Below are 72,089 nucleotides of genomic sequence, written 5' to 3'. Positions count from 1 at the left end.
GGTTATGAGTCTTACCAACCGGTGGTAGTAGCCCGGCAGCTTGGTCTCGGGCAAGTGCCCCCACACTTCTTTCTCCACCACCTGACAGCAAGCAGAGCTGAACTGCCTGACATCCTTACCGGCCAAAGGTGCTGTACCTTCTTTGACGCTCTGGCCATTCCAATTCCTCACAACCTCTGCTTCACCATCACTACCGTTGGTTTCGAGACTTGGTGGTCCATGTGGAAGACCCACGCCTTCAGAAGAGCTCTAGGACCGTTGCTGAAGCAACTTGATGCCGAATATGACGTTCCTGCACACCAGGTACCATTACATATAAATTTCTTGCAATGGCTCATGATGATTGTCTGTAACCTGGCTCTTATCTATTGGCAGCAACAAGATGGCCCAGAGCCCACGCAACCCGATGGCTCCCCCTTCAAATTCCTTCCACCATCCCTGGTGGTTCTCTTCTGCCAGAGCTCGCCACCCCTGAAGAAGGTCATAATGCAAAGCCAGCCGATTTCACCGAAATCGGCTCCCAAGAGTAAAGCATCCTCGGGGCCAGTTGCCCCCCGAGCCTCAATCCAGGCGAGGAAGGCAGTGAGGAAAGTAGCTGCCAGAAAGACCCTGAAGCGCAAAGCTCCTGTCCAAGAAAGCTTGCATGTAAGCTGACTCGTGTCTTGACTAAATTTATCTGTCCTCCCAGTCCTTTGCAACATGCTTATACTTCTTTTTACAGACTTCCACCGAAGAAAACTCCAGCGGGGAGGCACAATCCAGTCAAAGGGACTCGAACCCGGGCAACTCCAGGAGATCCACCACGCAGAGTCAGACGGACTCGCCAGCGTCGGCTTCTAGGAAAATGTCGACCCCCGAGCCTGTTGCTCCTCAAGCTCCGATCAAAACAGGATCACGCGTGAAGCGTCGATGCGTCAAAAGGGCTCGCAAAGACCCACGAGTTTCCTCGCCAAGCCAGGAGGTTTCAAATGTAATTACTTCACCAGTTCATATTTTATTCCGTCCCATTGCTACTTGGATCGGCTCACCATTTCTTTTGCAAACTAATGAGACCTCTAGCGGGGACGTTGAAGAGGTACTGATGCCATCCACCACGCTAGACCTAGCCACCTCGACGAGCGTGGCTAACCAAGTGGCTAACCTAGCCACGCCCACGGAAAAGCCGATTATCACAACATCGGCTGTTCCTCCTACTTTGGGGGAGGTACACTCCACTCCCTTGGCTCTACCCTTTTCTTTTTTGTATACTAATACTGCTCTTGTTCGTCTGTCAGGGTTGTGATCTTTCAAGCTTGCTGACGTTCGATCCTGAATCCATCGAACCAGCTACTTCCAAGGCAGGTGAAGAGCCAAGTCCTAGCACGGTCCATGGTCCACTCCAACGTCTCAAGGCTTTGCTCTCCTCCTCAGTTGAGACCCTGGTTGAAAACCCCGAGGCAGTCAAGGGCATCCTCGAAGACATCCAGCCCCATCTCCCGGTGACACTGCAGGTTAAGCTTTGGCCAGCTGTGACTCTGTCGGTCTTCAGGTCAAGGGTGCAGTCGGCTCGTCAAAGAATTATCCTTCGTCACGCCCAGCTTCCGTTGAGAGCCGATATTGCAGATAAGTGTCAACGGCTCAATGAGAAAAAGGCTGCTTTAGACGCCAAAACTGACACTTCTGTCAATAGTGCCGAACTCGAGACCCTGCGTAAGGAACTGGAGAACCTTGAAGAGAGGGTCAGGGTGACCAAGCAGCTTATCCAAGACAAGGAAACCCTCATTGCCCGCTCTCAAGAGGAAGCAAAAGGCCTCACAGCCCATCTGAAGACCGATCTGGCTGAAATTCGTGCCCTGAGCAGTCAGTTGGTGACGGGCAAAGACGAGGACGACGAGGCTGAGATCGCCGAGGTGGATCGTATCCGTGCCGACGCCCTTCACGCCCTCAACGTGTTTCTTCAGTAGAGCCTCTCTGTGTAAACTGATAAATGTTTTGCTGAACTTGTCTAGAGTCGATGGCTATGCATCGGCTTTTTACATTCTGAAGTCGATGTCTGTGCATCGGCTGTGACTTGCATGTACATTTTCTCAAGTCGATGGCTGTGCATGTGCTACATTTTTTTTTACTGGCCGATTTTTCTATCGGCCCCCAATATTTCACTGCCCATGTATCGCACATGTTCATCGCACATGTTCATCTGATTTCATCGTACATGTTCATCTGATTAGGTGCCCCCCGAGCCGAATCTGTCAGGTAACTGCAGATATCGGCTCTGTAGTTAGCCAAGGCACTGTACTTGAACATCGGCTCCATCAGGACCAATGTTGACTTCTTCCAGTTCATCAGCCGATATAAACCCAGACCCTAGCTTTCCATCGCCTGTTAGATCGGCGTTGAACACAGGCAGAAAGCATGGCGAGGATAATTTTGGCCGATTGCTGGAATCGGCCTCCAGGTTGATTGAATTCCTCAATGAGGGTTTACATCTTGGTCTTGCTTTACTATAACTACGTGACATGCTTGAGACAAGATTATCCCTTTTTATTTTTTGGGGCCGATCTCAAGGATCGGCCTTGCCACGTACGTCCATAGATTTTGCTCTTGTTACACGGTCGGGCCGGTGGATAAGACCAGCCTCACCCCGTTTTTTGTCACATCGATGCGCTCGCAGTCGTCCAAAGTAATGCCTGAGAGTGGCTTCTCAAAGATAACTGGCCGTGAGCCGCAGTCAAGTTGTGCCACGGGTGCTTCGTCTAATCCTGGAGCACTAAACTCCGCTGGAAGGATGAACACCATGTTTGTGCCAGCCGATGTCTCATCATCGGCTTTCCTTTGTTTGGGGCGCCACTCTTTCTTTTGTGGCCGACCTTCTTCGTCCAGAATTCACTGAATTTTCACGGCCAGATCAGGCCGCGCCTTCCTTAACGTGTGCAGGTATAACCTTTCGGCTTCCTCCAAACCACGTAGTCGCTGAACCCTACGCTTTTGGGAACGGCTGAGTCCATCAGGGCACCACCTTGGACGGTGGTACTTATCTTCTTCTTCTTCATCATCGTTTTCTAACTCCTCGAGATCTTCCACCCGAGAGGACTCAGCGTGCTTGTTCCGAGATGGGAGAGGCCCTAGACGTTTGAACAATGACACGTCACCTGCATCCTTCTTCTTCTGTCTACATTCTGGGCAGTTGCCGATTGTAGGCAATCGGCTCATTCCTGAATCCCAGCAGTGTCTGAAGAAGGGACAGTCCCAGTGCCTATCCACGTCGTCTTGCTCTCTTGACTTTTCCTTGGCGTGGCGCTCATATCTCTCCTCGTCGCGATCATGCCGACGATGTCTCCTGGCGTCCCTGCTAGCCAGACGATCTCTTTCGTCATTGTCGTCGTATCATCGGCGTTGGTCGTATTGACTCACGTATTTGTTGAGGAGGTGATCAGAGAGAGGTCGCTGATATCGCACATTCCTCACTTCTCCCTCTGTGATGTAGCGCTTGCCATCGTGCCGGAGCCGATCGCGTAGAACGGCTTCCTCTTTGTCCTTGTTATGAGAGTAGCTGCCCTCGTCTCTGTCCTTACCAGGGTGGTGCCCAGGTCCTACCATGTTGATGTTGAACGAGAAACCTGGCTGGCACCTCCCAGGGTAAGTGCACTCCACCATGTTAACGGCGGGGAAAGGGTGTGTGTCGACTTTCATGGCGTACTGGCTGAAAATTAGATGCCCTTGTTCTATCGCCATTTGGATCTGCTGACGCCACACCCTGCAGTCGTTGGTGGTATGGGTGAATGTGTTATGCCACTTGCAGTATGGCTTTCCGTTCAGCTCCTGCGCCGTGGGGATTTTGTGGCCTTCGGGTACCTTTAGCTGCTTCTCCTTAAGTAAGAGGTCGAAAATTTGCTCAGCTTTGGTCACGTCGAAGTCAAACCCTCTTGGAGGACCTTGTGGCTTAACCCATTTGCAGGACACGGGGCTTGCCCCCCCGAGTCCATTCAGCCACTGCTACCTCTTGATCTCCCGCAGAGCCTTCATCTTCATCTGCCTCAACCAGGACTACCGCGCGCTTGAATTTATCCTGGTACAACTCTGGGTGGCGCTGTTCATATGATGACAGCTTCTGAACCATATGCGCCAGTGAAGGGTAGTCTGCTTGGGAAGCCATATCCTTGATCGGTGATGCGAGACCCACCACCGCCAACTCGACTGCTTCTTTTTCAGTCACACGAGCCGAATAGCATCGGTTCCTAACGGTCCCGAAGCGCTGGATGTATTCTGACACTGTTTCTCCGCGCTTCTGTCGTACTTGTGCTAGATCGGCAATGACAGCCTCGGAAGCCTCTGAGTGATACTGCATGTGGAACTGTTCTTCCAACTGCTTCCAAGTCCGGATTGAGTCTGGTGGCAGCGACGTGTACCACCCGAAAGCCGATCCTGTGAGGGACTGTGCGAAGAACCTCAAGGTAGTTCATCTGATGCTGAGATCGTGCCCAGCTGCGCCAAATATCGGCTCACATGCTCGATTGAGCTGGAGCCATCTGACCCACTAAACTTGAAGAATTCAGGGAGCCGATATTTGGGTGGTAGTGGGATCAAATCGTACTCGTTGGGGTACGGCTTGGAATAGCCGATTGCCCTCCTTTTCGGCACCATGCCGAACTGGTCTCTCAAGATTGTACTGATCTGATCCGCGGTGCTGGCTGCAGGAGTCGAACTCTAAAGATTCGCTGGAGTGGCATACTTAGCCAGCCACGCTTGCTTCTCAAGCTCTGAGCCAGCTGCAAGAGTTGAGCTCTGGAGGTTCGTCGGAGTGGCATACTTAGCTAGCCACGTCTGCTTCTCAAGATCTGATCTAGAAGCTCCTCCTCCTGTTCCAGAAGTCCCTGCTGTTGCAGTCTGGTTCGTGAGTGCCCAGTTACTGCAGTCTGGCACGTATGTGCACGTGTACCCGTGAGGGATCTCCTTAGGCGCCTCATACAAGAACTGGTAATCACTAGGGTCACCACCGATCTTGTAGACGACGTATGCCGGTGAACTCGGCACTTCTGGTGCTGCCAACGCGAACGGCAGCGGTGGTCGGGACTGGAGTGGTATCTCTCCTTGGTGAGTCCCTAGAGCAGGTCCTGACGGAGAGTACTGATGCCTCATGATTTCCTGGATCACCCGAAGGGCGACACGCTCCAAAGTGTTCACCGGGCTCTCAGAATGGCGGTGCAGTGAATGAGCTACCATGAAATTAATCTCCTGACGCAGAGATCTGGTGCGTTCCTCTGAAGGGGCGGACAGGTCCACTCCATCGAGCGCGCCTTCAGGTGAGAACCCTTTCCACCTAATGCCGTGTGAGCGGGTCCTCTGGAAAGAGCCGATGAGGTCGGCTTCGAGGATAGCTTTGACCTCGTCATACTTCTTCTTGAGCTCCTCTGTCAGATCTTCGTACGTGACTGGAGTACCTTCCGCTATCTCAGATGTAGATGGCGATGCAGTTGATGTCGAAAACTGTCCCACCGGGCGTGCCAGAATGTGTTGCGGTCAGAAACACACCGGCGAGCAACGACGGGCAACACAGTAGAGCCGGGAAGCTCCCAGAGCTGCGGCTGGCCCTGGTCCCTCGAGCAACGGCCCGCAAAGCCTCGGCACGCACGTCCGATGCTGGTGCAAGGGCGTGCCACCTGACCTATACCTGGTCAGGAAGGTGATGGATTTGCTTCGCTTAGTTTCCTGCATGGCATACACGTAAACATTAAATACGAGCCTCGATCGGCTCTCAGGTTGTCCTGTGAATCGGCTCAAGGAGCCGATCCACCCATGATTCTTATGAGGTCTACGATCACATGGTGGTCCTGCTTGATCAGTATAAAGCTAAAACGACCTACGACGATTTAGGGTTTTCACCACATAATCGGAACATCCTACGCGTGATTGAGCCTGGCAGCCACGCACGGTGATAATAAACCAACCCTAGACAAGGCCTAAAAATCAACATGAAGTTGATCCCCGGAACATCTTATCTAGGGCTAGCAAACTACACCCTACGCGCTACTGGATCCTTCAACCCGTTTGCAAGGCCTAACTATGCAGGTATTAAACTAATCCTTGAAGAACAAGGAGCAATCATAACGGATCGGATCTACTAAATAATGATCAAGCGAGGTGCCGCCCTTACACCTAAGATAGGTGTAAGGGCGGCTAGACGTCTAAGGGTTGCATGGACGAAAGCATGTGATACGATGAAACAATGCTAACCCTAACACATCTATGATAACTACGATGCTCGCCATCAACAAGGCTTCAGCACGAGCAACGCATGAACAACAAATAAACGTTACTGCCTAGATCGCAAGATGCGATCTAGGCAGCATGATGCTTACCCGGAAGAAACCCTCGAAACAAGGGGCTGGCGATGCGCCTAGATTGGTTTGTGATGAACGTGATTGTTGTTTTTCTCAATAACCCTAGATACATATTTATAGTCCGTAGACTTTCTAACATGGGAATAATCCCAACCGTGCACGAGCCAAATTCTATCTAACCGACACGTATCCTACTATATTTACAGATACACGGGCAAACTAGCCCAAACTTCGTATACAAGGCCGATTCATGTATTTCTTCCGTGTATATTCTTCAAGCCCATCTTAATCGCGGCCCACCTCTGATCCGGTCAAATTCTGGTGGTAACAAATATATTTTCATGTCCCTCCTCTATCCATTTTTATTTTTTTCTTGGCCAGTCAAGAAACTCCTCGCAGCCTCCACCCATCGATTTCCTCTCCCCCGCCCGCCCCTCCCTCCCGCCTCACCAACGGCTGTCTACCCCTCCCTCCAATTCGGCTCTCCTCCCTTGCTCCCTCTCCAATCGTGCTAACCCTGAACTTCCCTTGTACCTCCCATGTCGACCGTCCACCTCCCTGCTGGTGCTCGATGGCGCGACATGATGCTCGATGACGCCACGTGCGACCTGTTGCTGTTGTGCGTGGGGTTGGGACTCACCTCCCCTCCCTTGCTGATCACCCCTTCCTCCATGTCCACGGCCGCGGCAAGCAGGGATTCCCTTAAGGAGGACGAGCCAAGACGGCCGCCGTGAAGCAGCTTTATTGTGACCACGGTGGAGCACACATGCCTTATCTTGGATCCCGTTGGTGCTAGGACACGTGAGGAGCAACGGGTGACAGGCGAAGCGAGCAGGTCGACGCCACGCTGTTATGTGTAGATCGGGTTTCCGTGTGTATGAATTCCAACACATGTTCTCATTATCAGTATTGCCAGAAGAGTTTCTCGTGCAACATCAGAGAGTGTTGCACAATTTGTATAGATAGATTATAGTATTACGTTAACAAACTCTCGCTTGTAGTACTCTAGAAAGTAGGAGTTTTTTCGGTAGGAATAATAAGAGGAAGACAAATATGCTAACTTGGAACTGAATACATGCTCATAGATTACCTGATTGAATGAACGGCAAAACTGAAATTACTCTAATTTCCTGATCTGTAGATTATTATCACCACTATGTACTGAAAGTATTATTTTCCGCTGATTCTACTAATGGACGGACATTCATTTGTTCCCGTATCTATAGAGCGATTGCTTTGATCAAGAGAGTTAACTTCTTCCAAGCGAATACCCACAAAATCAGTTATTCTTGTAAAATAGCAGGTTCTTGCTACATGTGCCCGCTCAATTAACTTTTGCACTTAAATGTTCATTTCAGGCTTTGTTGGCAAAAATAAAGGTCCCGATGACGAAGATGGAGGCAGTAAAGAATTGTTGGACCGAATGTATGTATTAAAAAAATGCAAAAACTATGTCGGGTGGGTGCAACTTGTGGAGTTGGTCTGAATGAGAAAAACGCAAATACCCCAGTCAATTATGGCGAGTCGACCGCACCTTTCAGGATTCCAACAAGTAAGCTTCAGATCAAACTAATAGATCGTCATCATCTTTGTTCTATACTTGATAAGTAAATTTCTTTCAAAATACAAATAACTTATTTTGGCACGGTTCGCTGTTGGTTTCAGGATGATGGACCTGGAGTGTGAAGATCACAAATGAGTATAAACACGGTCCAAGAGGCCTCGTAGAGCACAACGATGGGTGGTGGTCGATCCTTGGCTAAGAAGGCGAGAGAGAGGACGATGAAGCAGTTCAGACCGTAGAAGGACGGCAACGCTGACCAAAAGCAAGGATACTGCTAGACAGAAGAAGGATGACGGTTGTGGAAAGTCATATCTTTGAATCACCTTGATTGATGGTCTCCTAATTTGTTGGTTGTATTGGACATGATTGATGCATGCTAGCTAATCTTTCCAAAAGTAACAACATGATTTATTTCCTTGATTTGTGGCGAATGCTGGACGTGAATGTTTTGTATAGATCTGATCTTCAAAATACTAATGAGACGTGATTTTTTCCTTAGTTTATGTCAAACTAATTGGTAGGTAATACAATCTGATTTTTTCCCATCTGGAGCGACGTTGGTTTGATGGACGTTTTGAGAGCGATTTGATAGATAATCGACGTTTGAGATTGCTCCAATGTTTGATGTCAAAGTGACACGCCATCCCCAACTGCAATATAATAGTAAAGATTGGTTGTATTGGACATGATTGATGCATGCTAGCTAATCTTTCCAAAAGTAACAACATGATTTATTTCCTTGATTTGTGGTGAATGCTGGACGTGAATGTTTTGTATAGATCTGATCTTCAAAATACTAATGAGACGTGATTTTTTCCTTAGTTTATGTCAAACTAATTGGTAGGTAATACAATCTGATTTTTTCCCATCTAGAGCGACGTTGGTTTGATGGACGTTTTGAGAGCGATTTGATAGATAATCGACGTTTGAGATTGCTCCAATGTTTGATGTCAAAGTGACACGCCATTACCAACTGCAATATAATAGTAAAGATAGATAGCATGTACAATAATGGTAGAGAAAACACACATTTTTAGTAGTCTATGTCATCTATAGAAGAGAATAAATATAAGTGATATAATGCATTATAACTTATTGTTATCCCTAGCAATGAATAAAAATCAATTAAATTTTATAAGAATTTGGTTCTTAAAAAAACAAATCGTTATGAGGGCAGTGGCATACCCAGTCCATCAGAGTTCAAATTCCAGATTTAACACTTTGGTGTCTCATTAAAAAAGGCGGAATATTTTTCAGTGGGAGGCGTCGACGTTCCTGACAGTGAGGCGTCTGTGGTGACTTCGTCAATCTCAAGACTCATCTGAACAGTTTTTTGAACTCGGTATCTCAGAGATGTTCATAGGGGTAGGACGTGCGTGTGTGCGATCATAGAGGTGAGTGTATGTAAGTATGTGTGAGTGTTTGCGTCTGTACTTTGTGTCACCAAAAAAACTTTTATGTTATGTAAATATTTGAGGAATTCCAATAATCGATTGGTTATCTAAAATAAGAACTAGGTGTGTTATGTAAAAAAGGACTTTGCGGTTTGTTGCCATATCAACGCAATAATCGGTTTCTCAAATAACTTCTGGAGCTGCAGTTTGGGGAAATCCATAATTTCATATATAACTAAAGCATGGTATTCACCAGATAAGAAAATAAATTCAGCTCAAAACAAGAACCAATCAAATTATGCTTCATATATTGTATTTATTTTTCAGGCGCCTGTATTTGGAAAAGCTTGAAGTAAGACTCTTGTAGGAGTGGTTCAAAGCACATAAAGGATAGGAATATTGCATTTTATGGATCAACAAAATTTTCCCAAGGACGGCTTCCGTTTGGTTCAGGTTTGTGCATCATCCTACAATGAATTATTACATGTTGTTGCCGCCCATGAAGTAATTTGTACTAATTCTACATTCAATTCAAATTAACTCGTATCAACACACGGGAACATTTAGTATTCTCTCAAACATACCAGTATATACTCCAGATATTAGAGCGACAATCATGGTATCAGCCTTCATTATTCTCCATATATACGACTTGATGGCCGGTAGGGTATCGGCCTTAGTTATTGGAGAATTTTTACCATTCCAAAAAAGTTAAGCTGCAATCAAAAACGAGATACGGCAGCACCAATGCCTAGGCCGTCTCTATAAGCTCGAGCTTGGGGCGTCAACATTGCCCATCGACTACGTCCGACGTTCTCCCTCTGGTCCTCTGTCTCAGGATTCAATCTGACCGAGGCGATGGGCAAGTTTCTTCTTCTCGCCGTGTTGATGGTGCTTTTAGCCGGCGGGTATGGAGCCAACGCTGCCAGGCTCTACACAACCAATGAACAGGTACTATATATCTTGCGGTGTACTCATCATCATCAATCATCGATCGTGTGAATTGGATTTCTGACACCGCTAACAGTATTCGATGATCCATTTCTCAGTCTGTCTGGCCAAGTTAAACTTTGACAATAGTTTGCTAATTTGCACGTCCATTGATCAGGTGAAAGCCAAAGAGTCCAGCAACTTACCAAGCTTCTTGTTGTCTAAGAAATTGCTCGGTCAATTTTCACCGCTTGATGCTGAATCTGGCTCCGCGATAGACGGCGTACGTATATGACAACTATTCAAATAACCATCACTAATTTTGCTTGATGGGCATGTCATTACAATATATACACTAATTCTCTGTGCTCTGTCGTCCCATAAACTATATAGGTTGCGCAGCACTACTGGACGCCACCGGGAGCATCGGATCAGGGTTACTATGGGTTCATCGCCACGATGGACGTGTACGCCTTCAACCTAAGCTCTGAGCAGTTCACCACGGGGTTGGTTATCCTCTCGGACCAAGGAGTTGGCCCGGTTACGAGCCGCAATGTAGTCCAGATAGGCTGGGAGGTGAGTCTAATATTAACATGTCAGCGTCACATGCATATTCAATACGATATAAGGCTCATATTTGCTTCATAATTGTGCAAGATTTCGCCAAAGATGTACGGCGATTCACACATCCATTTAGGTGGTCTGTGGACGGTGAGTAATCAAGCCATGGAACACTAACTGGTTCTCTATATATCTATATATAACCTTGTGGACCGATTTCTGATTGACCAGATGTTGTGATTTTCAAGTTATATATGTTGGTACTAACTTGTTACGTTTTTTTTTCTGTTTCAATTTTGATCTAGACTGATGGATACCATAAAACTGGTTGCCCCAATACCGACTGTGGTTTTCAGCCAGAAAAAGGTGCGCCCATAGCTCTTGGTGGTATAATTGGGACGGTTTCCCAGCTCAATGGACTGAAACAGACTATCACGATTAAAATAATCAAGGTACACCCATGTTCAATATTGTTGTATGGTTTCAGCATTACAACTTGGATTTTTACCTTTCAGAGGAAAAACAAAAACTCATAAAAGTACTTTTCTTAAGTAAGAAAAACGCAATTGTGAGAATATTAATCGGGCATTGCAACAATATAACATGTGTTTACCTCTTCAATCAAGCTTTGTTAGGTATACTTGCCATCTGATCTGTCGGTAATCTTAAATCTAATGGAACAAATATTTGAGATTGCGCTCATACTTATTGTTCTTCTTTGTTTATAATTGATTACCCTCTAATTTGGGCTTACATAATTTTCCAAGTGGCATCTCTTTACTAAAATACCATGTCCATGCTCTCAATATTTGTTCCATGTCACCTGAACTTTTTTTTAAACGAAGTTTTCTTGTGCTTGTGGTATGTTTGATCTGACATACATGCACATCAGTGATTTGTAAGAAGGCGTTAGTACCTATGCATTACTTAGTTTGGTTAAGAATAAATTAGTTTTAATGCATGTTTGGGACTAATTTTTTCCTAATTTATAGGAAGGCATAATGGGAGATTGGCTGGTATATTATGGACTCAACCAGGATGATCCTGCATTAGTTGGACGCTACCCCAAAGCATTATTCACGGGAGGGATGGCAGATCGAGCATCGACTATCCAGCTTGGTGGCTACGTCCAAACTCGCACAACGAATCTTACTCCGATGGGCAGTGGCTACCTTCCCACGGGTGATGCAATGGCTTCTGCGTCTATGAGTAATATCCAGTTTATCGACCAGAATGGGGCCGCCTCGCTGGTGACGCAAGACTCACCCACAGACATTAGTGACTCGAGTATCTACCGAGTTACTCCCATTTCCAATGGGCGGTTCTTTTTTGGTGGGCCTTTGCAGCCATCCACATGACGAGATTGAATAGTTTTGGCTTTATATGTGCGTGATTTATGAACTATCAACTCGATCAATATTAGTTCATGGTAGAATAAGTATTCGTAATTGTGTTAGTTCTGTTTCACTACCCATAAATACAATGCATCTGGAGTGTTGGTGCTACATCACCGGTCAGTCTTGTTTCCCTGTAAAAATGGCAAACCATCCAAATCAGATCTTCTAAAACTCTAGTACTCCATGCATCTATCTTAATTATTTTTTTGATAGCAACTATTTGTAAGTTATGACCAACAAATTCACTGAGGAAGCATTATTCATGATACTCACATCAAGTCAAGAAATCTAGGAATAATCTATATACTGAAATTTAATCGTATAGAATATTCATAAGCTAGGAATCATGCTCTCACCATATAATGCTCGGATTAGATATATGTTGAAGATAATATGAGATTTATAGCATGTATTATGAAGAAACATCACACCACATCCAAATCTTCTCCATGAGAAACATCAACTCATTTGATTTGCCAATACTTTAATTACTAAATATTGGATGAGGTAACATAAAAAAAGAAAGATATGTGAAGCCTCATTTTAAACATCAAAGCGAGCAGCCATCATAGTGTACTTCTCCGTTGTGTGACTTGATGATGCACGGAACACAGCCTACTACAGGGATTTTGTGTTGCCACTTAAGGCTATGCAGATCAATACATCCTTCCCTATCTTCCACTCATAATCCGGTCAGAGTAATATTGCTGATAGACTAGACATAAGAAGATTTGTGGAGCTTTCTTGATGGAGTTAATGAACTGTTCCAGCCAAGAATATTATTGGTGGTATACCTACAAAATCGTATTGATTTTTTATTGTCATACATCAGACGTAAGCCAATTTCTAGGGCTTTCTTGATAAATTCAACGACCAATAGCATAGAATAGGAAATATAACGATGAGGGCTTACTTGCCTGCCTAATGTTGGCAGGAATATAGTTCGTGCACTCCAGCCTCGCCAACCTTTACGGCCGCTTAGTCTGCCTCCAGTTGTTGTCCATACGCAGTACACAAACTTCTTCTACGCATTAGCCAATCATCAGACTGACCAGCTGATTCAAAAATTGGTCCCCTCAAGCTGAGTTATTCCACTACAGGAATCTGCCAAGATGCCGACGGCCTCCAGCCCTCGGCGTATCACCGCCTCGCCCTCGGCGTACACTACGCCGACGGGGCCCCTCGGCGTAGCTCCTCGGGGAAGGTGGGCCTCGGCGCATGCCACTTGGCCCTCGGCGTAGCTCCGCCCGTCGGCGTAGACGAAGTGGCCCGACGGCTGGCTCCACCCCTCGGCGTAGTGGCCGTCGGCGCAGGTCGCTAACCGGCACCGTCAAGGTGACGGCCGTTACGGCTACGCCGAGCGCCGCACCGTCGGCGTACGGTGACGCGTGGCGAGCCCTGGTCGACCTTGGCGGTCGATACGCCGAGGGCCTCCCCGTCGGCGTAGATGGACGCGTGGCGCCGCCTGGTCGCTCCTACCTCCCGATACGCCGAGGGCCTCACCGTCGGCGTACCTCCACACGTGGCGCAGCCTGGGCGATCCTGGCGCCGGTACGCCGAGCGCCTCCCCGTCGGCGTACTTGGACGCGTGGCGCGGCCTGGGCGTCCCTGGGCGACGGCCGCTACCCCGAGGGCCTCCCCGTCGGCGTAGGCTCGACCATTTGGTCCATTACTGGACGCGTGGCGCGCCCTGGGTGATCCTGGGAGCTACCCCGAGGGCCTCCCCGTCGGCGTAGAGGGTACCATTTGGTACATTTTTTCGTTTTTTGCTGTTTCGCGTTTTCCAGATTTGGCAGGATACACAAGCACATATAATTCACATGAAATTCATAGGCATGAAGTGCAAATACATATAACATCAAGTGCATACATAGTGTCATAGTGTCATAGTGACATAGGATGCATACATAGTGCCATAGTGTGCATACATGCATGGTGCCATAGTGTGCATAAGATACATGGGACTACTAGAGGAGCTCGTCGCCGCTAAACACCGGCCGATTCCTTCCGGTAGAAGCTGCGGAAGAACCACCGGGAGAAGGACCGGGAGAAGTACCGGGTGTAGCACCGGGAGAAGGACCACCATGATGAACCGGTGTGATCTCCCTCCCACCACCCTGGTTTCCGGAACATCCCGTTCCCTACACACATGTTCCCGATATGTTAGCAATTTGCGAGGCAAAGGAAAGCCGTAGTATTCGGTTTGGCGAAGAACTTACCGTTGTTCTCCCATAGTACTCCGCAGCGTAATTTTCCTTCGATGGCATGTTTGGCGCCGGCCCCGGAAAGGGAGGCATCGGCCCTAAATCCACTCCCGTCTGGGCTTTGATTGGCCACCATCGACGCCTGCAAGATAGTTTACATGTCGGTCTTTGAAGAAATGAAGCATCAAACTAGGGAAAGTGGGACTTGTCATCATTTGCGAAAACAAAGGTTGGAACTTACATGTATATATGCCATGTACTCCATGAAGTGCTGCTGGTGCTGGTTGAAGGCCACCTGATATTCTTGATGAGCGACCACGTAGGCCGCCTCGAAGTCAGGCTACAATTTCACAAATTCATGTCTCGTTAGCACTTAGCAATGTATGAACGAAAGTCGGAAAGAGGATGGAAATGAGGGAAACTTACGTCGTATGCGGGTTGTTGCCGAGCCCGGCGACGAGGCGGGAGAGGGGGGCTGTCCTTGGTGAGTCCCGCCTTGAGACGCGTGAAGGTCGTGGTGAGGGTATGCTTGACGGCCTTGTTCAGCATGGCGAGACGGCCATGCGGCAACCCTCGGACGACAGGACCAACGACTCCTCGTCGACCTCCGCGCTCATGGGGTCATCCACCTCCGGGTGACGATGCCTCACCATCTCGCAGTAGTTCTCGACGTCCTCGGCGTAGGTGCCGAAGTACTCAGGGAGCGAGGGCTGAGGCTGCGAGAGATCGGGCTTCTTAAGCCGCATCTTGTTGTATATCTCGAGGTCAGACATCTCCTCCTCGGGTCCTAACGCGGCCCTCTGCATCGCGAAAGGAAATGTTGTGAGTACCAACTTTGAACCTGAAGGAAAATAAAATGTATACATACCGTCTTCCCCTTGTAGCGCTCGTAGCTGAGGTTTCCCCCACAGTGTGTGCCACCGTCGCCTCGGTTCTCCGCGTTCCGCCTCGCCACGGCTGCAAAGTCCTCGTCCATCTTGAGCCACCTCGTCCTAACCATCTCCTCCCATGCCTCGGCATGCGGCTCGGCCCAATCGGGGATAACCTGAAAATGCAATACTCAACTCAATCTAATGCAATCGCAACTTAGTAGCAATGTAGAATCTCATTGACATTTTACTCACCGACATGTAGTCCTCCACCGTCATCTCGTACTCGGCCTTAGCATTCTTACCGACAATGTCCGGCTTATGGACCCTCTCGCCTCTCTCTGCCCATAAGTCACCCGCGGACCAGATCGTTTGGTTGTAACACACCTTCGGTGTCAACCTCTAACAAGTCGCCCGCAAAGTCTGTTCGCGGCCGCCTCCTCAACCTCGGGCGCCACACGATAAAAACACTTCAATCATGCAAAAAACAATTGTGAGATTCATGAGTTAGAACATTGGGGTCATCAAATATGAACGAAGCTCGAGAAAATATGTCTTACCCAAAACTTTCTCATCACGGCCTCAGCAGCCGTCGGGAAGCCTACGCCAGGGGCACTCTCGTAGTCCGTCCAAGTAGTGGCTAGCTTCATCTCGCCAGCTGGGACAGTGCCGAGGGGATAGTACTTGCCCGGCCAGAACTTCCTAAGCAAAGCTCCAATCATGCTGCTAGGCAGGCGCCCCTTGACCCCCGGAGGAAATATCCAATTGCTGCACATGAAAATCAAACATTAGCACATGAAAATCAAACATTAGTACTTGAAAATCGAAATTGCCAAATTAGTACACTTACTCGGTGCCGGCAGGGAATAATAAGGGTCTTCGCCTCATGGGTCTTAGGCTCCTTCCTCTCGTCGGGGACTCTCGCTTCCCCACGAATCTTCAGTGCCTTCGGCCGCCCATCCTCCTCCGGAGTCTCAAACCCGCGGCTAGAGTCCTCCTCGGCTCTAGACTCCGTCTCCGCCTCCTCTCTAGACGTCCCCTCCAAAAAGAACCCGGAAGCAACGTCGCCTGAAGCCGAGGGTGGTGGCTCAAAGTCCGGTCCTCCCCAGCCACCTCCACCTCCACCTCCACCTCCACCTCCTCCCAAGCCACCTCCAGCTCCACCACCTCGTCCCCGTCCTCGTCCTCGTCCTCGTCCTCCTCCTCCTACCGCAAAGTCCTCGTAACGCGGATTGCGACGCGGTTCCCTCTCACTCCTTCTAACATTGTTCTTGCGTTGTTGCATCTTCTTAAGCAAGCTCGACGAGTCCTCCTTGCCGCCGCTCATATTGTTCAATCACCTGCATTGAGAAAGAGAAAACAATTAAGAAGCATGTTGAAAAATATATAAATAGTAAGCATAAAGACACTAAACAATTAAGAAGCATGTTCAAGAATATATAAATACTAAGCATAAAGATACTAAACAATAAAGAAGCATGTTGAAAAAAATATAAATACTAAGCATAAAGACACTAAACAATTAAGAAGCATGTTCAAGAATATATAAATACTAAGCATAAAGATACTAAACAATAAAGAAGCATGTTGAAAAAAATATAAATACTAAGCATAAAGATACTAAACAAATAAGAAGCATGTTGAAATATAAACTCATAAAAGACCCTCACCAGCCGTCATCAATCTCATCGTCAATCTCATTTTGTTTCTCCTTGCCACTATCACTATCACTATCTTTTGAGTAGTAAGTTGGATTTTGATAGACGGGTGGAGGCTCATCATCGCTATCATCTTCCACTTGTAACTTCTCGAGCATATCTATGTCCTTTAGATCCACCACTGACTCACCACGAGTTTCTGCATCGTTCCTGAGGTCCTCTTCAAGAACACATTCTAACTCAAAGTGCCCGAAGTCCTCTTCCTCTTGATAGAAAATTCCCTCGTATGTTACAGGGTCAATGTTGTTGTAATCGTCCTCGGAGGGAATCGGTAGGTTACCATGTGGCGATACCTGGAACACGACTTCCCAGCCGTTGAGGGCCGCTTTCTGGCATGGGTACGGCAAATAATAAACTTGCTTGGCTTGGTGAGCAACAATATAGACATCGGCTCCGGTATAGGTGGTGGAAGGCTTAACTTCAACTAACCCAATGGACTTGGTAATTCTCTGTCCACCTCTTGGGTCGAACCAATGACACTTGAACACAACGAGATTGAGTTGTTTGTTTGTACGGTTGAAGGTCAGCTCGTATACATTCTCTAACCTCCCGTAGTAATCAAAGGTATCGGATCCTTTAGTGAAGACACCAGTATTTATCGTTTTTGGATTCGCCCGGCCCTTCGGTGTGTCTCTCGTATGGAATCGAAACCCATTCACGTCATACTTCTCATACTTCATGACGTCACGGTTACAACCTTGGGAAACACATCTCAACTCATCTGTCATCTCAACGTTTGCATCAGCTCCCTACAAGCACGGTTCAAATTTGTTGTGTGCATTAGTTACGTGGAATAACAGGGACAAGTCACATATTGGAATAAGAGGGACAGCTTAGACATTACTTTTTTCATGAACCAAGACACAAAGTTTATTTTTACTTCGGGAGCACCCTCTTTCAGTAGAGTCTCCAACTCCGCGCCCGTGGGATCGCGCGGAAGCCACCACTGTTCATCCGTGAATTCGCTGAAAGGATACAATAAGCATTAGACCGAGTTGAGTGTAGGTGATCGAAACTAGATACAATAAGCATTACACCATGTTACCTAATGAAATCGTGACCGCCATCGTCGTCGTCCCCCCCCCACCACTTCCTTCATGTTCATAAGCACATAGAGCATTATGCAATCCTTCTCTTCCCTCTCCAATCTATATTTTTGTCCTTTACCAGCCTTGCCACCGGGACATTGGAATAGTTGAAGCTTGGGGTCATTCATGGGCACGTCGACATTGTAACGAGAGACCGGGTTATGCAGAGTGGGAACTTCATCAGGATAGTACGTTGTTGCGGCATCTGCCATCTCCCGAAGGCACGTTGCCTCAGCTATGCATGCTTCAATCTTGGCTTTGTTTCCAGTTATCTTCCGAATATACTTGAACTCTCTCTCAATACAAAACTGCCACCGAAACTGCACTGGGCCACCCAAGAGTGCCTCGTTTGCGAGGTGCACAATGAGATGTGCCATCGGAGTAAAGAAGCCTGGCGGAAAGATCATCTCCAAATTGCATAGCAACTCCGGCACTTGAACTTGCAGCTTCTCAATAACCTTAGGACATATCTGCTTAGCACGAGAGCGTGCGGAAGAAATGGCTCAACTCCGCGAGCACTCGCCATATTTTCTCGGGGAGATACCCTCGAAGCATCACCGGCATCAGCCGCTCAATCCATATATGATAGTCGTGACTCTTGAGCCCGGTGACTTTTCCCGTCGAAAGATTGACTCCCTTGCTCATATTCGAACAATAACCATCAGGGAACATCACAACGTATTTTAGCCACTTGAATGCCTCCTTCTTTTGGATGGAATCAAGGCAGAAGTCGGCGTGCGGCTTGAACCAATTCTTTCGACGGCCGCAGGACGTTGCATGTGTAATTTCTTCCTATCACAGAGCTTCTCAACATCGACTCTAGCCTTGACATTATCCTTTGACTTCCCGGGAATGTTTAGGCACGTGTGAAATAAGGACTCCGCGACATTCTTTACGGTGTGCATCACATCGATGTTATGGGGAAGTTCGAGGTCCTTGTAATACTCGAGCTTCGTTAAGGCTGCCTCGTGAGTCCAGCTTGTGCGTTACACCATATCCCTCAAATTGATGGCCAACTTCCGATGCCGGCGGCACGAGAGCACGTAGCTCGGCATCAACAGCTATACCATCGAACTTTGGCACCTCTGTTACTTCATGCACAACTTTGCCTTTCTTGAAGTTCTTTTTGTCTTCTCTGAACGGATGCCTCCGTTTGAGGTACTGCCAATTCGTGTCAAACGCAACATACTTGCGACCCTTATTTAGCCAAAGGAACTCAAGTTGATGCCCGCACACTGGGCATGGCCATTTACCAGCTGTACACCATCCGCATGTTAGGGCGTACCCGGGCATGTCATGCATGGTATACGCAACCAAACTTTCATGCAGAAGTTTGTCTTCGATGCTCTGGTCGTACGTCAACGTCCCGTGGTGCCAAGAGTGGTTCAAATCTTCCACAATCGGCTGCATGTAGACACTCAAGTTCTTCCCGGGTAATGGGGCCCTGGAATGATCAGCGACGAAACATGGTCTTCCTCGTCATTAGGACTCCGGGAGGGAGATTGAGCGGAATTACAAACACGGGCCAACAACTGTAATTGGAATTCGACATACCATATGGATTGAAGCCATCTGTAGCTATCGCAATCGACATTCCGAGCATCTGCTTTGCCATATGGGGGTATTTTCTATCAAAGTTCTTCCATGCATTGCCATCAGATGGATGTCCCATCTTCGTCCGCCCCTGATTGTCCTTTATTCGAGTCCCCATCTTGTGCCACGTCATCTGTTTGGCGGTCTCCTCAGTCAAGTAAAGCCGCTGGATTCTTTTTATGAATGGGAGATACCGAAGAATCGACTTTGCGATCTTTGACTGCCTCACCTGACCATCCTTTCCCGTTACCTCTTCATACCTAGAGGCCTTACAAATGGGACAGTACTTGTCCTCCGCAAACTGTTTCCAGAAGAGAACACAGCCATTTTCACAACAGTCTATCCTTTGATAATCCATGTTGAGCGCCGACATGAGTTGCCTCGTCTCGTGCAGGCTTTTAGGCAGACAATGCCCTTTGGGCAACATGTTACCAGTTGTTTTCAGACTTGCTTCGAAGCCGTCACGGGTGGTGTTGTACCGGGTCTTGTCGGCTAGACATTGGGAGATGGCATCGAGCTGAGAAATCTCGGCGCCATCGTACAGAGGCGTCTTAGCAGCGGCTATCATATCATAGAAGGCCTTCGCGGCTGGCTCTGGTTCCTCCGGTTCTGGAGGTTCCTCCGGTTCTGGCGGTTCCTCCCGTGAAGGTGGCGACTCTGGCATGTGGGCATCGACAAGATCATCTAGAAAGTCTCTAACCCCATCGTACTCATTGCCATTGAGCCGCTGCCGCATCACCTCACCTCTGTCACGTTCGTGCTCATCAAAGTCGATCTGCGTGACGTAACGAGGCATATACCCATATTGCAGAAGGTGTTTAAACATGTCATCCTTTCCACGACGGTGATGCTTCAAGCAACGATTGCACGGGCAAAGTGGCTGAACCTTCTGTTTTGTACCACGCGCCAACTCCTTCACTAAATACCAAGTCTTCCGTATCCACTCATCTGTTTTATTAGTCGCACTAACACGGCCGGTGTACATCCATCCATTATCAGCCATCCTCTGCTCTATTGGAAGCCAAACGACAAGCATAGCATTTATATCAAATAGGAAAATGCATCATATTTTAATTTTTTTAACAGGCAAAACGAATGCATCAACCTACATCTCTACTAGGTGGGCTCCTAGCAGCCGCCGGATCCGTAGATTGAGTACGTTCTCCATGCTCTACCCCGGTCCGATTCAAAATTTCGGCAGCACCTCCCCGCTGCTCTCCTGATACACGTCTCGCCAAAAAGACAAGAGGATGTGCATCCGGAGAACAACGGTGAGGCGCTGCCGAAATCCTGACTCGGACCGGAGCAGAGCATGGAGAACGTACCCAACTACGGATCCGCCGACTGTCCCGTAAATGCCGCAAGCGTTACGGTTGAAAATATGCCGACCACTAATGCATATTTATCCGCGTAACACTTGAGGACGGGAAGTGACACCTAGGTTACGCAACTTGACTTGAAAAATGAATCTAGTGACATAAATAAAATGCGGAGAAGAAGTTGGAAATTTTGCTCACCCTCGGCTGTAGAGGAAGTAGTCGAACAACCGACTGTCGATGTCGGCGACCGTCGAGAAGCGCGTCAAGATCCGGGATCGTCACGCCGAGGTGCTCAAGACGAGGCGGTCATGGCATGGCCTATTATAAATCCGCATTCAGGGTCAGCGTTAGTGTAATAGAAACATAGAATCTGCAGAACTAAAAGATGACAAATTCACAAACAAAACCCCTAGGTAAACTCGCAGCGAGCAATTCATGCAGGGTGGCGTTGTGCGCCTACGCCGAGGGCTTGGCAGCGAGCAATTTGGTAGTTGCACTTGTAATATTTTTCTCTATCCATAATACATTTGGTAATTGCACTTGTAAAGAGAATAGACAGCACATGCGTCCTCTTGTAAAGAGAATAGACAGCTGCGCATCCGTTCGATCAGGTCGTTCTTCCAATTGACTATTTTATTCTTGACACAAGATAAACATTAAATGGGACGCAGTTTGCTGGATCATTACTTCCTCGTCTAGTATGATCCAGAACCACTACAGGCATATTTTATGTTGTCACAGCAAAACACATCTAGTACGCTACAATCTGTGCTTGTTTGTTCTTCCTTCTTCCAATCAACACTAAGTCTATTTCAGTTTTGTTGCTTCTCCTAGATACATCATGCATATGCCAATAGCTGGAGAGATACGGGGACGGAAGCGGCGGGTATACCTGGGAGGCTGGGAGCACGAGCGCTGCCCCTCTCCGACGGGATCCTCGGCCGCTGTTCCCCTCTGCCCCCCGCGGCCTCGCGGCGGCGATCGGAGGGCCGGGGGCCAGGGGCAGCGCGACGAGAGGAGGGCGGCGCGATGGGAGGAGGGCGGCGCGATGGGAGGAGGGCGGCGCAAGCGGCAGTTGGTGGCGGCGGCGGGCAGGTGGCGGCGGCGGGCAGGTGGCGGCGGCGGCGGGCAGGAGGAAAAACGCGAGCGGGATGAGGAAAAGGGCGAGCGGGATGAGGAAAACGCCGTGCCGACCAGGTGAAAATCTCGGGCACCTCATACGCCGAGGGCCAACTCATACGCCGAGGGCCACCCTCGGCTTATGTGTGTCGCCTGGGCCGACCAGGTGGACCCTGGTTTACTCTAGGGTTTCCCTGGCTACGCCGAGGGCCATCTAATACGCCGAGGGCCACCCTCGGCATACTATTTTTTTTTTGTTTTTTCTTTCCTTGTTTCTTCTAACCATAATTAATATACTAGTGGGAGAATTATTAAGAGAGGTTAGCTAAGGGAGAAACAGCAGGGCAGTTTCCCTTTTGCCCCTTCGATCGGGCGGTCTACCCCGACCTCCATCGGCGGTGCCTCCATAGGAACAAGTAGTAAAATTAATTATATCATCTTACCTGAAGATTCCCTCTGGTACATGAAACCCTAACCTCATAAAATTAATTTTTTTCTCCATTTACTTTGCCAACTGTGCAAAGTGGGGCCGCCGGGACATGCGGTATGGCCGTACCGGGCGCGCGCATGCACCCGTCCGGCAACGCGCGAAACGGAAAACATTTAGCACATAAAATGACGCGTCCTAGACCTAAAAACATTTTTCCCTCCATTTATTGAGCGAAGGAAAGTGTCGCCCCAGTTCAAATCCGGACAGTTTCCAGCGGATTCGGCGGGGCACCGCAGGAAGCGGGTGGGATTCCCAGATGGCTTCCGCGCGCATATGGCATGTGATAGGTGGTGCGTAGGAGGTATCCTACCGCCGCGCGGAGGTCCCGCGCGATACTGAAATGCGCACCATGTAGCTGCTTCACAAAAAAAAGCCCTTCCGGCACCCCGAAAATGGAAAAACCATCGCCCGTGGTTCGGATTGGAAATCCGCGACCGGGGCCTTGCTTCCCATCCTAAGGCCCACGCACGTGCCAAATATGGCCTCGTTCCGACAAACTATGTGGTGAAACGGGCCGTTTCCTACTCATTTCCCCTAAAAGCCATAGAACTCCGGACGAGATAGCCCTGTTCGTGAAGGGTTCTCCAAGATAATTGTCGTATCCCAGTTCCGTCTTTGCAGTGGATACTAGGACACATAAAATGACGCCACGCGGCTCCGCTCGATTTTTTGGCTCCGTTTGCTTTGCCAACTGAGCAAAACGGGGCCAACGGGACATGCGGTATGGTCGTGGGCGCGCGCGTGCACCCGTCGACAGCAGCGAAACGGAAAACATTTAGCACATAAAATGACGCGTCCTAGACCTAAAAACATTTTTCCCTCCATTTATTGAGCGAAGGAAAGTGTCGCCCCGGTTCAAATCGGACGGTTTCCGGATTCGGCGGGGCACCGCGAGAAGCGGGTGGGATTCCCGGATGGCTTCCGCGCGCATATGGCATGTGATAGGTGGTGCGTAGGAGGTATCCTACCGCCGCGCGGAGGTCGCGCGATGCGAAATGCGCACCATGTAGCTGCTTCACAAAAAAAAAGCCCTTAGGCACCCCGAAAATGGAAAAACCGTCGCCGTGGTTCGGATTGGAAATCCGCGACCGGGGCCTTGCTTCCCATCCTAAGGCCCACGCACGTGCCAAATATGGCCTCGTTCCGACAAACTATGTGGTGAAACGGGCCGTTTCCTACTCATTTCCCCTAAAAGCCATAGAACTCCGGACGAGATAGCCCTGTTCGTGAAGGGTTCTCCAAGATAATTGTCGTATCCCAGTTCCGTCTTTTGCAGTGGTTACTAGGACACATAAAATGACGCCACGCGGCTCCGCTCGATTTTTTGGCTCCGTTTGCTTTGCCAACTGCGCAAAACGGGGCCAACGGGACATGCGGTATGGTCGTACCGGGCGCGCGCGTGCACCCGTCCGGCAACGCGCGAAACGGAAAACATTTAGCACATAAAATGACGCGTCCTAGACCTAAAAACATTTTTCCCTCCATTTATTGAGCGAAGGAAAGTGTCGCCCCAGTTCAAATCCGGACAGTTTCCAGCGGATTCGGCGGGGCACCGCAGGAAGCGGGTGGGATTCCCAGATGGCTTCCGCGCGCATATGGCATGTGATAGGTGGTGCGTAGGAGGTATCCTACCGCCGCGCGGAGGTCCCGCGCGATACTGAAATGCGCACCATGTAGCTGCTTCACAAAAAAAAGCCCTTCCGGCACCCCGAAAATGGAAAAACCGTCGCCCGTGGTTCGGATTGGAAATCCGCGACCGGGGCCTTGCTTCCCATCCTAAGGCCCACGCACGTGCCAAATATGGCCTCGTTCCGACAAACTATGTGGTGAAACGGGCCGTTTCCTACTCATTTCCCCTAAAAGCCATAGAACTCCGGACGAGATAGCCCTGTTCGTGAAGGGTTCTCCAAGATAATTGTCGTATCCCAGTTCCGTCTTTTGCAGTGGTTACTAGGACACATAAAATGACGCCACGCGGCTCCGCTCGATTTTTTGGCTCCGTTTGCTTTGCCAAGCTGCGCAAAACGGGCCAACGGGACATGCTTGGTATGGTCGCACCGGGCGCGCGCGTGCACCCGTCCGCCAACGCGCGAAACGGAAAACATTTAGCACATAAAATGACGCGTCCTAGACCTAAAAACATTTTTCCCTCCATTTATTGAGCGAAGGAAAGTGTCGCCCAGTTCAAATCCGGACGGTTTCAGCGGATTCGGCGGGCACCGCAGAAGCGGGTGGGATTCCCGCATGGCTTCCGCGCGCATATGGCATGTGATAGGTGGTGCGTAGGAGGTATCCTACCGCCGCGCGGAGGTCCCGCGCGATCTTGAAATGCGCACCATGTAGCTGCTTCACAAAAAAAAGCCCTTCCGGCACTCGAAAATGGAAAAACCGTCGCCCGTGGTTCGGATTGGAAATCCGCGACCGGGGCCTTGCTTCCCATCCTAAGGCCCACGCACGTGCCAAATATGGCCTCGTTCCGACAAACTATGTGGTGAAACGGGCCGTTTCCTACTCATTTCCCCTAAAAGCCATAGAACTCCGGACGAGATAGCCCTGTTCGTGAAGGGTTCTCCAAGATAATTGTCGTATCCAGTTCCGTCTTTTGCGGTGGTTACTAGGACACATAAAATGACGCCACGCGGCTCCGCTCGATTTTTGGCTCCGTTTGCTTTGCCAACTGCGCAAAACGGGGCCAACGGGACATGCGGTATGGCCGCCGTGGCGCGCGCGTGCACCCGTCCGCCAACGCGCGAAACGGAAAACATTTAGCACATAAAATGACGCGTCCTAGACCTAAAAACATTTTTCCCTCCATTTATTGAGCGAAGGAAAGTGTCGCCGGTTCAAATCCGGACGGTTTCCGGCGGATTCGGCGGGAGCACCGCAGAAGCGGGTGGGATTCCCCGAGATGGCTTCCGCGCGCATATGGCATGTGATAGGTGGTGCGTAGGAGGTATCCTACCGCCGCGCGAGGTCCCGCGCGATACTGAAATGCGCACCATGTAGCTGCTTCACAAAAAAAGCCCTTCGGCACCCCGAAAATGGAAAAACCGTCGCCCGTGGTTCGGATTGGAAATCCGCGACCGGGCCTTGCTTCCCATCCTAAGGCCCACGCACGTGCCAAATATGGCCTCGTTCCGAGCAAACTATGTGGTGAAACGGGCCGTTTCCTACTCATTTCCCTAAAAGCCATAGAACTCGGACGAGATAGCCCTGTTCGTGAAGGGTTCTCCAAGATAATTGCCGTATCCCAGTTCCGTCTTTTGCGGTGGTTACTAGGACACATAAAATGACGCCACGCGGCTCCGCTCGATTTTTGGCTCCGTTTGCTTTGCCAACTGCGCAAAACGGGGCCGCCGGGACATGCGGTATGGCCGTACCGGGCGCGCGCGTGCACCCGTCCGCCAACGCGCGAAACGGAAAACATTTAGCACATAAAATGACGCGTCCTAGACCTAAAAACATTTTTCCCTCCATTTATTGAGCGAAGGAAAGTGTCGCCCCGGTTCAAATCGGACAGTTTCCGTTATTCGGCGGGGCACCGCAGGAAGCGGGTGGGATTCCCAGATGGCTTCCGCGCGCATATGGCATGTGATAGGTGGTGCGTAGGAGGTATCCTACCGCCGCGCGGAGGTCCCGCGCGATACTGAAATGCGCACCATGTAGCTGCTTCACAAAAAAAAGCCCTTCCGGCACCCCGAAAATGGAAAAACCGTCGCCTCGTGGTTCGGATTGGAAATCCGCGACCGGGCCTTGCTTCCCATCCTAAGGCCCACGCACGTGCCAAATATGGCCTCGTTCCGACAAACTATGTGGTGAAACGGGCCGTTTCCTACTCATTTCCCCTAAAAGCCATAGAACTCCGGACGAGATAGCCCTGTTCGTGAAGGGTTCTCCAAGATAATTGCCGTATCCCAGTTCCGTCTTTTGCAGTGGTTACTAGGACACATAAAATGACGCCACGCGGCTCCGCTCGATTTTTTGGCTCCGTTTGCTTTGCCAACTGCGCAAAACGGGGCCGCCGGGACATGCGGTATGGCCGCACGGCGCGCGCGCACCCGTCCGGCAACGCGCGAAACGGAAAACATTTAGCACATAAAATGACGCGTCCTAGACCTAAAAACATTTTTCCCTCCATTTATTGAGCGAAGGAAAGTGTCGCCCCAGTTCAAATCCGAGGACGGTTTCCGCGGATTCGGCGGGGCACCGCAGAAGCGGGTGGGATTCCCAGAGATGGCTTCCGCGCGCATATGGCATGTGATAGGTGGTGCGTAGGAGGTATCCTACCGCCGCGCGGAGGTCCCGCGCGATACTGAAATGCGCACCATGTAGCTGCTTCACAAAAAAAGCCCTTCCGGCACCCCGAAAATGGAAAAACCGTCGCCCGTGGTTCGGATTGGAAATCCGCGACCGGGGCCTTGCTTCCCATCCTAAGGCCCACGCACGTGCCAAATATGGCCTCGTTCCGAGCAAACTATGTGGTGAAACGGGCCGTTTCCTACTCATTTCCCCTAAAAGCCATAGAACTCGGACGAGATAGCCCTGTTCGTGAAGGGTTCTCCAAGATAATTGCCGTATCCAGTTCCGTCTTTTGCAGTTGTTACTAGGACACATAAAATGACGCCACGCGGCTCCGCTCGATTTTGGCTCCGTTTGCTTTGCCAACCGCGCAAAACGGGCCGCCGGGACATGCGGTATGGCCGTACACGGCGCGCGTGCACCCGTCCGCCAACGCGCGAAACGGAAAACATTTAGCACATAAAATGACGCGTCCTAGACCTAAAAACATTTTTCCCTCCATTTATTGAGCGAAGGAAAGTGTCGCCGGTTCAAATCCGGACGGTTTCCGGCGGATTCGGCGGGGCACCGCAGAAGCGGGTGGGATTCCCGAGATGGCTTCCGCGCGCATATGGCATGTGATAGGTGGTGCGTAGGAGGTATCCTACCGCCGCGCGGAGGTCCCGCGCGATACTGAAATGCGCACCATGTAGCTGCTTCACAAAAAAAGCCCTTCCGGCACCCCGAAAATGGAAAAACCGTCGCCCGTGGTTCGGATTGGAAATCCGCGACCGGGGCCTTGCTTCCCATCCTAAGGCCCACGCACGTGCCAAATATGGCCTCGTTCCGACAAACTATGTGGTGAAACGGGCCGTTTCCTACTCATTTCCCCTAAAAGCCATAGAACTCGGACGAGATAGCCCTGTTCGTGAAGGGTTCTCCAAGATAATTGCCGTATCCCAGTTCCGTCTTTTGCGGTGGTTACTAGGACACATAAAATGACGCCACGCGGCTCCGCTCGATTTTTGGCTCCGTTTGCTTTGCCAAGCTGCGCAAAACGGGGCCGGGACATGCGGTATGGCCGTACCGGCGCGCGCGTGCACCCGTCCGCCAACGCGCGAAACGGAAAACATTTAGCACATAAAATGACGCGTCCTAGACCTAAAAACATTTTTCCCTCCATTTATTGAGCGAAGGAAAGTGTCGCCCCAGTTCAAATCCGGACAGTTTCCAGCGGATTCGGCGGGGCACCGCAGGAAGCGGGTGGGATTCCCAGATGGCTTCCGCGCGCATATGGCATGTGATAGGTGGTGCGTAGGAGGTATCCTACCGCCGCGCGGAGGTCCCGCGCGATACTGAAATGCGCACCATGTAGCTGCTTCACAAAAAAAGCCCTTCCCGCACCCCGAAAATGGAAAAACCGTCGCCCGTGGTTCGGATTGGAAATCCGCGACCGGGGCCTTGCTTCCCATCCTAAGGCCCACGCACGTGCCAAATATGGCCTCGTTCCGACAAACTATGTGGTGAAACGGGCCGTTTCCTACTCATTTCCCCTAAAAGCCATAGAACTCCGGACGAGATAGCCCTGTTCGTGAAGGGTTCTCCAAGATAATTGCCGTATCCCAGTTCCGTCTTTTGCGGTGGTTACTAGGACACATAAAATGACGCCACGCGGCTCCGCTCGATTTTGGCTCCGTTTGCTTTGCCAATCGCGCAAAACGGGGCCGCCGGGACATGCGGTATGGCCGCACCGGGCGCGCGCGTGCACCCGTCCGCCAACGCGAAACGGAAAACATTTAGCACATAAAATGACGCGTCCTAGACCTAAAAACATTTTTCCCTCCATTTATTGAGCGAAGGAAAGTGTCGCTTGATTCAAATCCGGACGGTTTCCGGCGGATTCGGCGGGGCACCGCAGAAGCGGGTGGGATTCCCGGATGGCTTCCGCGCGCATATGGCATGTGATAGGTGGTGCGTAGGAGGTATCCTACCGCCGCGCGGAGGTCCCGCGCGATATCGAAATGCGCACCATGTAGCTGCTTCACAAAAAAAAGCCCTTCGGCACCCGAAAATGGAAAAACCGTCGCCCGTGGTTCGGATTGGAAATCCGCGACCGGGGCCTTGCTTCCCATCCTAAGGCCCACGCACGTGCCAAATATGGCCTCGTTCCGACAAACTATGTGGTGAAACGGGCCGTTTCCTACTCATTTCCCCTAAAAGCCATAGAACTCCGGACGAGATAGCCCTGTTCGTGAAGGGTTCTCCAAGATAATTGCCGTATCCCAGTTCCGTCTTTTGCAGTGGTTACTAGGACACATAAAATGACGCCACGCGGCTCCGCTCGATTTTTTGGCTCCGTTTGCTTTGCCAACGGCGCAAAACGGGGCCGCCGGACATGCGGTATGGCCGCACCGGAGCGCGCGTGCACCCGTCCGCCAACGCGCGAAACGGAAAACATTTAGCACATAAAATGACGCGTCCTAGACCTAAAAACATTTTTCCCTCCATTTATTGAGCGAAGGAAAGTGTCGCCAGTTGAAATCCGGACGGTTTCCGGGATTCGGCGGGCACCGCAGAAGCGGGTGGGATTCCCGGATGGCTTCCGCGCGCATATGGCATGTGATAGGTGGTGCGTAGGAGGTATCCTACCGCCGCGCGGAGGTCCCGCGCGATACTGAAATGCGCACCATGTAGCTGCTTCACAAAAAAAAGCCCTTCCGGCACCCCGAAAATGGAAAAACCGTCGCTCGTGGTTCGGATTGGAAATCCGCGACCGGGGCCTTGCTTCCCATCCTAAGGCCCACGCACGTGCCAAATATGGCCTCGTTCCGACAAACTATGTGGTGAAACGGGCCGTTGCCTACTCATTTCCCTAAAAGCCATAGAACTCCGGACGAGATAGCCCTGTTCGTGAAGGGTTCTCCAAGATAATTGCCGTATCCCAGTTCCGTCTTTTGCAGTGGTTACTAGGACACATAAAATGACGCCACGCGGCTCCGCTCGATTTTTGGCTCCGTTTGCTTTGCCAATCGCGCAAAACGGGGCCGCCGGGACATGCGGTATGGCCGTACCGGGCGCGCGCGTGCACCCGTCCGCCAACGCGCGAAACGGAAAACATTTAGCACATAAAATGACGCGTCCTAGACCTAAAAACATTTTTCCCTCCATTTATTGAGCGAAGGAAAGTGTCGCCCTAGTTCAAATCCGGACAGTTTCCGGCGGATTCGGCGGGCACCGCAGAAGCGGGTGGGATTCCCAGATGGCTTCCGCGCGCATATGGCATGTGATAGGTGGTGCGTAGGAGGTATCCTACCGCGCGCGGAGGTCCCGCGCGATACTGAAATGCGCACCATGTAGCTGCTTCACAAAAAAAGCCCTTCCGGCACCCGAAAATGGAAAAACCGTCGCCCGTGGTTCGGATTGGAAATCCGCGACCGGGCCTTGCTTCCCATCCTAAGGCCCACGCACGTGCCAAATATGGCCTCGTTCCGACAAACTATGTGGTGAAACGGGCCGTTTCCTACTCATTTCCCCTAAAAGCCATAGAACTCCGGACGAGATAGCCCTGTTCGTGAAGGGTTCTCCAAGATAATTGCCGTATCCCAGTTCCGTATTTTGCAAAGGTGGTTACTAGGACACATAAAATGACGCCACGCGGCTCCGCTCGATTTTTGGCTCCGTTTGCTTTGCCAACTGCGCAAAACGGGGCCGCCGGGACATGCGGTATGGCCGTGCACGGCGCGCGCGTGCACCCGTCCGCCAACGCGCGAAACGGAAAACATTTAGCACATAAAATGACGCGTCCTAGACCTAAAAACATTTTTCCCTCCATTTATTGAGCGAAGGAAAGTGTCGCCCCGATTCAAATCCGGACGGTTTCAGCGGATTCGGCGGGCACCGCAGAAGCGGGTGGGATTCCCAGGATGGCTTCCGCGCGCATATGGCATGTGATAGGTGGTGCGTAGGAGGTATCCTACCGCGCGCGGAGAGTCCCGCGCGATGCGAAATGCGCACCATGGAGCGGCTCCACACAAAAAGCCCGGCCGGCACCCCGACAATGGAACAACCGTCGCCCGTGGTTCGGATTTGTTATCCGCGACCGGGGCCTTGCTTCCCATCCTAAGGCCCACGCACGTGCCAAATATGGCCTCGTTCCGAGCAAACTATGTGGTGTAACGGGCCGTTTCCTACTCATTTCCCCTAAAAGCCATAGAACTCCGGACGAGATAGCCCTGTTCGTGAAGGGTTCTCCAAGATAATTGCCGTATCCCAGTTCCGTATTTTGCGGTGGTTACTAGGACACATAAAATGACGCCACGCGGCTCCGCTCGATTTTTGGCTCCGTTTGCTTTGCCAACTGCGCAAAACGGGGCCGCCGGGACATGCGGTATGGCCGTACGGGCGCGCGCGTGCACCCGTCCGCCAACGCGCGAAACGGAAAACATTTAGCACATAAAATGACGCGTCCTAGACCTAAAAACATTTTTCCCTCCATTTATTGAGCGAAGGAAAGTGTCGCACCACTTAAAATCCGCACGGATTCAAGCGGATTACCCCGGGCACCGCAGGAAGCGGGTGGGATGCCCAGATGGCTTCCGCGCGCATATGGCATGTGATAGGTGGTGCGTAGGAGGTATCCTACCGCTGCGCGGAGGTCCCGCGCGATACTGAAATGCGCACCATGTAGCTGCTTCACAAAAAAAGCCCTTCGGCACTCGAAAATGGAAAAACCGTCGCCCGTGGTTCGGATTGGAAATCCGCGACCGGGGCCTTGCTTCCCATCCTAAGGCCCACGCACGTGCCAAATATGGCCTCGTTCCGACAAACTATGTGGTGAAACGGCCTTTTCCTACTCATTTCCCTAAAAGCCATAGAACTCGGACGAGATAGCCCTGTTCGTGAAGGGTTCTCCAAGATAATTGCCGTATCCCAGTTCCGTCTTTTGCGGTGGTTACTAGGACACATAAAATGACGCCACGCGGCTCCGCTCGATTTTTGGCTCCGTTTGCTTTGCCAGCTGCGCAAAACGGGGCCGCCGGGACATGCGGTATGGCCGTACCGGGCGCGCGCGTGCACCCGTCCGCCAACGCGCGAAACGGAAAACATTTAGCACATAAAATGACGCGTCCTAGACCTAAAAACATTTTTCCCTCCATTTATTGAGCGAAGGAAAGTGTCGCCCGGTTCAAATCCGGACGGTTTCCGGCGGATTCGGCGGGCACCGCAGGAAGCGGGTGGGATTCCCGGATGGCTTCCGCGCGCATATGGCATGTGATAGGTGGTGCGTAGGAGGTATCCTACCGCCGCGCGGAGGTCCAGCGCGATACTCGAAATGCGCACCATGTAGCCGCTTCACAAAAAAGCCCTTCCGGCACTCGAAAATGGAAAAACCGTCGCCCGTGGTTCGGATTGGAAATCCGCGACCGGGGCCTTGCTTCCCATCCTAAGGCCCACGCACGTGCCAAATATGGCCTCGTTCCGACAAACTATGTGGTGAAACGGGCCGTTTCCTACTCATTTCCCCTAAAAGCCATAGAACTCCGGACGAGATAGCCCTGTTCGTGAAGGGTTCTCCAAGATAATTGCCGTATCCCAGTTCCGTCTTTTGCAGTGGTTACTAGGACACATAAAATGACGCCACGCGGCTCCGCTCGATTTTTGGCTCCGTTTGCTTTGCCAAGCTGCGCAAAACGGGGCGCCGGGACATGCGGTATGGCCGTACCGGGCGCGCGCGTGCACCCGTCCGCCAACGCGCGAAACGGAAAACATTTAGCACATAAAATGACGCGTCCTAGACCTAAAAACATTTTTCCCTCCATTTATTGAGCGAAGGAAAGTGTCGCCCCAGTTCAAATCCGGACCGTTTCCGGCGGATTCGGCGGGAGCACCGCAGAAGCGGGTGGGATTCCCGGATGGCTTCCGCGCGCATATGGCATGTGATAGGTGGTGCGTAGGAGGTATCCTACCGCCGCGCGGAGGTCCCGCGCGATACTGAAATGCGCACCATGTAGCTGCTTCACAAAAAAAGCCCTTAGGCACCCCGAAAATGGAAAAACCGTCGCCCGTGGTTCGGATTGGAAATCCGCGACCGGGGCCTTGCTTCCCATCCTAAGGCCCACGCACGTGCCAAATATGGCCTCGTTCCGACAAACTATGTGGTGAAACGGGCCGTTTCCTACTCATTTCCCCTAAAAGCCATAGAACTCCGGACGAGATAGCCCTGTTCGTGAAGGGTTCTCCAAGATAATTGCCGTATCCCAGTTCCGTCTTTTGCAGTGGTTACTAGGACACATAAAATGACGCCACGCGGCTCCGCTCGATTTTTGGCTCCGTTTGCTTTGCCAACTGCGCAAAACGGGGCCGCCGGGACATGCGGTATGGCCGTACCGGGCGCGCGCGTGCACCCGTCCGCCAACGCGCGAAACGGAAAACATTTAGCACATAAAATGACGCGTCCTAGACCTAAAAACATTTTTCCCTCCATTTATTGAGCGAAGGAAAGTGTCGCCCCAGTTCAAATCCGGACAGTTTCCAGCGGATTCGGCGGGGCACCGCAGGAAGCGGGTGGGATTCCCAGATGGCTTCCGCGCGCATATGGCATGTGATAGGTGGTGCGTAGGAGGTATCCTACCGCCGCGCGGAGGTCCCGCGCGATACTGAAATGCGCACCATGTAGCTGCTTCACAAAAAAAGCCCTTAGGCACCCCGAAAATGGAAAAACCGTCGCCCGTGGTTCGGATTGGAAATCCGCGACCGGGGCCTTGCTTCCCATCCTAAGGCCCACGCACGTGCCAAATATGGCCTCGTTCCGACAAACTATGTGGTGAAACGGGCCGTTTCCTACTCATTTCCCCTAAAAGCCATAGAACTCCGGACGAGATAGCCCTGTTCGTGAAGGGTTCTCCAAGATAATTGCCGTATCCCAGTTCCGTCTTTTGCAGTGGTTACTAGGACATATGCACATGGAAACCATAGGTTTGGAATGAAATAGGCCCCGGATGAGCCGTAGCAGGAGTTTCCACATACAAATCCTGGATTTTACCAAGTGTCGGCCCATGTATGCGGAAATCGTCAACGCCGGGTACATGCAAGGTTAGACAAACCTTACATCACACTTGTACACATATGTTAGGGACAAATGCAAGTTTTCAAGCGATTCCGACGCTCCGGTGATCTGTATCTTGGGAAACCCTAGGGCGGGGACCCTGCAGATCTACCCCTATAGCTTTCTCCGTGCGAGGGTTTACCAATGGATTTTTTTATTTGCTTTGCTTTGTTTAGGACATATGCACATGGAAACCATAGGTTTGGAATGAAATAGGCCCCGGATGAGCCGTAGCAGGAGTTTCCACATACAAATCCTGGATTTTACCAAGTGTCGGCCCATGTATGCGGAAATCGTCAACGTGGGGTACATGCAAGGTTAGACAAACCTTACATCACACTTGTACACATATGTTAGGGACAAATGCAAGTTTTCAAGCGATTCCGACGCTCCGGTGATCTGTATCTTGGGAAACCCTAGGCCGGGGACCTTGCAGATCTACCCCTATAGCTTTTTTCGTGCGAGGGTTCACCAATGGATTTTTTTAATTTCTTTGCTTTGTTTAGGACATATGCACATGGAAACCATAGGTTTGGAATGAAATAGGCCCCGGATGAGCCGTAGCAGGAGTTTCCAGCGATTCGGACGCTCCGGTGGTTTGTATCTAGGGAAACCCTAGGGGGCGGGGACCCCGCAAATCTACCCCTAGGGTTAGGGTTAGGGTTAGAGTTAGGGTTAGCAATGGACTTTTTTCCTTTGTTTTAGGTCATGTGGTGGCAAGTATGGATCCATGCTATCTAAGGTTTTCCTCCGGTTCACCCCACCGGTGAGTTCTGCCCTATACGTCCAGGACATGCCTAAGTGCCGTCAGCGCATGTGCGTGTAGCCGAAAGACCCCGGGGGTACAACATTAGACAAACAACACCACACCATGCTGGTGGTGGTGTTTTGTTGGAGAAGAACACATGGGTATATATAGGGAGGCGAGGGGCTGAAACGGCGAGAAAAGTCAAGGCGGGAGAAAATGGCGGGAAAAATTGGCGGGAAAGATTGGGCGGGAGAAATGGGCGGGAAAAAGGAAAAAAAAGATGGATGCTAAGCCGACGGTGCCCCTCGGCATAGGCTAGACAGCTGACGTCATTTTGGCGGGAGGGGCGGGAGGATTCGGCGGGAGAAATTTTATGTGCTACGCCGACGGGCCCCCTCGGCGTAGGCTTCACGCCGTCAAGGTCCCGTTAGGGCATGGCCGCGGGGCGACGGGACGGGGTCGCACCCTCAACCTATGCCGAGGGCCGCCGATACGCCGAGGGCCACCCTCGGCATAGCGTGTCATACGCCGAGGGGCGCGATACGCCGAGGGGCGCTTCGAGCAGCTGGGCTGACCGGGCAGTACGCCGACGGCCCCGACATTTGGCCGTCGGCGTACGCCACGGCCGTCGGCGCAGCGCAGCATTCCTGTAGTGTTCGAGGTTTGGGAGCAAAGCAGATCTATGAAGGTTGGAACAAATCTTGTCTTTTTTTTTGAAACGGGAGCCTCGCCCCAGCCTCTGCATTAAGTGATGCACACGGCTTTTCTTTACTATATTATTGACTACAACGTCTGTATAACTTTGACATGCTGGACGGCATGGAGAGAAGACAGCGAGAGGCATGGGGAGAACACACCATGTGTGGTATGTCTAAGCAGAGAAGGATCCACTTGAGCTGGGCGGATGTGGTGCAGTAGGAGGCCACGATGACGGCTGCGAACTATGGCAAGAGGTCATAGATGCCAGCACCGATCGGCGGAGGAGGCCTTGCAGGCCATGGTGAAGGACATAAGGAGGGCAGGACAGGGCCGCGGCGGAAGACGGACACACCACCTGCCTCCCCTCTGGTGGCAATGGAGGCGAGCAAGGGTGGGGCAATTCCCCTCTGAGCAGCAGTTAACACAAGAGAGAACTGGGAGGGGGAGGGAGATGCTGGGGAACATTTCCTAGTAGCTAATTTCGCTGCCTTCAACATTGTTGCTGCTCCATCTCTTCCCCCTCCGGCAGTCGTCGCAAGCTGCTCATCCGGAGGGGAACCATGCATTTAATAAACTGAAATAGGAAAGGAGAAAACAAATAAACAACAATCACAGCAAAATAAGAAAACGGCAGAGAGAATCAATCAGGAAGAACATACCATACCTTGAGACCGGCAGGAACAGAGGCGGCAGCGGCACCACCGAAAAGGCGACCCGTTCAAACGGCCAGCACAACAACAGAAATCAGCAGCCAACATCAATGGAAGAACAACCTGGCCGATGGAAGAGTCACCGGCATCGAGAGAGGAGCCGCCGACAGCATGAACCGTCTCCAAAGATCCAGTCCAAAGAACCACATCGGTCAAACCACACGGAGGAACCCACGAAGAAGACCACCCACAGACCAAGGAAAAAAAGGAGACATACACACCCGCAATCTATCCCAAAGCCGATGACCGGTTGGGTCCGTCTAAATCTCAGCCGACTAGCTGACATCAGTGATTAACTAACAGCGTACGAGACGGAAGCATCGCTTCAGTTGGCTGGGAACATAGCGACCATCCATCGAGTACATCCAACACCAGAGTGCCGCGACACATTATCGAACGAGGCGCTCGCCCGGCCCTTGCGTGCCGAGTGGCCTATCTTGGATGGCCTGGCAAGGCTCCCCGTACCTCCTACGTTCATCACTTTAGATGACAGGCCAGTTCACAACTAGCTTGAACGTGACGCATTGATCCGACCAGTTCACAACTGAACACATTTACATTTTCTCCACGAACATTTCAAACGATCTAATTACTTCGCGCAGCCCAGGTGCTTCTTTTGGATCTTGTTACAATTAAAGAATCTCAGATCTCAGTTATAACTTTGTTTGGAGTTGATCGTGTATGCAACTGAGAAAATATCAATTTCACTAAAGTTGTAGCGTCATATCACCTTCTTTCTGAATGTATATAAAGTTGTAGCGTCATATCACCGGCATGGTTCGGGAAAAAATGCTGCTATTTCCCGGGAAGCTCAATTGGCTAACTACTAGCACCATCCCAAAGCTTAAGGTTTATACTTTAAAAAAAAAGTCAAATCAAGTAACATTTGACCAAACCTTTAAAAGAATCTATATATATATGATATTTTGTTGATACCATATGAAATATATTTTATCTATCTAATGATATTGATTTTATATTTTGCATGTTAATGATAAAAAAATAGTCTAACTTAACATAGTTTGACTTAAAAAAAAAGCTTAAACTTTAGGATGAAGTTAGTATAAGAAATGCCGTTATGAATACAAGAAGTGGCACAACTAACCTGTTGCTGGCAAATTGAGCCAACACCTAGTGGAAACGGACAAGGACAAGGACAAGCAAGTGGCTGCAATACCTGTTGTGTTGCCCAAAAATGATAATCTCAGAGCACACAAGCGTGCTAGGGGAGAATGCCTCAAGTGTGGGGGCAAATATAGCCGAGGACACAAATGCCCATATCAAGTGCAATTAGCAGTGGTTGATAAAAGTTATGCTACTTTAGAATTGGTTAATGACAGTTGACAGCTGCAGTGGTGAAGATGGTAATGAAGAAACTAGCAGCTCAGTTTCTGAACCTAAACAGGCTATGGGCAAGTCTGCTTCTGCAGGAACAACTGGTAAAAAGACAATGAGATTATTGAGACATATTGGGACAAATCGAGTGCCCACCCTTATTGATAATGAAAATTCTGGAAACTTCATCAACAGTGAACTAATTGCCATATTACAACTGCCAGTTCAACAGCTTCCTCCAGTTGAGGTAACAATTGCTGATGACTCTAAACTGACAAGTAATGAAGGTGTTTCACCATTGCAGTGGGGAGTGCATGATACAAAGTTTTCTCCACGAGTTAGAGTATTGTCAATTAAATGTTATGATGTGATCTTGGGCATGGACCGGTTAGAAACATGCAACTGAGGCAAAATGTCACTAGTACAAAAAAACATTATCGCTGAAGGACTGTCTCTGATGGGCTCTAAAAAATCCATCAGCGATGACATTTTCGGACACCGAAAATTGTCCGGAGGTGTTACGCTGAAGGGCGGCATCAGTGGTAATTCCAATCAAAGAAGAGGCTCCTCAGAATAATAGAGCAAAAAACTGATGGCTGTTAATCGGAGACGTCATGCAAAGTGTGCTTACCATAACGGATCCTTTCTCTAACGAGTGTATTATAAAACCTGTCCGAAAGTTAAGTCGGTGTTGTGATGTTTCACTGACTCTGACTCTCTGACGATCAGTTTTTCTTTTTTTGAAAAAAGGCAAAAAAATTGCCATTTTCATTAATTAAGGAGAAGTTAAAAGAGGTTTTACAAACCGCACATTACCACTTGGCCGGCGGCCAAGCACAAGAAACAAGACTACTCTCGCGGCATTACATTACTCAAAGCCTTAGCTATGGCGAGGCTCCACATTGCCATCTCTTCTTTAATCTTGGTGAACACCATATTTGATGATTAGTTATCAGTTAGTAGAAGATGGAAGAGACTTACCACCATCTGGATATATTAGGGTTGTTTTGGGAAATGAGCAGTTACTGATAATTGTGCTTCAAAAAGAGATGTTTTGTGTTATCCCAAATGAACCAGATCCGTTTGTTTTGGCCAATCTAATGGCTGTGTATTCGCTTAATATGCTTAGTTCGGTTCAGTTAATATGGTTATTTGGTTAGTATGGTTTTAATATTTTGATAAACAGGTTTCGTATAAAAATACGATTGGATTTTGGTAATAACCATATAAATTCGGTTTGGTTTCGGTAATAAACAAATTAACCAAAGTTGACGTGAATTTTTAAATAACATATATTTTTATGGACATATATTTGGTTCTGTATTTTTTAAAAGATTAAAACGATTGCGTTATAGGAGAAAGAAATGATAAATAATGAAAATGCGGTCAAAAAAATTTATAGCAGTATTAGGGACTGGAACACATGACCCGTCGCAAACATATATGTACTAGCAAATACATAGTATCACGCTGTAGTATCTTTCTTATGCAGTGTGCACGCTAAATTTTTTTTGCAGCAACCGGCAGAAACTCTGCCTATTCATTAAGAAGAGGGAAATTTGGCCGGTTTATATGGAAACCCGGCCGAAAACCGATAAAAACTTGACACCCGTGTCCGGTTTATAAGTAATATCACACAAAGAAAACCTACACGGCATGGTTTTAGGGAAACCCGGTGAAAACCACACACTTGACCACACAACCTAGCTGAACTAGGTATGGAGCGCCGTCGAATGACACCAGCACGACGGCAACGATGAGCTCCACGACTGCCCGGTCCACGTCCCTGGAAAGGAAGTCAGAGCCGAAGGGAACGACTAGGCCCTTCAAGCTTCGAGGGGTGAGGCCGGCCGCAAGAAGCAACCAGCGTCACTCACACACTGACGGAACCCGAAGACCTCGACCCAAACCTGTGGTGCAAGCATCGACAACAAGTGGCTTCCAAGACTCCGAAAAATGACACCTCCAAGGAGGTCACGATGTCCACAGACGCCGCCGTCATCCAATCCGGTGAACCGGATTTGGGTATTCACCCTTGAGAGATGGGCGAAGGGGTGTCGGGACTCCACGACAAAACTTCAAGAAGGAGAAGCAACGTCCGCAGGCGACGCCGTTGTCGGCACCGACAAAGTCGGGCAGGATTTTCATCCGGAGACCCAAGACCACTGCCTCCACTGGGCTATCGCGAGGACAACCAAAAACGTCGGACAAGCATAGACCACCAGCCAAAGAGACGCTGCCCACACCAACAGGTGCATGCCCTGCCACCCACGCGGCCAGGGCATGCAACACCAACACCTCGCTCCCGGAGCTGCCACTTCGGCATCCACGCACAGCAGGCCGACCCCTCGTGTCAACCTGCCACCGTCCCGAGGCACTGAACACAGCGCCCCTCCCACTAAGAGCCGCGCCGCCGCGCTGCCGTCCTTGCACCATGGCACACCTCCACCACCATCGCCGCCCTAGCCTCCTTGAGCGGGGCCGACCTGCCCGCCCCCAAATCGAGCGGATCTCGATCTAGGAGGACGCCGACCAGGCGGCCCTGCATGGCTCCGCGCCAATGGCGACCGCCGCCGGAGCGGCCACGACTCCCGCAGCGCCGGCGAGCAGCCACCATCGCAGCCCACGCCCGAGCCCGCCGGCTCGATCCTCAAGCCCAACCGCCGCCGCCCCCACGAGCCGGTCCTCCACCGCGCCCCAGGATCTCCCCAACCACCTTCGGCAACGGGGTGCCGCCACCGCCGCGGAGGAGGCCGGCGGCGGCAGCGGCGGGGAAGGCCTAGGCGGGGAGAAGCTTCGGTGGCGCTAGGTTTCGCCTCTGGCGTCGCCTGGGGGAGCAATGCGAGGGGATGGGTTTTTTTTATGCATATTGCATTGCACGCTAAATTTATAAAGAAGGTTATCGTGAATTTGGGATGGCCCAGCCATATGGTTTTCTTTGGTTAACCGTGGGTTTTCGGTTTTCGGCCGAATTAACTGAAGTGTCTAATGTTAGCACTTTTGCAAACTGAAGCTAATTATAAAACCATAAAAAACTGAAATTCGATTGCGATTAGATTTTTTCGGTTTGATTTTTGATTTCGGTTCCGTTATGTGCAGTCAGAGCTATTACCGATTTCTACTGATTTTTTTTTGACCTGATTTCTACTGATTGCTAAAACAACAGAAATAGGACCCACGTCCGGGAGGCAAAATCTGAAAGAGGCCGAAGAGTTGGCCGCCCTAATAGAGCCAAACATATACATTTCTCTTTATTTCCAGTTGGCCGGCCCAACATGCAACCCTAACATTTCACCCGGCGCTTGGGGGACGAGGCGGCCTGCGTCGGGCTCACGGGAGGAGTAGGGCGCTTGATGGCCTCCTTCCCCTGGCCTGCATGCGCGCGGACGGATTTGGGACTTGGGAGAAGGAGTATGCCGGCGACCTTGGCCGGGATCCGGGAGCAGGCAGGCGCAACGTGTCGCGGCCATTGACGAAGTCGCGCAACCCCTTGGAGACGCACCGTCTTCAACTCAAACCACCATCACAAGGCAAGTTTTAAAGTAGACTGCCTCTTATCAAAAAAGATAGTGGTTGACATATAAATAGGATGACTATCATGTAATATTTAGCAGCGATGAATAAAACAAACACATGCAACAAAGTTAAACCTGCCTTGAGAACAAAACATGCTTCAGGCAGGAAACTTTTTTTTTCTCAAGGCAGCAATCAAACAGCCTCCAATGGAAATATCTAGGAATGAATTTGCACAATGTTATGGAAAGAAGATAATTACCAAATTTCACCCTGACTACCCAATTTGCCATGATTCTGTACTAAGCTTTGGAAAAATACTAAGTGCCAAAAATTGTTGAGGTCAAAGCAATTTTCCTATATGGTGAATTGAAAGAACGACAAGTGTGGAAATTATAACAGCGAGAAACATTTAGAATGGTCGGCTGTACAGTGGCATTATGGAAATCTGATGTCGACCTATTCTCACACACTCTAGATGCAACATGTCGACAACATATAGCCACCAAATTGGTAACTTCAGCCTTGACGTGCGATAATGGAGTTTCACAACTGGAGTCAACTTGCTACAGAAACAATAGAGAAGCTGTGTGGTTGCACATGTCATCTCCTCTGGTATCCTTCATTGTGGGAGCACCAGAGTAAAATTGATATAAGTAAACTAAGAGGAGGCATGATCTTGTTACGGATAGGCTATGGGCTCAATAGAGCTGTAAGGAAAACATATTACCAATAGTTAAACGATTCAGAAATACCTCACCCACCCACCTGGTCATAAACTCATGTTAAAAAGACTGCAATTTTGATGTAGAAATGCATCCCCATCCTAGGCATAAACTGATGCACAAATCCTGCAATTTTATCGATTAGCATGATTGATGAGCCAGTTCCTAAATATCATCCTCAAAAGATGTTAATACGTATATTTGGTTTGATATAAGGCATAAATATAGGTACTATCTATGGTACCTTCGGTACAAAAATAAAAATAGGTACTACCAGCTGAGCAAGAATCGGAGTGGCATCCCAGTACATTCCTAATATACGGTTTCTACCAGCTGAGCACAGATCGGAGTGGCATTCATTGAACATTGCTCGTGCCATATTGACCTCCATTTGTTCAAGTGAACATTTCTAGAATATTAAATTGGATGATCTGTTCTATAATTAATAGATAAATGAGTAGAGTAAGTGCGGTCAAGGGGTGGCAGGGAGGTGCTCTGCACATAAGCTCACCACCAGTCTTCAGAAGAAATTTGATGCAACATTTCATGAAGCCGCATTTTGCAAAAAATCTATTCATCTGAATTTGAATAGAAGATAAGACATGAAAATCCTTTGAGCAGAGAGTAACACAGGTATCAGTATTGTGCGTTAGTAGAATTTATAAAGGAGAGTCAACCAAGCTTTATAAAGAATAAACCAACACTTACTGTAACTGAGTAACTCCAATCCCCATAGGTAGGCGGACATCTAGAATGGACTGCTGAAGACGACTAACTTGGGAAGGGGATAACAGAGGGATGGATGCAGTTCGATATTAGGACGGGCCGCGCATCTGGATGGTTGTTGCAGTTTCTTCACATTCTTCACGGTCTCCCTCAATCAGCTACCCAAGACAAACATGGTTGGCAACAACCGTAGTGCAGCGAGAGAGCAGCCATCACCATTCACCAACCACCACCCGTACTCCTGCTATCCCCAAGCGAAGAACATGGGGTACGATGGGAGGCTGATGGTTGAAGTATGTAGAGAAGCTTAGATACTCCAAATATTGTGAGAAAATAAGGGTTTGAACTCTCATATATGTGCCCCAAGCCCCCAACAACATACTTCATTCTACACTATTCGTACCAGTGGAAATCAGTTATATATTCACATGTGCCTCTCTGGAAAATAAACCTCCAAACAGACTTCTCGCATAAATGTTATTGCGTAATGCAAAATAGTATTGTCAATCACCACGTTACAAATAAATACTTGTTTTCAGAGGAATAAATCTAACTGATTTGTTCAAGGAACATCATGATAATCATGATTAAGGAATTGCAAAGAGTCAGTAGTAGATATATTCCTGACCTAAAAAGTACAGAACTACTTGATGCAGTGAGCTGTTTCATTTGCTAGTTTACTATCATCAACAATCAATATTAAGAGCTCCATCATTTGAGCATAGCCTTCATTATTTTCAAACATTTACTGATGCGCTCGCTTCAATTCTTGCATGCACGAAAAAGGGAAAACAAGAGGAACTCACAGTTGTAACCTCCAACATTACGAAAACCATTATCAACGAATATTCTCAATGGAGCAGCACTCGACAACATAGCTGATGAGTGCAACTCTTCTACACCTTCCAATGATACTTATATATTCTCAATATTTCAAGCGGTAGAAAGAAATGAACTGCACATACAATTATTGATTAGTCGTACTACTTATCCTTGTACCTTTAGAGTTGTTTCATCAACCATATTATATTATTTTGGAAACCTATAAAAAGCACCAGCACAACTGAGGCAAGAAGTTACAAATAGAAATTTGAGCACAAAATTCTATGGCTGCCACTATAAATAACTAATACTGTGGGAAATTCAAAAACAAATGACAATCATGACTATTACAAACCAAAAAGGAATGACACAAGAAGAGAAAATGCACCTCAACTTTTTTGCTTCTACCACACGGTCAGACCATATATATTGGAGCTTAAACCAAACAAGAAACCTCTTGTGCCCCACCGACATTTTGCTTTATGTACAACCCTTCAGTGCAACAAAATATTTTGCTTCATTTTTACCCACTATAAAGTATGGATAAATGAGAAACAGAGTAAATATATCTTTTCAACATTTGTTCCCACTTCACAGTTATCATTAAGAAGACCCTGATTACTTTAATTATATACTTAAATATTTCCAAGACGCTCACACAAAAACATGTCTGGGACCGACCAACTTCTCTCATTGGACATATTAGTGAATAGTTCCCATAGTGCCCAATAATTAACACTCATTTTCCGAGGATTCTGGAGCACTTCATATGGTAATTTTCCCATGTTCATGTTTGCATATATGTGAAGATGCTTACAATTGTTACAATCCATCAGTGACCGCTCAACTGGCAGACTTTCAGCAAAGACAGCCTTGGAAAGAATATACGCCAATAGATCCAACATCCAACAAAAATGTAATTGTACTGCCTCAAATAAATTCTGCAAAAAATCAATGCATGTGCAATTAGTTCAACTGAAATACTGAATATTACTCAAAGTAATCTCGGGCATTTATATTATCACCCATTTCATTCTGAAAGAATGAATATGAGATAGAGATAGAGATAGAATTTAGGGTATGGCAAGAAGAGTAGGAACAGCCAATAGCTTGATCAGTAGCCAGTCCAAAGATATTCATCTCTTTCTCCCAAGAAACGTAAAGCTAAGTATCCTGGGATGGATCAGACTCATGGGACGCTCTTTGGCACTTCGAGGCCAACACCCACAGAACACCTGAGTGTTTTTATTTTTACTTTAGCCTGATGAGCGCATTGTACAAACAATTCTGATCAACACTCTTTGTTGTGCACTTCTTCAATCAATCAACCTTGCTGCCCACCCCTCTGCAGAATCAACCATCTGCGACTCCTACAACAATTTGTTATACTACTGTTTTAACGAAAAGGCTGTATATCCATCCTTACGCATGATTTCAATGATTGTCTGTGCACCTAGGAACCGGAAGGCAGCAGGCGCAGTCAGGGGTTGGGACCAACGGAGCCACGTGGATGAGATGGTGAAGTAATCTTTTGCTCGATCCAAACTCCTTAAAAAAACAAATGTATTCGTTACCAAAGAACATAAATAAAGGAGCATATCAAAAGAAATGATGATTCAGATATGAAAGCGACAACGTTAGGAAATCTAAGAAATATGAGTGCAAGAAGAAACCAATTCCAGGAAGATCAATGAGAGCCTTGCCTTCTCCTCGTGTAGCAGCAACATCTTTCTCACCACTACCTGCTAGATGGTCAGCACCGCTTCCTCACCTGATACTGTGACAAATTCATCACCGTCAAATGCTACCGCTACCGCTTTCTCACCCACGTAGCAGGTTAGGCTCGTGTGATCCGTGGACTACACAGCGACCTTGCCGATGAGGATCTTTAGACGTTTGAGGTGTCCAAGAAGATGATGCTGCGGTGCGTGATGACGATGCCGCCGTTGTGGTTGCCGAGCAGATGTTGAATCACTGGATTCATTGCAGAGTTGAGCGCCTAAAGGAGGAGGGGTCGATGGCTCGATGCGCCGCCGCGAGTAATCACCGTAAGGCGGCGCCACGCTCGGAAGGGGGAAAGGCGATCGTGGACTCGTGGTCATGGGGTAGTGGAAATGGGCCAACCTCGCATGTAGACATTATAGGCCATATCTTACCCGTCTCGGCCCGATTCACCACAGATCGTCTAGGTTGGTCTCGGGAGTACCAGCCCAGAAACGTTGGGCCAGCCGGGACAAGCAGGTGTGCGTAGTGAAAAGAAGGGAAAATTGGGGGCATACCATTAAAAGAACCAAACTTTAGAAAAATACCACTGAAGTTTTCGGAAATTCAATTCGGCTCCCGGGTGCGTATGCTCCCTCTACCAAAAAAATATATTTCGAAATGTCAAAATATTTGGATAAAAATTCTACATGTACATCTCCATAATGTATATGCATTCGCTAAGTTTCACGAAAAACCAATATTTTTTGTGGTCTATGTAAAAAAGAGAAACTTTATCTTGTGAAAAGCATTATTTTTAGCACTGAATTTTATCTTTTTTACAAACGTCACATGATAAGTCGATTTTGTATGAAAAGACTTTGTGAGCGCGTAGCACGTGAAGATGTACGTACAAATTTTTTGTTTCAATTTTTTTAAAATTTAAAATATACATAACATGCATTTTAAAATATAGGGAGCATATGCACCCATGTTCCAAAACACCACTCCCGTAAATTTTTGGCTTTAGAAAACTACCATTGAAAAGCTGCTCCGTTATTGGTTTCTGCCATTGACGTCAACTGGCCGTTTGCAACCACGTATCAGCCAGATTAATTGGCCAGGCTGAGCCCAGACTGAACGAACCACACACGCACCCACCAGCCAAGACCGACTGAAGAAAGGAGACGCGGCGGCGCGACTTCCCTGCCGCTAGCTGCCGGCGACGCGCCTCCCCGGCGGCGGCTCATCCTCCTCCGTGAGCTCCTCCATGGTAAAGACCCTCTTCCTCCTCTATCCCCCTCGTTTCCCTCGCGATCTGTCTCCTTCCCGTGCTCTTGTGCATGGTATGAACCCTAGTTTTTGGGGATTTTGTAGAGCGGAGACAAGGAACCAGGAAATTGACCAAGGATGGATGAATCTCAAGTTCAAGAAGGGTAATCCCACTCAATATCTCCAGATTTGTGTGTGGACGAGTCATGAGGTTCTTATGTGTTCCTCTTTTTTTGTGTTTCTGGCTTGCATATTGCAGAGTTGATCCAAAAACTGCTTGTAGATTAGAGATCCTTGTCAACTCATACTTCAGTATTATAGATGGCAAAAAGGTTTATAGTAAGGGTAGGACTGTAAGTTGGGTTGTTGATTCTGAAAAGTATGCACTGATTGATCTGCACAAGGATATTGATCCATACTTCACATGGGCCAGCGACCAAAAGGCAAACTTTTGGGTTGTTGATTCAAAGCAGCATATGAAATGCAGGTTAGATACTGACAATCAGCTTCTTGAATTGCTAAGGGCATCGCAAGTGGTTAAGTTGTTCATGGTAGTGGGTGCATGGGACGAGGGCCATGTTGAGACCAATGTTGCCGATGAGGACATGAGTGCTGCTACCAAGGTGGTTGAGGAGGAGATCAAAGTTGAGGGGTTTGCATGGGCAGAAGTACCAACATATGGAGAAACAACTGCAGGGCCACCAATGGCTGAAGAGGAAGAAAAAGAACACTTCATGACTTTTGGGTGTGATCCTCATGGAGATGAACCAGCTGGAGCAGATGAAGAGTGGAGGTACTTCAAAAAGGTGGATGATGCAGCCCGTGAGTCAAAGCCAGCCGAAAAAAATGCAGTAGAAGTGAATAAAAGAAAGAGGGCAAGGCCTATTCCAGAATTTGATACTGAATGTGTTCAAGATGATGAGGCTGGAGCGAGAGATGATTATTTTGTGCCATACACAACACATGATCTAGAGAATCCAGTCATCAAGGAAAAAGATACATTTGGTGATAAAGAAGAGTTTATCCAGATTATGAGAACATATGCCATCAAAAATTCATTTGAGACCATGGTTGAACATAGTGACACAACTAGATACAGGGCAAGGTGTGCAGCTGAAGACTGTGAGTGGAGAGTTTATGCGAAGAAACTTCATGGTGGCAACACATTTATGGTTAGTAATATTTTATTTGCAGGTTTATTGTTTTATTTATTGCACATTTCTCACAGACTTGTCTAACTTTGTAAATCATACTTATTTGCAGGTTGTTAATCTATCTTCATTGGATGATCACACATGTGCCGGTTCAGCCACACTAACGGGACATCAAGCTTCCACGTCTTGGATATCTCGAAGAACAAAAGATATTGTGCAAGAGGATCCCACTCTGAGTGCAAAGAAGTTACAGAAAAGATTGCAGACACAATACAAGATTGAGATGTCATATTTTAAAGTGTGGGCTGGGAAGAAAGCTGCTATGAATGAGCTTCATGGTACTTGGGAAGAGAGCTTCACAATGTTATGGAGATTCAAAGCAGCTCTAGAAGAAGCTTGTCCAGGAAGCATTGTTGATATCGATTGCAAGAAGATCAATGGACAAATGCATTTTTCAAGGATGTTTGTGTGCATTAGAGCATGTGTTGATGGCTTTTTGGCTGGGTGTAGACCATATCTTGGTGTTGATTCCACACACCTCACTGGTAAGTATAATGGACAGTTGGCTGCAGCAACTGCCATTGATGGACACAATTGGATGTATCCAGTTGCGTATGGTATTTTTGGGAAAGAAAATAATGCCAATTGGGCATGGTTCATGAGCAACCTCAAGAAAGCAGTTGGCACTCCACCTGGGTTGACGATCCACACTGATGCTTGCAAGGGACTAGCATATGGTGTCAAGAAAGCCTTTGGAGATGATGCAGAGCACCGTGAGTGTTTTAGACACCTAATGGCTAATTTTCGAAAGAAGTTCAAGGGCGAGGTACTGAAATACATGTGGCCTTGTGCGTGGGCATGCACAAGTCGTAGACATGATGCATTGATGGAGAAAATTGCAGCTGATTGTCTTGCATTTTTAAATAAGCATCACAATCTGATATGGAGTAGATCCAAATTCTCCAAAGAGTGCAAAGTTGATTATGTTAACAACAACATATCAGAATGCTTCAACAATTGGATTAAGGATTACAAAGACCTTCCAGTTGACTATCTGATTGGACAAGATTAGGCAAATGATCCAGGAAAAGATGTACACGAGGCAAGTGATAGCCAATAGACTTCAAGGCCTCATCCTCCCAAGTGTGTTACATGAGTTAAGCATGAAGAATCGAGGGCTGCAGTATGAACTCCAGAAAAGTGGTCCCATGTCAGGTGAAATATCAGGAACAACAAAAGAAGGGAAGACATGGAGGTATGCTGTTGACCTTGAGAAAAGAGAATGTGGTTGTGGACAATGGGAGGTGTCCGGAAAACCATGCCCTCATGGTATATACTTGGTTGGCAAAGTTAGGCAACTAAAGAATGAGGACTTTGTGCATGACTACTATTCCGTAGAGAGATTCAAGATGGCCTATCAGTTTCAGATCGCTCCAATGAATGGCAGGTCAGAATGGCCAAAGGTTGATGTTGGTTTTGAAATGATTCCTCCACCTCTACAAAGGGCTGCTGGCAGACCACGAAAACAGAGAATTAAGGCGAGTGGGGAGCTGGGGAAAAGAGGACCATATCAATGCAAAAGATGCTTTCAGTTTGGGCATATAGAAAAGGGTTGTACTGCTACTCAAGCTGAACTAGAACAAGAGCTTCCACCACCTCGTCCAAAGAAAGGGAAAAAAGCAAAGTAATGTACTATTTTCAGCCATACATGTGCTGCAATGTTTTTTTAAGGTTGTGCTGTGATACGTCTCAAACGTATCTATACTTTCTGATGTTCCATGCTAGTTTTATGACAATACCTACATGTTTTGTTCACACTTTATATCGTTTTGATGCGTTTTCCGGAACTAACCTATTGACAAGATGCCGAAGGGCCAGTTGCTGTTTTCTGCTGTTTTTGGTTTCAGAAATCCTACAAAGGAAATATTCTCGGAATCGGACGAAATCAATGCCCAACATCTTATTTTTCTCGGAACTTTCCAGAAAGTCAAAGGGGGACCAGAGGGGAGCCCTGGGGGCCCCACACGTGTGGGCGACGCGGCCCAAGGGGGGGGCGCCCCCCTAGTGTGAGGAGGCCCCGTGGCCCCTCCGACTCCGCCTCTTCGCCTATAAGTTGCCTCCTGACCTAAATCTTCGACACGGATTAACGAAACACCAGAAAATCTTCCAGAGCCGCCGCCATCGCGAAACTCCAATTCAGGGGACAGAAGTCTCTGTTCCGGCTTCCTGCCGGGACGGGGAATTGCCCCCGGAGTCATCTCCATCGACACCACCGCCATCTTCATCGCCATCGCTGTCTCCTATGATGAGGAGGGAGTAGTTCTCCCCCGAGGCTAAGGGCTGTACCGGTAGCTATGTGGTTAATCTCTCTCCCATGTACTTCAATACAATGATCTCATGAGTTGCTTTGCATTATTGAGATCCATATGATGAGCTTTGTAATCTAGATGTCGTTATGCTATTCAAGTGGGTTTTACTTATGTGATCTCCGGAGACTCCTTGTCCCACGTGTGTAAAGGTGACAGTGTGTGCACCGTGTGGGTCTCTTAGGCTATATTTCACAGAATACTTATTCACTGAGTTATGATTTGAGTTGGATGTCTCTATGAAATTGTGGTGTGTTAGTACCTCCTATGAATGCTCATCATGGGGTGTTTATTAGTACTTGGGAATACATCTTTAAGGTTTGCCTACATGATGAATTAGTGTTCGTTATCTTGCCAGAGAGTAATTCAGAATAGCATAGTGAAGTGCTTATATTTATATCCAATTATGATTGCAATGTTGAGAGTGTCCACTAGTGAAAGTATGATCCCTAGGCCTTGTTTCTAAGCATCGAAACTCCGTTTACTTACTGTTCTGTTGCATGTTTACTCGCTGCCATATTTTATTCAGATTACTATTACCACTCATATACATCCATACTACTTGTATTTCACTATCTCTTCGCCGAACTAGTGCACCTATACATCTGACAAGTGTATTGGGTGTGTTGGGGACACAAGAGACTTCTTGTATCGTGATTGCAGGGTTGCTTGAGAGGGATATCTTTGACCTCTTCCTCCCTGAGTTCGATAAACCTTGGGTGATTCACTTAAGGGAAACTTGCTGCTGTTCTACAAACCTCTGCTCTTGGAGGCCCAACACTGTCTACAGGAATAGAAGCGTGCGTAGACATCAAGCTATTTTCTGGCGCTGTTGCCGGGTGATACGTCCCAAACGTATCTATAATTTCTTATGTTCCATGCTACTTTTATGATGATACTTACATGTTTTATACACACTTTACATCGTTTTGATGCGTTTTCCGGAACTAACCTATTGACGAGATGCCGAAGGGCCAGTTGCTGTTTTCTGCTGTTTTTGGTTTCAGAATATTAGTAAGAAAATATTCTCGGAATCGGACGAAATCAATGCCCTGCACCTTATTTTTCCCGGAAGTTTCCAGTGCATCGAAGAAGTACCGGAGAGGAGCCAGGGGGCCCCACACGCCAGGGCGGCGCGGCCAAGGGGTGGGGCGCGCCCCCTAGTGTGAGGGCCCAGCAGGGCCCCTCCGAGGCTCCCCTTCCGCCTACTTAAGGTCTCCGTCGCGAAAACCCTACCCAGATTGACGAAACCCGAGAAAACCTTCCAGAGCCGCCGCCATCGCGAAACTCCAATTCGGGGGACAGAAGTCTCTGTTCCGGCACCCTGCCGGGACGGGGAATTGCCCCCGGAGTCATCTCCACCGCCGTCTCCACCGCCATCTTCACCGCCATCGCTGCCTCCATGATGAGGAGGGAGTAATTCACCCCCGGGGCTGAGGGCTCTGCTGTAGCTATGTGGTTCATCTCTCTCTTTGTGATCTAGTTGAATATCATCTATGTGCTACTCTAGTGATGTTATTAAAATATTCTATTCCTCCTCCACGGTGTAATGGTGACAGTGTGTGCATCGTGTAGTACTTGGCGTAGTTTATGATTGTGATCTCTTGTAGATTATGAAGTTAACTATTACTATGATGGTATTGATGCAATTTATTCCCCCTTTCATAGTCTGTCGGTGACGGTGTGCATGCTATGTTAGTTCTCGGTGTGATTGCGTTGGTCTATCATGCACTCTAAGGTTATTTAAATATGAACATTGAATGTTGTGGAGCTTGTTAACTCCGGCATTGAGGTGCTCTTGTAGCCCTACGCAATTAGTGGTGTTCATCATCCAACAAAAGAGTGTAGAGTGGTTTTATTATGTGATCAATGTTGAGAGTGTCCACTAGTGAAAGTATGATCCCTAGGCCTTGTTTCTAAGAATCGAAACTCCGTTTATTTACTGTTCTGTTGCATATTTACTCGCTACCATATTTTATTCAGATTGTTATTACCACTCATATACATCCATATTACTTGTATTTCACTATCTCTTCGCCGAACTAGTGCACCTATACATCTGACAAGTGTATTAGGTGTGTTGCGGACACAAGAGACTTCTTGTATCGTGATTGCAGGGTTGCTTGAGAGGGATATCTTTGACCTCTTCCTCCCTGAGTTCGATAAACCTTGGGTGATCCACTTATGGGAAACTTGCTGCTGTTCTACAAACCTCTGCTCTTGGAGGCCCAACACTGTCTACAAGAATAGAAGCACCCGTAGACATCACCGGGGAGGTAAGGTAAAAGGTATTCACATCCTCCAACTACTAAGCTATTTCCTACAATTGTTGCCGGTGTGTGAGTGCTCGAAGCTATTTCCTTTAGATCCTGCAATTGCATCTTTTTTTTCTTGTTTTTTTTTCACTAGTTAGGCATAATGGAAAACAACAATGAGCTTTTCAATCTATTTCCTGAGTTAAGATATGAATTGTTTGATGCGAAAATTAAAAAACCTATGGAACCTTATCTGCATGATAGTAGCAATGTTATTAGAATGAATGCAATTACTGCTAATGCTATGGAAAAGTCTAAGCTTGGGGAAGCTAGTTTATATAAAAATAATCTTTTTTGCTCCTCAGCTTTGGAAGAAATATTTTGCTCTGATAATGCTTTATCTCCCATATGCGATAACTCTAATGATGCTTCTGATATTTTAAATGCACCTGCTCAAAGTATTTCATATAAAATACCTATGAAAATTATTGAACATGTTATGGATAACCGCTATGAAGGGGATGGAACTGTCCATCCTGGAGATCATTTACTGTTTTTGCATGAATTATGCGGGTTATTCAAGTGTGCAGGTATCTCTATGGATGAAGTTAGGAAGAAACTATTCTCTATATCGTTGTCTGGTAAAGCGGCGCGTTGGTATAAATTGCTGAAGAATGGGGATTCTCTTGATTGGAAGGATATTGTGCCTCTATTTTACTCTAAATTCTATCCTCCAAGTGAAATTCACAAAGACCGGAACCGCATATATAATTTCTGGCCTCATGATGGAGAGAGTATTGCCCAAGCATGGGGGAGATTGAAGTCTTTAATGCTCAAATGCCCCATTCATGAGCTTCCTGGTAATATCATCATTGATAATTTCTATGCTATTACATTGATAATCATCATTGATAAAGCATAAACTCTTCATATATTACATTAATTCCAAAGAATGATTCCCCAATGCTACCTAGTGATTTCAGACCTATATCTTTGCTAAATACAGTGCTCAAAATCATCACTAAATTGTTAGCAAACAGACTGCAGAAGATCATTCTTCAGCTAGTTCACAAGAATCAGTATGGATTTCTGAAGCAAAGATCCATTCAGGATTGCTTAGGCTGGGCTTTTGAATACCTTTTTCAATGTCATAAGTCAAAAGAAGAGATTGTTATTCTTAAGCTAGATTTTGAGAAGGCTTTTGACAAGATTGAACATGGCACTACACTAGAAATTTTAAGAGCTAGAGGTTTTGGAGAAAGATGGATCAGATGGATTCAATTAATCCTTAGTTCTGGAACCTCTGCCGTTCTACTGAATGGATCACCTGGGAAAAAATTCGATTGCAAAAGAGGGGTTAGGCAAGGGGATCCTCTATCACCCCTTCTCTTTGTGCTGGCAGCAGACCTTCTACAATCAGTCCTGAATAAAGCAATGGCCCAAGGTTTGATAGATAAACCAATTCCTTCAGCTGCATGCCCTGACTTCCCTATTATCCAATATGCTGATGACACTCTTGTTATAATGAAAGCTGATGCTAGAAATCTAGTTTGCCTTAAAGCTCTTCTCCAAACTTTTGCTGATTCTACTGGTCTGAAAGTGAACTACAACAAATCAAATATGATTCCCATATATTTGAGTGAGGAGAGGCTTAATCATTTCTCTGCAACAATGCATTGTCAGAAAGGATCTTTACCTTTTACATATCTTGGATTACCTCTTTCTATTATTAAACCTTCCATGGAGCCTTTCTTGCCAATTATACAAAGAACACAGTCAAGATTAGGTGGGATTGCTGACTTCTTAAACTATGGGGGCAAGTTACAACTGGTTAAATCTGTTCTGGCTTCCATGCCAGTTTTCTTCATGTGCTGCTTTGATGTCCCAGTAGCCATTAAGGAGCAAGTAGTGAAATACATGAGACACTGTCTATGGAGGAAGAAAAATGCTGATGTTCAGGCCAATGGTTCTGCCCTTGTTGCATGGAAAAAGATATGCAGACCCAAAGAGCAAGGAGGTTTGGGAGTCCTCAATTTGGAAATACAAAATAAGGCACTAATGTTAAAGAATCTTCATAAATACTTCAACAATCTTGACATCCCTTGGGTGCACCTAGTCAAGGAATCTTATTACTCAAATGGCAATCTTCCCACTGTTAATTTAGAAGGGTCCTTCTGGTGGAAATCTCACCTAAAATTATTAGACATTTATAAAGCTATGGCAAGATGTAACATTGGTGATGGGAGTTCTGTGAGTTTTTGGACTGATCTTTGGGAGAATAATTGCCTTCATTAGAAATTTCCACACCTTGTATATTTTGCTAAATATACAGACTGGACTGTAGAAAAGGTAATTCATACAGAGTACCTAGAGGATATGTTTCATCTTCCTCTTTCTCAGGAAGCATATGAAGAGTTTCAGTCACTGGAATTACTATGTCAAAGAACTCTCAGAACAATACATGCTGGCAACAAAGATACTTGGACATATATTTGGGGCAATGCAGAATTCTCCTCTCAAGATGCATATAAGACTATGATTGGATATTCACCAGCACCAAAGATTTTCTCCTTAATCTGGAAGTCTTCTTGTCAAGCAAAACATAAGTTCTTCTTTTGGCTTTTGCTTCATGACAGATTAAACACAAGGAATCTTCTGAGAAGAAAGAAGCTATAGTTGCAATCTTATCAGTGTGTGGTCAGTAATTGTGATGAAGAAGAAACGCTTGTCCATCTTTTCTGGGCATGCCCTTTTGCAGATCAGTGTTGGAATTTTGTATGTCCCCAGAGAGATAGAAGATTATCGATTTTAGAGGCGTTTGAAGACATGATAACAAAAATCAACCAGCCTTTTGCTATGGAAATTGTCATCCTAGCAGCTTGGGGAATTTGGATTATCAGAAATAACAAGGTTTTCAAGGATCAGAATGCTATCTTCAATAGTTGGAAAGCAGTATATATACAGGAGCTAAAACTTTTAGAACACAGAATGAAGAAAAAGCATATATTGGCTCTCAAGAATTGGATTCAAACGCAGCTTTAGTTTATTTTGGAGAGTTTCTCACTCTCTTTTGTAAATCTTTGTACTTTTTGTAACTCTATATTTTATTAATAAAAATTGCAGTGGGCATTCCCACTGTTTTACCCTCAAAATTTTTTTTTTCTATGCAAGACTTTCTTTTCAGGATAAAACCTTGCTGGATACTACTTGTTCTGGATCATTTACACGCAATGAAGAAGAGTTTAAAAGGGACCTTCTTGATCGGATTCAGGAGAATACTGAAGGATGGGAGAACAACAAAGGTAAAGAGTCAGGTATAAATTACGATTATGAATGCATTGAAACTTTTATGGATACTGATAAAATTCGAAATATGAGTGCTACTTATGGTCTTGACTCTCAAGTTGTTGCAAATCTTTATAAAGCTTTTGCCTCTCATTTTGAATTGCCTAAGAAGAATTTTGATAAGTATCATGAACCTTTTAAAGATGCTTGCATGAAGGATGAAATTGTTGTTAATGATTGCAATAAACAGGCTCAAACTCCTAAGAATGCTATTTCCTATAAGCATGTTAATTTTTGTGGAATGCATAGACCTTGTGGAATTAATCAAATCGAAGATGAATATTGTATCCACCATATTAATGAAAAAACTAGAAAGTGGTCTAGGGTTCTAGATGATCTTGGTAAAAAAGTTTGTGCCAGCTATCCTTTTATTTGTGAACTTTGCCATAGAGTGGGTCATTTTAATTTTCAATGCTCCTCCAATGATAATCCGAACCCCATGAGTACTGCAAATTTGTATTGTAATGATGAAATTACTCTTAATCAGCATGATGAACTTACTTTATTTTTGTGGCGTGAAGAGTTATCAAGAAAAATCTCTTTGTTACATATGAGTGATCTTGATATTGATGATGTCCTGCATGGGTGTCTTTCTTATTGCATTGATAATTGCCATACAAATACTTACATACAAAATATTTTAGAAGAGGACACTTTGCCAAAATATGATAGGACCGCTGTGTGTTTTGAACTTATTAATGAAAAGGAGGAATCCTCCCAAGTTTCTTCTATTGTTTCTGGAAATAAATCAGGTTATGTGGAGGAGCCCCTCATCAAGCCTTTTCCTCCTAAAGAAGGGAACGAGGAGAAGGAAAGGAAGAAGAGGAAGGGGAATAAAGAGAAAGAGGTAACGGCGTATCACCGTGTGTATGAGATAACGATAGGTAACCGTAAGTATGTTGCTCCTAATGATTATTATGATAATGAATCTGAGTACAATGATCTTCCTATGCCCTTTACCTACATTAGTGATCATGATTTGAAAGAGCACACTACTTTTGATATTGGAAATCTCTGGGAAACTAATTCTGAAAATGATGATGTTAATAATTGCCATAGTATCAGTACTATCCATGCTTCCTCTCGTAATGATATAGAAAGCTCTAAGCTTGGGGATGAGGTGTTTGAAAATCCTTTTGCTACTGATCATTATATGTTTGATACATCTCCTTCTAGTAACAACGATGGTATGGTCACAGATGAACATACTGTGAAAGATAACTATTCTGTTTCTTATGATGACACTATGCCTCCGATCTTTGATGATTATTATAAAGAATGCTATGATATAGGTTATAACTATCCTTATGAAACTTGTCATAGTTATGATTGGATTGCTAAAAACAATTCCCTTAGTATGCAACTTGTTTACCATGTTCAAATTCTTGATAATAATCTTGCTCCAATTACTATTAATGAGAAGAACTCTTCTTATGCCAAAATTAATGATACTTTTGTGCATATGAACCATGATAAGAATGTTTTAAGTGATGGGTATATTGTGGATTTCATCAATGATGCTACTGAAAGTTATTATGAGAGAGGAAAACACGGTTATATGCATCTTAATAATATTAAATTTCCCCTCTCTATGTTGAGAATCTTGAAGTTACTCGTGTTTTATCTTCTTATGCTTGTCACTTTCTTCTTCATGAATTTATTTTTGTACAAGATTCCTATGCATAGGAAGTGGGTTAGACTTAAATGTGTTTTGAACTTGCTTTTTGATGCTCTCTGATAACCCACAAGTATAGGGGATCGCAACAGTCTTCGAGGGAAGTAAAACCCAAATTTATTGATTCGACACAAGGGGAGGTAAAGAATACTTATAAGCCTTAACAACTGAGTTGTCAATTCAGTTGCACCTGGAAAAGCACTAGTAACAGGGGTGATGTGAAAGCAGCAGTAATATGAGAGCAATAGTAATGAATACGCAGCAGTAGCAGTAATATGAGAGCAATGGCACCAGAAAATAGTTGATACTACTTCCAATGACATGTAGAACGAGTATATGATGATGAAATATGGACCGGGGTTCCCAGCTATCTACACTAGTGGTAACTCTCCAATAACAAGTGTTGGGTGAACAAATTACAGTTGGGCAATTCATAGGATTGAAATAGCATTAAGACAGAACATCAAGATCATTAATCATGTAGGCATGTTTTCCATATATAGTCATACGTGCTCGCAATGAGAAACTTGTACAACATCTTTTGTCCTACCAGCCGGTGGCAGCAGGGCCTCTAGGGAATGTACTGGAAATTAAGGTACTCCTTTTAATAGAGCACCGGAGCAAAGCATTAACACTCCGTGAAAACATGTGATCCTCATATCTAAGCATTCCCCTCCAGTTGTCCCAATTTCTGTCACTTTGGGGCCTTTGGTTCCAGACATAGACATGTGCATACAACTTGTAGATACAATCTAAGCAATAAAGTATAGAGTTTAAATCTAAGATCATGCCACTCGGGCCCTAGTGACAAGCATTAAACACAACAAGATTGCAGCAACAATAACTTCCCAAACTTTGTAGATAGACAATCATAATGTAACAATCCATCGGATCCCGACAAACACAACACCGATTACATCAGATGAATCTCAATCATGTAAGGCAGCTCATGAGATCATTGTATTGAAGTACATAGGGGAGAGAGTACCAACTAGATACAGCTAGAACCCTTAGTCCATGGGGGAACTACTCACGGAGCATGATGGAGGCGGTGGCGTTGATGGAGATGGCTTCCGGGGGCACTTCCCCGTCCCGGCAGGGTGCCGGAACAGAGACTTCTGTCCCCCGAAACGGAGTTTCGCGATGGTGGCGGCGCCCCTGGAGTCTTTCTGGAGTTTCGTCAATTGGTATCGAAGATTTAGATCACCAGGGCTTAAATAGGCGAAGAGTCGGAGTCGGAGGGGCCACGGGGCCTCCTCACACTAGGGCGGCGCCCCCCCTTGGGCCGCGCCGACCACACGTGTGGGGCCCCCAGGGCTCCCCTCTGGTCCCCCTTTGACTTTCTGGAAGGTTCCGGGAAAAATAAGGTGTTGGGTCTTTGTTTCGTCGAATTCCGAGAATATTGCCCGAACAGCCTTTCTGGAACCAAAAACAACAGAAAACAGCAACTGGCCCTTCGGCATCTCGTTAATAGGTTAGTTCCGGAAAATGCATAAAAACATTATAAAGTGCAAGCAAAACATGTAAGTATTATCATAAAACAAGCATGGAACATCAGAAATTATAGGTACGTTGGAGACGTATCAGCATCCCCAAGCTTAGTTCCTGCTCGCCCTCGAGTAGGTAAACGATAAAAAGAGTAATTTCTGTAGTGACATGCTACTTACATAATCTTGATCATACTATTATAAAGCATATGAGATGAATGCAGTGACTCAAGGCAATGATCTATAGTTGCTAACAAATAGATAACATATAGCAAAACTTTTCATGAATAGTACTTTCAAGACAAGCATCAAAAGTCTCGCATAAGAGTTAACTCATAAAGCAATAAATTCAAAGTAAAGACATTGAAGCAACACAGAGGAAGATTTAAGTTTCAGCAATTGCTTTCAACTTTCAACATGTATATCTCATGGATAATGGTCAACACAAAGTAATATGATGAATGCAAATAAGCAAGTATGTAAGAATCAATGCACAATTGACACACGTGTTTGCTTCTAAGATGGAAGGAAGTATGTAAACTGACTCAACATAAAGTAAAAGAAAGGCCCTTCGCAGAGGGAAGCAGGGATTAAATCATGTGCTAGAGCTTTTTAAGTTTTGAAATCATATAGAGAGCATAAAAGTAAAGTTTTGAGAGGTGTTTGTTGTTGTCAACGAATGGTAGCAGGTACTCTAACCACCTCATCAACCAGACTATCAAGAGAGGCTCCCATGAAGGACGTTATCTCTACCAGCAAGGTAGATCATCTGTCTTCTCTTTTGTTTATACATGTATTTTAGTTTTATTTATGGTTGACACTCCTCCCAACCTTTTGCTTACACAAGCCATGGCTAACCGAATCCTCGGGTGCCTTCCAACATTCACAAAGCATGAAGGAGTGTCTATTTGCAAAATTAAGTTGCTTACTGATGAATCATAGCAAAACACGTGAAGAGAATTATTAATGCAAGTTAATTAATTGGGGCTGGGAACCCCATTGCCAGCTCTTTTTGCAAAATTATTGGATAAGCGGATGTGCCACTAGTCCATTATGAAAGTTTGTCAGGAGTAAATGACAAGATTGAAAGATAAACACCACATACTTCCTCATGAGCTATAAAACATCAACACAAATTGAGAAGCATTTTGAAGGTTTAAAGGTAGCACATGAAGTATTTACTTGGAATGGCAGGAAATACCACATAGTAGGTAGATATGGTGGACACAAATGGCATAGGTTTTGGCTCAAGGTTTTGGATGCACGAGAAGCATTTCCTCTCAGTACAAGGCTTTGGGCTAGCAAGGTTGTTTGAAGCAAACACAAGTATGAACCGGTACGGCAAAACTTACATAAGAATATATTGCAAGCATTATAAAACTCTACACTGTCTTCCTTGTTGCTCAAACACTTCTACCAGAAAATATCTAGACCTTAGAGAGACCAATCATGCAAACCAGTTTCAACAAGCTCTACGGTATTTCTCCACTAATAGGTTTAAACTACATGATGCAAGAGCTTAATCATGATCTACTTGAGAGCTCAAAACAATTGTCAAGTATCAAATTATCCAAGACAATATGAGGCATTTTCTTTTCCCAACCAAATAGCAATAAATGCAATAGCTTCCAACTTTTATCATTGAACATTAAAAGTAAAATGAAGAACACAAGTGTTCATATGAAAAAGCGGAGCGTGTCTCTCTCACACAAGGATTGCTAGGATCCGATCTTATTCAAACAAAACAAAAATAAAAGCACACAGACGCTCCAAGTAAAGCACATTAGATGTGACCGAATAAAAATATAGTTTCAATAGAAGAACCTGATAAGTTGATGAAGAAGGGGATGCCTTGGGCATCCCCAAGCTTAGACGCTTGAGTCTTCTTGAAATATGCAGGGATGAACCACGGGGGCATCCCCAAGCTTAGGCTTTTCACTCTTCTTGATCATATATCATCCTCCTCTCTTGACCCTTGAAAACTTCCTTCACACCAAACTTCTCATAAACTTCATTAGAGGGGTTAGTACTCAAAAAACTTTTAATCCACTTTAGTCCTGTAGTGACACATTGCAAGAACTCAATAAAACATTAGCTACAGCTCTCCACGTCTAGAAAGCCTCACTTAAAGTCCACAAGAGACAATGCAAAAAACAGAGACAGAATCTGTCAAAACAGAACAGCCAGTAAACACGAATTTTTAAGAGGTACTTCCGTTGCTCAAATCAGAAAAATCAAAACTAATGAAAGTTGCGTACATATCTGAGGATCACTCACGTAAATTTGCAGATTTTTCTGAGTTACCTACAGAGAATCATACCCAGATTCGTGACAGCAAGAAATCTGTTTCTGCGCAGTAATCCAAATCTAGCATCACCCTTCTATTAGAGACTTCACTTGGCACAACATTGCAATGAAATAAAGATAAGGAGAGGTTGCTACAGTAGTAACAACTTCCAAAACACAACAAAACAGTAGCAAAATAAACACATGGGTTATCTCCCAAGAAGTTCTTTCTTTATAGCCATTAAGATGGGCTCAGCAGTTTTAATGATGCACTCGCAAGAAATAAGAGTTGAAGCAAAAGAGAGCATCAAAAAGCAAATTCAAAACACATTTAAGTCTAACCCACTTCCTATGCATAGGAATCTTGTACACAAATAAATTCATGAAGAACAAAGTGACAAGCATAAGAAGGTAAAACGAGAGTAACTTCAAAATTTTCAGCATATAGAGAGGTGTTTTAGTACCATGCAAATTTCTACAACCATATTTTCCTCTTTCATAATAATTTTCAGTAGCTTCATGAACAAACTCAACAACATAACTATCATATACAGCATGCTTTTCATGATCCATAAACACATAATTTTTATCAAGCTCAAAAATAATAGGATCAAAACTTTCAAACCTACTTTTATCAATTATATAACAAGATGATTGATTATTCTCAAGACATATGAGACTCATAGATAAAGTCAAGACCTCTCCAATCCCATTTTCATTAGTAGTGCAATTAATATTATCAAGTAACATAGGACCATCATCTAGAGATTTATCATAAACATTTGCCAAGCAAAACTCTTTATTACCATGCATATCGACATCAGGCACAAACAAAGCATTATCATAAGATTTATCATAAGATTTATCAAAGTAGCATGGATTATCATAAATAACAGTAGCATAATTATTCTCACAAGTTTTACTCATAGGGAATATTTCAAGAGAATCCACAGGAACATAACATTCAACCTCCTTTGGTAAGCATGGAGGACAATTAAATAGTGTAAGAGATAAAGAGTTACTCTCATTAGAAGGTTGGCATGGGTAGCTAATCCATTCTTCCTCCTTTTGTTCATCACTCTCCTCTTCTTTTTCATCCAATGAGCTTTCAGGTTCATCAATTTCTTCTTCCACTGGTTCCTGCAAATTGTGAGTGCATTCTTGTGCATTAATGAGTCTCTCTTTATAATCAATGATATAGGGATTATCACTGTAGCTTTCTATGCAAAAATTAAGGATAGAAGAGACATAATCTTTAAGGTCCTTACAAACAACACAAGTTTCATAATTTCTGGCAATGAAGGATTCGATCTCAGAAGCTCCCATAAACAAAACAAATTGTTCTACTTCTTCGAACCCAAAATGAATATAGCTATTCCAATTATAGTTCTTAATTAAAACTTCCTCACTAAAGCCACATTGAAATTTCAGATGTTTAGTATCCTGTTGAGAGCAACAGTTTATATCATGGCGTTTAAGCAAGATTTTAGCAATTGTATTTAATTTTTCTATCACATCACTCATAACTTTTCCCGTTCTTGATTCTCTATAATTATTATATAATTCAATAAGCTCCAAATAGGTTGTGGGTTCTTCCATAACAACAGTTTTTTAATTTTTTTGGTTTTTCAAATTTTTATGGATTTTCGGGTATATAGGAAAAATAAAACAAAACAAAAAGAAACTAGACAAAAGTAAACTAAGCAAAATAATACTAGACAGGAATAAACTAAGCACAAAGAAACTAGACAAAAGTAAACTAAGCAAAACAAAATAAAATAAAATAGAGAGAGAGGTGGAGTGTACTCCCCAGGTGAACTTATGAGTAGAGCTATGCCTCCCCGGCAACGGCGCCAGAAAATAGTCTTGATAACCCACAAGTATAGGGGATCGCAACAGTCTTCGAGGGAAGTAAAATCCAAATTTATTGATTCGACACAAGGGGAGGTAAAGAATACTTATAAGCCTTAACAACTGAGTTGTCAATTCAGCTGCACCTGGAAAAGCACTAGTAACAGGGGTGATGTGAAAGCAGCAGTAATATGAGAGCAGTAGTAACAGTAACACAGCAGCATTAGCAGTAATATGAGAGCAATGGCACCAGAAAATAGTTGATACTACTTCCAATGACATGTAGAACGAGTATATGATGATGAAAGATGGACCGGGGTTCCCAGCTATCTACACTAATGGTAACTCTCCAATAACAAGTGTTGGGTGAACAAATTACAGTTGGGCAATTGATAGGATTGAAATAGCATTAAGACAGAACATCAAGATCATTAATCATGTAGGCATGTTTTCCATATATAGTCATACGTGCTCGCAATGAGAAACTTGTACAACATCTTTTGTCCTACCAGCCGGTGGCAGCCGGGCCTCTAGGGAATCTACTGGAAATTAAGGTACTCCTTTTAATAGAGCACCGGAGCAAAGCATTAACACTCCGTGAAAACATGTGATCCTCATATCTAAGCCTTCCCCTCCAGTTGTCCCAATTTCTGTCACTTTGGGGCCTTTGGTTCCGGACATAGACATGTGCATACAACTTGTAGATACAATCTAAGCAATAAGTATAGAGCTTAAATCTAAGATCATGCCACTCGGGCCCTAGTGACAAGCATTAAACACAACAAGATTGCAGCAACAATAACTTCATAAACTTTGTAGATAGACAATCATAATGTAATGATACGTCCCAAACGTATCTATAATTTCTTATGTTCCATGCTACTTTTATGATGATACTCACATGTTTTATACACATTATATGCCATTATTATGCATTTTCCGGCACTAACCTATTGACGAGATGCCGAAGAGCCAGTTGCTGTTTTATGCTGTTTTTGGTTTCAGAAATCCTAGTAAGGAAATATTCTCGGAGTTGGACGAAATCAACGCCCAGGGTCCTATTTTTGCACGAAGCTTCCAGAAGACCGGAGGGGAGACGAAGTGGGGCCACGGGCCGCCGCCACAATAGGGCGGCGCGGCCTAAGGGGGGCCCGCGCGGCCCTAGCATGTGGGGCCCGCGTGACTCTCCCGACTCCGCCCTTCCGCCTACTTAAAGCCTTCGTCGCGAAACCCCCAGTACCGAGAGCCACGATACGGAAAACCTTCCAGAGACGCCGCCGCCGCCAATCCCATCTCGGGGGATTCAGGAGATCGCCTCCGGCACCCTGCTGGAGAGGGGAATCATCTCCCGGAGGTCTCTTCATCGCCATGATCGCCTCCGGATCGATGTGTGAGTAGTTCACCCCTGGACTATGGGTCCATAGCAGTAGCTAGATGGTCGTCTTCTCCTCATTGTGCTATCATGTTAGATCTTGTGAGCTGCCTATCATGATCAAGATCATCTATTTGTAATCCTACATGTTGTGTTTGTTGGGATCCGATGAATATTGAATACTATGTCAAGTTGATTATCAATCTATCATATACGTTATTTATGTTCTTGCATGCTCTCCGTTGCTAGTAGAGGCTCTGGCCAAGTTGATACTTGTGACTCCAAGAGGGAGTATTTATGCTCAATAGTGGGTTCATGCCTCCATTAAATCTGGGACTGTGACAGAAAGTTCTAAGGTTGTGGATGTGCTGTTGCTACTAGGGATAAAACATCGATGCTTTGTCTAAGGATATTTGTGTTGATTACATTACGCACCATACTTAATGCAATTGTCTATTGTTTACAACTTAATACTGGAGGGGGTTCGGATGATAACCTGAAGGTGGACTTTTTAGGCATAGATGCATGCTGGATAGCGGTCTATGTACTTTGTCGTAATGCCCTGATTAAATCTCATAGTACTCATCATGATATATGTATGTGCATTGTTATGCCTTCTTTATTTGTCAATTGCCCAACTGTAATTTGTTCACCCAACATCTGCTATCTTATGGGAGAGACACCACTAGTGAACTGTGGACCCCGGTCCCATTCTTTACATCTGAAATACAAACAGCTGTAATTGTTCTTTACTGTTCTTCGCAAACAAACATCATCATCCACACTATACATCTAATCCTTTGTTTACAGCAAGCCGGTGAGATTGACAACCTCACTGTTACGTTGGGGCAAAGTTCTGTGATTGTGTTGTGCAGGTTCCGCGTTGGCGCCGGAATCCCTGGTGTTGCGCCACACTACACTCCTCCGCCATCAACCTTCAACGAGCTTCTTGGCTCCTCCTGGTTCGATAAACCTTGGTTTCTTTCTGAGGGAAAACTTGCTACTGTGCGCATCACACCTTCCTCTTGGGGTTCCCAACGGATGTGTCAACTACACGCATCATGTAACAATCCATCGGATCCCGACAAACACAACACCGATTACATCAGATGAATCTCAATCATGTAAGGCAGCTCATGAGATCATTGTATTGAAGTACATAGGGGAGAGAGTACCAACTTGCTACAGCTAGAACCCGTAGTCCATGGGGGAACTACTCACGGAGCATGATGGAGGCGGTGGCGTTGATGGAGATGGCTTCCGGGGGCACTTCCCCGTCCCGGCAGGGTGTCAGAACAGAGACTTCTGTCCCCCAAAACGGAGTTTCGCGATGGTGGCGGCGCCCCTGGAGTCTTTCTGGAGTTTCGTCAATTGGTATCGAAGATTTAGGTCACCAGGGCTTAAATAGGCGAAGAGTCGGAGTCGGAGGGGCCACGGGGCCTCCTCACACTAGGGCGGCGGCCCCCCCTTGGGCCGCGCCGACCACACATGTGGGGCCCCCAGGGCTCCCCTCTGGTCCCCCTTTGACTTTCTGGAAGGTTCTGGGAAAAATAAGATGTTGGGTCTTCGTTTCGTCGAATTCCGAGAATATTGCCCGAACAACCTTTCTGGAACCAAAAACAACAGAAAACAGCAACTGGCCCTTCGGCATCTCGTTAATAGGTTAGTTCCGGAAAATACATGAAAACATTATAAAGTGCAAGAAAAACATGTAAGTATTATCATAAAACAAGCATGGAACATCAGAAATTATAGGTACGTTGGAGACGTATCACTCTCCTTTGCTTCAACTCTTATTTCTTGCGAGTGCATCATTAAAATTGCTGAGCCCATCTTAATGGCTATAAAGAAAGCACTTCTTGGGAGATAACCCATATGTTATTTCTTGCGAGTGCATCATTAAAATTGCTGAGCCCATCTTAATGGCTATAAAGAAAGCACTTCTTGGGAGATAACCCATATGTTTATTTTGCTACTGTTTTGTTGTGTTTTGGAAGTTGTTACTACTGTAGCAACCTCTCCTTTTATTTATTTTATTGCAATGTTGTGCCAAGTGAAGTCTCTAATAGAAGGTTGATGCTAGATTTGGATTTCTGCGCAGAAACAGATTTCTTGCTGTCACAAATCTGGGTATGATTCTCTGTAGGTAACTCAGAAAAATCTGCCAATTTACGTGAGTGATCCTCAGATATGTACGCAACTTTCATTAGTTTTGAGTTTTCTGATTTGAGCAACGGAAGTACCTCTTAAAAATTCGTGTTTACTGGCTGTTCTGTTTTGACAGATTCTGTCTCTGTTTTTTTGCATTGTCTCTTGTGGACTTTAAGTGAGGCTTTCTAGACGTGGAGAGCTGTAGCTAATGTTTTATTGAGTTCTTGCAATGTGTCACTACAGGGCCAAGGTGGATTAAAGTTTTTTGAGTACTAACCCCTCTAATGATGTTTATGAGAAGTTTGGTGTGAAGGAAGTTTTCAAGGGTCAAGAGAGGAGGATGATACAATATGATCAAGAAGAGTGAAAAGTCTAAGCTTGGGGATGCCCCCGTGGTTCATCCCTGCATATTTTAAGAAGACTCAAGCATCTAAGCTTGGGGATGCCCAAGGCATCCCTTCTTCATCGATAACTTATCAGGTCACCTCTAGTGAAACTATATTTTTATTCCGTCACATCTTATGTGCTTTACTTGGAGCGTCTGTTTGTTTTTGTTTTTTGTTTTTGTTTGAATAAAATCGGATCCTAGCATTCTTTGTTTGGGAGAGAGACACGCTCCGCTGTTTCGTATGAACACATATGTTCTTAGCTTTATCTTTAATGTTCATTGCGAAGGTTGAACTATTTCATTCATTGTTATATGGTTGGAAACGGAAAATACCGCATGTGGTAAATGGTATAATGTCTTGAATAATGTGATACTTGGCAATTGTTGTGCTCATATAGATCATGTTTAAGCTCTTGCATCATGTACCTTGTACCCATTAATGAATAACTACATGGAGCTTGTTAAAATTTGGTTTGCATGATTGATCTTTAGAGTCTAGATATTTTCTGGTTGAGGTGTTTGAACAAAAAGGAGACAATGTAAAGTCTTATAATACCTACAATATGTTCATGTGTAAGCTTTGCTGCACCTTTTACACTTGAGTTTGCTTCAAACAACCTTGCTAGCCTAGCCTTGTATTGAGAGGAATTCTTCTCGTGCATCCAAATCCTTGAGCCAAATACTATGCCATTTGTGTCCACCATACCTACCTACTACATGGTATTTCTCTGCCATTCCAAAGTACATTACTTGAGTGCTACCTTTAAAATTTTATTCTTTGTCTTTGCAATATATAGCTCATGGGAAAAATAGACTTAAAAACTATTGTGGTGAAGAATATGTACTTATGTGCTTATTTCTTAATAAGTTGCTTGTTGAGCAGTAACCATGTTTCTGGGGACGCCATCAACTTTTACACCTTTGTTGAATATCATGTGAGTTGCTATGCATGTTCGTCTTGTCTAAAGTAAGGGCGATTTTCATGATCAAATGGTTTGAGTATGCATATTGTTAGAGAAGAACATTGGGCCGCTAACTAAAACCATGATTCATGGTGGAAGTTTCAGTTTGGACAATTAATCCTCAATCTCTTATGAGAATATTAACTGTTGTTGAATGCTTATGCATTAAAGAGGAGACCATTATCTGTTGTCTATGTTGTCCCGGTATGGATGTCTAAGTTGAGAATAATCAAAAGCGAGAAATCCAATGCGAGCTTTCTCCTTAGACCTTTGTACAGGCGGCATAGAGGTACCCCTTTGTGACACTTGGTTGAAACATATGTTATGCAATGATAATCCATGTTAATCCAAGCTAATTAGGACAAGGTGCAAGCACTATTGGTATACTATGCATGAGGCTTGCAACTTATAGGATATCTTATACATAACACATATGCTTTATTACTACCATTGACAAAATTGTTTCTTGTTTTCAAAATGAAAAGCTCTAGCACAAATATAGTAATCCATGCTTCCCTCTGCGAAGAGCCTATCTTTTACTTTATTGTTGAGTCAGTTTACCTACTTCTTTCTATCTCAGAAGCAAACACTTGTATCAACTGTGTGCATTGATTCTTACATGTTTACCTATTGCACCTGTTATATTACTTTATGTTGACAATTATCCATGAGATATATATGTTGAAGTTGAAAGCAACCGTTGAAACTTATATCTTCCTTTGTGTTGCTTCAATACCTTTACTTTGAATTTATTGCTTTATGAGTAACTCTTATGCAAGTCTTATTGATGCTTGTCTTGAAAGTATTATTCATGAAAAGTCTTTGCTATATGATTCATTTGTTTACTCATTATCTTCATCATTGCTTCGAATCGCTGCATTCATCTCATATGTTTTACAATAGTATGATCAAGATTATGTAAGTAACATGTCACTTCAGAAATTATTCTTGTTATCGTTTACCTACTCGAGGGCGAGTAGGAACTAAGTTTGGGGATGCTTGATACGTCTCAAACGTATCTATAATTTCTGATGTTCCATGCTAGTTTTATGACAATACCTACATGTTTTGTTCACACTTTATATCGTTTTGATGCGTTTTCCGGAACTAACCTATTGACGAGATGTCAAAGGGCCAGTTGCTGTTTTCTGCTGTTTTTGGTTTCAGAAATCCTAGAAAGGAAATATTCTCGTAATCGGACGAAATCAATGCCCAACATCTTATTTTTCCCGAAACTTTCCAGAAAGTCAAAGGGGGACCAGAGGGGAGCCCTGGGGGCCCCACATGTGTGGGCGGCGCGGCCCAAGGGGGGGCGCCCCCTAGTGTGAGGAGGCCCCGTGGCCCCTCCGACTCCGCCTCTTCGCCTATAAGTTGCCTCCTGACCTAAATCTTCGACACGGATTGACGAAACACCAGAAAACCTTCCAGAGCCGCCGCCATCGCGAAACTCCAATTCGGGGGACAGAAGTCTCTGTTCCGGCACCCTGCCGGGACGGGGAATTGCCCCCGGAGTCATCTCCATCGACACCACCGCCATCTTCATCGCCATCGCTATCTCCTATGATGAGGAGGGAGTAGTTCTCCCCCGAGGCTAAGGGCTGTACCGGTAGCTATGTGGTTAATCTCTCTCCCATGTACTTCAATACAATGATCTCATGAGTTGGTTTGCATTATTGAGATCCATATGATGAGCTTTGTAATCTAGATGTCGTTATGCTATTCAAATGGGTTTTACTTATGTGATCTCCGGAGACTCCTTGTCCCACGTGTGTAAAGGTGACAGTGTGTGCACCGTGTGGGTCTCTTAGGATATATTTCACAGAATACTTATTCACTGAGTTATGATTTGAGTTGGATGTCTCTATGAAATTGTGGTGTGTTAGTACCTCCTATGAATGCTCACAGTGACAGCGTGGGGTGTTTATTAGTACTTGGGAATACATCTTTAAGGTTTGCCTACATGATGAATTAGTGTTCGTTATCTTGCCAGAGAGTAATTCAAAATAGCATAGTGAAGTGCTTATATTTATATCCAATTATGATTGCAATCTTGAGAGTGTCCACTAGTGAAAGTATGATCCCTAGGCCTTGTTTCTAAGCATCGAAACTCCGTTTACTTACTGTTCTGTTGCATGTTTACTCGCTGCCATATTTTATTCAGATTGCTATTACCACTCATATACATCCATACTACTTGTATTTCACTATCTCTTCGCCGAACTAGTGCACCTATACATCTGACAAGTGTATTGGGTGTGTTGGGGACACAAGAGACTTCTTGTATCGTGATTGCAGGGTTGCTTGAGAGGGATATCTTTGACCTCTTCCTCCCTGAGTTCGATAAACCTTGGGTGATTCACTTAAGGGAAACTTGCTGCTGTTCTACAAACCTCTGCTCTTGGATGCCCAACACTGTCTACAGGAATAGAAGCGTGCGTAGACATCATGCTGCAACACTTTTCCCTCACTAACCAAGTTGTAACCCATAGGAAAAGCATATCAGAGGATGTTCAGGCCTCCAAAACATCTGTTGAACCCACTGTGTTGCCGCATTCAAGCCCAGGTGTAGCAACTCGACCAGCGGCTCCTCTTTCTCCAGCCAGCCCTGGTGTAACAACTAGAAGGATGGCTTCTCTCTCTCCAACTAGCCCAGGTGTTACAACTAGAAGGATGGCTGCAATCTCATCAGGAGGTATCAATCGCCGGATCATCATTGAGTAGATCAATTAGCTGCCCAGAGGGATAATTCACTTTTGTATTGCTGCATGTGCAAAGATGCTACTTTGCTGTGAACAATATTATGTACTGAAGTTCAGCTCTATATTGCTGAAAGTCTTCTTTATATGCTCAAGATGATGTGATATCTCCCTTTTGTTATATTCTCCCATATTGGTTTTTATGTTGTTGAATATATGCTGTATAACGCTGTTTGGGAGGCAAATATAATGCTGTTTAAGAGGCAAAGTGCTGCTGGAGATTTGTTTTTGGATCATCTATTCAACTGGCTTGGTCAGGTGTGTGCGTGCATTGAGTTGTGTTCATGTTGCATGTACTCAGATGTGTGCGTGGATTTTTTTTTCTGCAACCTGAGTGTGTGCGTGTGTTCAGCTGGCTCTAATTTTCCAATCGATCACTTTGCCTATCTTTTCCTGTTCTAATTCAGCTCACTCTAGAATAGGCAATTGCCCTATAGCCTCTACTCTTTCTCAAATTCATCTTCAGGGAATTGTACTACATGCTGTAAACTGTCTTTGAGCTGAATGAAATATTTGGCGCCCTCGGCGCCACCCCTTGTTCAAAAAAAAAAAAAAAACTTTGCAAACGGCCAGTTGACGCCAATGGCAGAAAGCAATAACGGAGCAGCCTTTCAGTGGCAGTTTTCCAAAGCCAAAAACTTCAGTGGTATTTTTCTAAAGTTTGGTTCTTTTAATGGTATGACCCCAATTTTCCCTGAAAAGAAATGCGGTGAGATAGCCAGCAATATGGATCGTTCAATCATCAGATCCGACGGCTGACGTCCCCAAAAGCTAGCCCAGTTTTACTGTTAACTAATAAGGAATAGTGTGGCAATGTTGTGGTTTATCTCTACTATTAAGAGCAAACTGGTGAATGCCTGGTGTCACATTTTCAGGATGGACAATAATACCCCCCACGTCACAAAGAAAACGCAACTAACAAAACAACACCAGCCCAAATGCCACCCGCGTGCCCGCTCAACAGCCTGTTTTAAATCCTAACAACCTCACCGTCTGTCTGGGGCTAATTAGTTATCCTTCTCTAGCAAAATCCACCGCATGCAACTAACCAAGTCCACCCTCGCGCTAATTTAGATGGTGTGTTGTAGCGCTAATTTTGCTAGACTCCCTAGAATATCTCACCGAAGATCGAGATCTCAGCATAACCTGTAAAGATGAAAGCTGCGTCCTCGTTTCGTCTTTCTTCATTGGCTCCGCCCGCATCCCTTGACTCTGCGAGTACGTAGATGACTAGATGGGCAAGCCTCAACGAAAATCACGTATTTCACCCAGCGAGCTCAAGCACGCACGACTGCAACGCAGCACCATCGAAAGTGGCGGAAGTGAGGCCTACTATTCGATTTCGGCGCCGCCCTCCAGCCCCGCGCCGCGGCACGAATCCCGAGATCTACCCGCGCAGCCATTCCGGGAGGGATCCATGGCGAACGAGGGGACATGCGCTGCCACCTCCGTCCCATCGCCCGCGATGGAGGCGAGAGACTCCAGGATCCCGGCTTCGTTGGCGGGTTCGTGTGGAGGCACCGCCGCCGGCGAGGCCTTCGGCCGTTCCCCTCTCTGGAGCTCCTCCCTCTTGGCTAACCCCGTCCTAAACCCATCGTGGCCAGAGACCATGGCCGTCGCCGCCGCTCCGCCAGAGACGGCTCTTCCCACGGCGGACGGCCCTGGAGCAGTGTCGCATGTCCAAGAGCAACGGCGCTCCACGCGCGCACAGGCCGAGTACATGACAGTAATCCAATACACTTGGTCGTCGTCTCCCTCGCCTCATGCTCACTCGCTCTCTTCCCCCGATTCTATCTATATCTTCCAGCGCTGAACCTCTTCCTGCCCGCCACAAGAAATCACCA

The 72,089-nt window shown here is 46.3% G+C and overlaps 1 non-coding gene across 1 annotated transcript; it reads left to right on the top strand.

The window, feature by feature from the left end:
• Positions 1–46,535: 46,535 nt before the first annotated feature.
• LOC127325869 (uncharacterized) lies at positions 46,536–70,386 on the top strand. The gene is made up of 3 exons (XR_011748132.1): positions 46,536–47,369; positions 47,461–49,035; positions 69,979–70,386. It is a non-coding gene; the product is annotated as an uncharacterized protein (transcript).
• Positions 70,387–72,089: the final 1,703 nt, after the last annotated feature.

Source organism: Lolium perenne, chromosome 7 (assembly GCF_019359855.2).
Source record: "Lolium perenne isolate Kyuss_39 chromosome 7, Kyuss_2.0, whole genome shotgun sequence".
Classification (NCBI taxonomy): domain Eukaryota; kingdom Viridiplantae; phylum Streptophyta; class Magnoliopsida; order Poales; family Poaceae; genus Lolium; species Lolium perenne.
The sequence above is the reverse complement of the archived record's forward strand: the minus strand, read 5'-3'. Positions and strand labels throughout refer to the sequence as shown.